The sequence below is a fragment of the Hermetia illucens genome, chromosome 3, assembly GCF_905115235.1.
Source record: "Hermetia illucens chromosome 3, iHerIll2.2.curated.20191125, whole genome shotgun sequence".
Taxonomy (NCBI): domain Eukaryota; kingdom Metazoa; phylum Arthropoda; class Insecta; order Diptera; family Stratiomyidae; genus Hermetia; species Hermetia illucens.
The window spans coordinates 44,472,635-44,544,723 of record NC_051851.1 but is presented as its reverse complement, the minus strand read 5'-3'; the positions used below and the strand labels follow the sequence as shown (position 1 = coordinate 44,544,723).

The following is a 72,089-nucleotide window of genomic DNA, read 5'->3' as shown; positions in this document are numbered from 1 at the left end:
AACTTTAAAGAAACTTATATTTCAAAATTTGCCTCGCAAACGCACAGTACGTAGCCTTTCGCCTGTGTTTTCAAAACTGATAATAGCATGTCTTATTTTTTAGCTGCCTCGGAAACCTTGTCTTTATACAAATCATTATTCCGTTTTCGTTGCCGGGTTCGTAGTTGTAAAATCCAACCAGTCCGAGGCTCCTCTTGTAGCTGTGTAACAAACTGTCAACCCTACCCAACCCCCTCCTTTGCGTCAGATACTTTTCCGGCTTGGATATTGGAGGAGATCTCATAATTGTTGAGCTTTTCCTAAGGATCCGGCTTTCGATCCTGAGGAGCCCCCGCTAACCCTTCACGCTCGGATGCGGTTGGTGTCAGTGCGGATTTTAACGACTATCGTTCTCCCTTGGGCACATCCTACTGCGCTTTTGTTATGGGTGTTCTAGGGAATGATGTGCCTGGTCTATATACCTCCTTGTCTAGGCTGCTTGTAGCATTACATGCCACGGTACCTAAGCTGTCCACCACCGAGAGACTGCAGTCGAGGGATATCGACGACCGGGAGCCTGCTTGTCCATTCCCAAAAACCGCATGGATGCACACTTTCGAACGCGTACAAGTAGATATTCATACTCGTATGCATCCGCCGAGCATTCCCTTATTCTGGGGTGGGGTCCCATGCAGGTAAAAAGGAAGCGTACATTTTTTTTCCCTGAGTATAATCGTGTTGGGTGTCAAATGAAACGTCTCGATTAGTGCTTTTCAAGACCGATAGTAGTATTAACATTGGTTGCAAAGGTAGGAGTTCGAGGGTCAGAAATAAGTCAGTTACTTCAAGAACCCGTTCTCAAAGACTACCCACCCCAAATATCTGAAAAAATGTGGTGGTCCATACACTTAATTTTCCATTACTCACTTAGTAGAATGCATTCAATGCAGACTTAGAAAGGCGAGGGAAGAGTAGTTGCGAGCGCAGTCGATCGGGGGAGGAAATGCAGTTAGAAAGAAGTCCGACTTATGATATAATATTTTACGGTAGTTTGATGCGAAATAGGTCGGAGTCAGGAGTACTGTTAACAGGTATGCTGTCACGCACTGATAACACATACACACAGAAAGACATTAAACCAATGTTAATAAGGTTTTGTTCTACACAGATTCTTGAAAATCGATCAGAACGCAAGAATATTATAAGTTCCTTCAAATTCTCTTACATTCAATCATTTTTATCTAATAAAACCCGAAAATGATTTTTCTAGGAAGAGTTTATCTAGGCTTTTCTCTCGTCATATAAGTGAAAATAATTCCTTCAGTAGCCATCACAGCAATTTTCCGAAGTTAATCTCTGTGACCCGAGAAAATTCAATTTTCCTTGCTGCAAGTTATCCCATCCGCTCTATTGAGTCAACTGGGAAAATTTCTTCTAGTCACACTTGAAATGCTCCGTACATGCTTCTCTAACGACTTCAACAATCTGTCGTGGATGTGAAAGCTTTTCCTTTCTTTGAAGACGAATGAAATTTTCACTTTTTCACATACAAGTATTAGATACATGCCTATAATCCTCACTCTGAAATTGACAGAGCGAATGTGTGAAAATGGAAGAAGACGACAGAAAAAATATTAAATCAATCAAAATCTATTTCTGAAATGTTCTTGCTGGCAAATTGAATTTTCCTAGATACAAAGAAAAATTGATATAAAATTGAATTTAAGTGTTAAGTAAGAGATCATATATGAATATTTTCAAGGTTAGGAAAATTTCAGGAGCTTCTTTATAAATTGGGGGGGGGGGGGGGGCAGAAGAGCATAGCCTAAGCAGAAAGACTTTTTGATTTGCGCAGAAGAAATTCGAAAACGCATTAAAGGGATGTATAAGTTCAGTTGAATGGATAAAATTCTGCCAAATAAAAGGCTCCATTTTGTATCCATATATTTCATAAGGAAACAATTACAAACCAATCCATTTTCCGATTACATTAGCATACATGCATAACAACGACCTTTTCTATATCCAATCGTTTACCCACTCTACAAGTAGTTTTATAGAATTTACATATAAAACACCATTCAACCTAATAAAATATTGAAAATCACTTAGCACTTGAAAACAAAGCTGTCCCAACCCCTACCCAGCATTCCAGGGGCACTTCATACACCTAATTCCAATCATCCCTTAACTTTACAGTTTGGCTTACAAGTCAACTAGCGGAAAAAATTGTATAAAACAGGAACAGATTGGCTATGCATATAAATTAACCGACGGAATCCCTCCGAAATCTCAGTACTGGAGTACAGGACATGCTGCATATTGAAACGTAAGGACTGATATCGAAAATATTTTCATATCGTGTTGCTCAAACGGAACCCTCCAACATTCTCGCGAGGGGTTGTTTTTAAAACAGGGGTGGTAAAATTTGAAGCCTGACGATTGGATGTTAGTAGCTGTTATTTGATAGAAGTGTGTGATGAGTGTTTAAGTTGAAATTCATTCAGAAGTTCATATTTAATTAGTGACATATTAATTTTTAATTGTTAAATTTTTATTCAACATATTCTGCAATGGAGAAAAGACTCGCATGGAAAATGAAAGGAAGGATGTTAGGCTGTCTTGCTTTCGTCACGTAATTTATGAGAAAAAATCGATTAGAGAGAATTTGCAAGGATTAGATTTTAGTATGCACTCGATAAAACAATTGCTCCGTCTGATAAAGTGCACCTTTTTATGCGGTATACTCGTGCACTAGAAAAAGGAAGAACCGGACTTTTCTTATCCTTCACCTGGTCCATCATTGCAAATTGCTTTCACTCTGAATCAAAGAGTCAGCGCCTTTTTACTAACAACAAAAATGGAAAAGCTATAATGCATCCATTATTCGATGCCAGACATTTTAAATCTGCTATTGCAAGGTTTCCTGAAAACCCAAGGAAGCTTTATTGACTGTTTCATGGGAAAAGCATTGCAACTAAATCCATTTTTTCCTGCAATTGAAGCCTCTCTTTGTTGTGTATATAAAGCATTGTCTAGGAAATCAATTTTGAGTGCATTCGTACAATGGCTAGCTCTGACTCAAAGGTAAACCTCCTTTGTGTCTGTTCTGTTCATGACTTTTTAAATTCGGTGTGAAGGTAGGTCATTCACGTTACCAGAGAAAATGACAATGGATTTTCTATTTGTGATTTTTTCTTACCGGAATATATATAGATGTGACTCCTTTCGAAGAATGGTGAGTGCTTAGCTTTTATATAAAAGAAGGATAGGCGTGGTCTCATTATTTATTACTGCATCCCTTTCCGCTAGGTTGGTTTTCACTACAAAGGGAATGTTTTCCTTTCTTTCCCAGAGTATGAAACAACCAGGACTCTAATGGAAGCATTGCAGTGCATGCTATATAGGTGGGCATATGGCCCTTGCATTAATATGTGAATGTTTGGTCATTATGCGGAATTTTATTTGTTAAATAAAATAAATGCCAAGTACTTTACTAACTCTAAGAAAATAGAAGAATATCCTAGTAAACTTAAATAGAAATGGCAATGAAAAATTGCCTTTACAATTATATATAACGTTTAGACTTATTTAGCGACGAACAGTTGGCTTTGCGTCATCCTGTTCGCTGAAAGGAATAATTTTCCAGTGGAATTTTACTGCGTCTATTACTCCAACATTTACGTTTCCTAACCGATTTGACTGAGAAGAAGCGAAAAGTCAGTACAGTCTGAATAGCCGTGTAAAAATTTGGCATCTCAGGGAGTAAGCCAGGCCAACCCCGCCCGGATTAATGGTCCTTTCTGTTAGGGTGGAAAGTTGGTAGGCTAGCAACTCTCGAAATTGATTTTGCTTCTGAAATGACTACCACGCCTCGGAACAGGACTGATCTTTCATCAACGATCTTTTGTTTTCGTCAACTGTTTATTATTGGATTCTGGAATATGCGAACGCTTCAACGACAATTTCAGTGATACAGGCTAGGATCTGGGGTTAAGCAAGCCAAAATGGATGGAATCTGGCAAGCTCTCCTCTTCCTATTGCAGAGCTGTATTGTTGTATTCTGACAAATCAGCCATAAGCAAGTGTGAGTCCGGTTTCGGATTAGTGTGTACCGCGTTTGCCATACGTCTTGTCCTAGAAACTTGTATCAGTCAGAATATGAACTGAGCCACCATTAAAAGTACTCTTTTCGGCGATGCAAATGAAGTGATTGACCCCGTCCCGAACGGTAGCCAAGTCTACCTGACTTGTGGGCGGATTGAGGAGCGTTAGTAACTAGCCTCTTATCGCTGTTGTGAGCAGAGAGAACGCAGTGTTGATTGCGATTACTGCAGCATCCATTTCCCACTAATAGGTGTTATGGATGCTTCAATGGAAACTCTGACCTAATTGTGAAAGGCGATTCGAGGCGGTATTGCTTTTCGACCCCGGACCACTATACCAACGAGGTAGTGATCAGAGTCTATGTTCGTCCCTCTATATGTTCTGACATTCACCAAGGATGAAAGGTGGCGGCGTTCAATCAATACATGATCAATTTGGCTGAAAGTGGTCCCGTTTGGAGAGGTCCATATTTGTTTGTGGACCGCTTTCTGCGCAAACCAAGTACTTCCAACAACCATTTCGTGCGATACTGCTAACTGAATAATCCGCAGTCCGTTATCATTTATATTTTTATGTAAGCTATGGGTGCTAACCTATCGCCTGAATACGGGCTCCATTCCTACTTGGCTGTTAAAATCTTCAAGTGTGATTTTGATATGATACCTGGGATAGGCTTCGACGGTTTGTTCAATTGCTCCATAGAAGGTATTCTCCTCCGATCCTGCAGTCTCTTCGTTAAGGGTGTGATCGTTAATGCGGCTTGTATTTCGAAATTTGCCTCGCAAGCGCAGAGTGCATAGTTTTTCGCTTATGTTTTCCAAGCCGATAATAACAGGTTTCATTTTTTGCATGATTGAGAAACATTGTCCGAGCACATAGTTTATTGGATAGCCGCTATAATATATGGTGACGTTTCCAAAGGAAACTGATCTCTGTCCAGCACATCTCTTGTAACGCTGTTAAATGAATCCTATATTGGGACAGGGTATCGACTAGCTGCTGGGCAGGATCCTCAAGGGATCGCACGTTCCATGGGAAAATGTGCAAATCGTTATTCCGTTTTTGTTGCCGGGTTTGTCCCATTTTTAGGAGCGGGAGGCTCGCCTTGGTCCTTCTCCGTCTGCAGCTCTTTGTTAGAAAGAACTCCCAGCGGTCACCACATGGTAGAGCTATTGGTGTTGATTCAGCAGCCATTGCTCAGATTTCACGCTCCATCATGGGTACCAATACACGTTTCGCCTGGGACTTATACTACTCTTTGCCACCCACTATTTCGCTGTCGTATACCGCATCAAAAAAGGACTCCTCGATTTCGAAAAAACTTTTGACTGCGTCAGCGGGGAATGTATCTGGAATTCTTCCCGGTGGAGGCATTCTGGACAAACAAATAGCTATTATCTGAGCGACACATGGTAGTGCAAAAAGTCAGACGTTGCATCGAGGTTAAATTTCTGGAGAAGTCGAAGTTCAAAGTGGCGTCCAGCAAAGTTGCATTCTATCGTCGATACAATTCGTTGTTATCAATGACGTTCTTCATGTTGCCTTTTCTAATGGACCGGAGAACTTAAATGGACCATGAAATATTTTCGATGTATTTAGATGACATTAAGCTGTATTGACCACCATCTTAGAAGTCTGTTACGAATAGTAAACATGTTCAGCTGTGATATTCGGATGGAATTTGGATTAGACAAGTGTTAAGTGCAAGCTATCCGCAAAGGTCATCACGGACATAGCATTGGCGACCACATCCAAGCTATGACGAGACAGACTTCTACAAATACCGAGGAATCCTGCAAGGATCTCATGCTCCAGTTGGTCACCTGAAGGATACTCTATTGTCTGAATTCCTCTGACGTGTAAAGCTGGTACTGAGATCGCATCACTCGGGAAACAATAGAATAAGCGCAATGTATGTATTCGCTATCCCCTCACTGGTTTATGCATTCGGAATATTGCCGTGGACGAAAACCGATTTGGAAAACGTCCAGAGGCGGGTACGGACTACTATGTCCAAATTCCAAGTGCACCATCCACACTCTGCTATGGAGCGGATGAACCTGCCTCGCGAGATGAAAGATAGGGTCGAATTTGACGTGGCGGCACAACCACATCGCCAAGTCGACTCGTTACACGGCTATGTTTACAGCAAAGAGCAGGCGAGTTCCTTGCATGCGGCTTTTTGTAAGCCAGATTGTGGGCAGTAATTTATAGTTCTGGTTACATCATGTATTGGGACCGGCAAGTTCTAACTTATCACCACATATCGCACAGCAACCCTAACGTGCTGTTAGTTTACAAGACGAGTTGCTCCGCGTATATTATAGATGTCGCTATCCTCCAAGGTGAACAACGAGCCACTGGCTGGGTAAATCAAAGAAATTTGGCGTCTCGCGACTGCGGTTGTAATTAAATCCCTGACAGCTTCCCTTGACGTCCTGGGATTCCCACACAATCTGGATCAAACCATGCAGAAGTACACCACTCTGCATACGTACCAGATGTTGCGGGGAGTTCTCGACGGATTTTCCTGTTAACCGAACACCTACCATCACCATCAGAATCCCTTTATCTTTTAGGTAGGCAGGATCGTCCGAGCCTAAACGCTTGACATTTAGTGATAGTGTTAGGTAAAATCCGGCATCTGCCGAAATTGTGACAACTCGGAAAATAATAATAATGCTAATTTGCGAACCGTGGTGTACGGCGCACGTTAAAATGCCGTTTATTTTTTTCTTATTTAAGACGAGCAGGGCGCCTTCTGGCGTGGCTGCCGAAAAACACTTTTCTGAAGATGGGTGGCTAAGTTGCCACATACTTCAATAATGAGCAATGATATCCTGTTAAAAAAATTGTATGGTCAAAAATGCACATTTGTATCTTATTCAAAGCTGAAAATTCTAACCCCTCCTCTCCACCTCGCATCCAAGGGAAATTCAACTTGACGTCGGTCACTACATCAAACATGTATCCAATCACTTGCCTCTAGGATTTTTCTACCGAACCCTATGGTCGTAAAATCTTTATAAAGCTGGAGTTAGATTGCAAAACATACTCTTGTTTCAAAATTCTGAAAGCATCAAATTGTTTTATTCCCATGTCGTTTGGATATTATCATACATGCATATGATATTTACGTCGCACATAGATTTAGGCGGCTAAAATTGTTTTCTAGTGTATCTTGACTCTAAATTATATATATATAGTTCAAAAAGCCCACGACCCTCTTCCCGCCCAACCGGACCGAGGGGCGACCAACCTAAGGATGGGCTGAAGGCAACATCCAAAGGCCCGCATCACAGCGATGATGCGTTTTAACGCAAAGTGTGTGCGACCATGCGAAAATGTATTACTACATCCCGATTGTCGCAAACACTTCAGCCAGTGACGCGGAGGCTCTACACTACAGAGACATGGATCTTATATCGAAGACAGTGCGGATCAAGACTGAAACCCATTAGGTCAGATTGTTACCGGACAGGACTCTTCGGACTATAGCACAGGTTGCAAGGATAACCGCTTTTTGCATCTCCATGTATAGTCCAGCCCTAAGATCGAGCGTTTTCAGCGCTTTATGTAAGTTCTGCGGGACTAATCCCGTCGCCGAAATTACTACTGGGACTACTTCGATCTTTTGTAGTCTCCAGGTCTGCTTCATATCGTCTGCCAAGGGGCCGTAGTTCCGGATTTTTTCGTGCTGTTTTTCAACAGTGTTCCGGTCTAACGGTACGGTTACATCGATTATAAAGCACGCTCGTTCTTCCTTCAGAAGCAGAACTAGATCGGGTCTGTTATGATTAACACTGTGGTCGGTGGCAATAGTGTGATCCCATTGTAGTTTACGTCGATCATTTTCCAAGATTCTCTGCGGAGTATACTTATAGTAAGGATGGTAGGTTGCCACTAAGTTATACTTCAACGCAAGGTTTTGATGGAGAATCTTGCAGACGGAGTTATGACGATTGGTGTACTCGGTACTGCTCAACATCCTGCACGCTGATGTTACGTGCTGGATGGTCTCCTCTTCACAATTGCATAACCTACAACTGGAGTTGGTGATTGAGGAGTCGCGAAGAATGTACCGTTTATAATTTTTTGTTGGGAGCGAAGCATCCTGAATTGAAGTTAGGAATGCTTCGGTCTCATAGAAAAGTACACCATTTGTCAATCATTTGTTGAAGACTTCGATGTCAATGCCTGGCAACAACAAATTTTTTATATGGCCTCCTTGAATGGGTTTCTCTTTCCACATGTCGATCTTCTGTTCGGCTGAAGGAACATACGACATGGGATCCCATTCTCTGCTTCTCAGATTCAAAGGGGATAATTTATTATCTGCCATGACGGTAGCCTGATATATTTGAAGAGAGGATTTATTCTCAAAGAACAACGCAGGAAGAAAATGCACTTGATTGTAGTACAATGTTTTCAAATTAAGTACTGCCCTTCCTCCTTGATGGCGTGGGATGGTGATACTCAATTTTTCGGCAGCTCTATTGCAAGAACTACCCTTACCCGTCTATTGACAGATTCTAAATCCGTATTACTCCACTGTATCACACCGAAAGTATATAGAAGGACGGGAATGGCGAAGGTGTTGACTGTTTTTTGTTTGATTTGTTTTTTATTTTTCCCAAACAGCTCAGTTCTCAGGACAAGATCCAGACCCCGTTCAATTTCCCATAGCAACGTAGATTCCATTATTACCACAGCAGGTATTGTTGCTTGCAATATGCCAAGGTATTTGTCGACCAAATTTGGCATAGCGTCTGGGAGAATCTCAGCATATTCTGTGAATGCGACCTGGAATTCGGTCAAAGCCCCATTATAAATTGGGTCGACATCCACAGTTACTAAGCTTCTTCTGACTACTGGGTTCATAGAATCTCTTACAGGTGGAGCACTTGTGTTGCTCCTTTGACTAGTTTGGTAATTTGACGTGTCACTCAAAAGAGATATAGTTAGTGATGATAATTATGTGAAGCCATATTTGTTATTCAAAGATTTATTTTTGAATAAAAAGAGCTTATGAAATTACTATAATAATAATCGTTCTTTTCACGATGTCAGAACCAAACAAAAAAGACGCTCCAGGTTGAAACAAAGTTATCCTTACAATTCAGCAGCATTTTTGGGAAGCTCCAGATCTCTCACTAAATCATTTATCTCTTCTTAGGAGAACAATTTTGACCTGGTATCACTTTCAAAGGCAGAACTTAAGCTCTGATCACCCTGAGGTAGTACTTCATCTTTATCTAAGTCTGGTATCTCTTCTGACGTAACATTATGAGGAGGAAGGGCAATCGTTGAGAAGAGATTTGGGACAAAATGTAGTATGAAGCTTATATGTAGTAAGCATGTTATGTCTAAATGAAAACCTGAGTTTTCTAATTCAGATGCTGAATTCAGCCCCTTGCATCTCTATCATTATATCAAGTTAGAAAATTAGCTGACCAGTATTTTTTTTTCTTGTTTACTTATTATTAGGGTTCATTCAGAAAATACGTTTCATACGATGAAAATACTAGAATATCCGTCAAGATCTTATGGGTAAGAAAACGAAAAATGGGCTAAATCTGAAATGGCATTTTGTGAAAAGTCTGATCTGTGTTATCATTTATTTCTAATCAAAAAGTGAAAAAATAAGAGATAAAAGCAAATTTACAAAATAATTACAATTTTAAAGAACCAACATATATTGAATCAAAGTCTATTTTGATTATGTCGGCAGCTAATTGAGGATCTTCAGCTAGTGTTACCTAGGCTTTTGTCATATCGACTAACAATTCATTTTCTTTTCGAAATCTTTCCTGAATATATTTTCTATAAGCACTTGTTCTTCTTCTTTTTCTTGGTCAGTTCTTCTTCTCTGTACTTTTTTACAAGTACCAGATATGCCAGATACAAAATGCTTTCAAAAATTTGAATTCTGGCGTGGATAATCTGTACGCTCAAATTCAATAGTCGTAGATACGGATCCGCATATATATTGTCACAGCGACTTGTTGATTTTGTATAGCTTGCAGCGTCACACACCTTTTTAAGGCAGGTTCAAAAATTAATTCGCCCGTTTTAAGCGGGTCATCCCGTGTGTCGGATTCGCGGAATAGAATTTTTCTTGGCGTCAATTATATCTAGATATAATGTAGAATATATGGGCAAGGTAATTTTTCGATATTCAGAGTCGCTCGGAAATTATAGTGTTATACACGTGATAAGTAGCATCATCACCATCAACGGCGCAACAACCGGTATCCGGTCTAGGCCTGCCTTAATAGGGAACTCCAGACATCCCGGTTTTGCGCCGAGGTCCACCAATTCGATATCCCTAAAAGCTGTCTGGCGTCCTGACCTACGCCATCGCTCCATCTTAGGCAGAGTCTGCTTCGTCCTCTTTTTCTTCCATAGATATTGCCCTTATAGACTTTCCGGGCTGGATCATCCTCATCCATACGGATTAAGTGACCCGTCCACCGTAACCGATTTTATCCACAACCGAAAGGTCATGGCATCGCTCATAGATTTCGTCGTTCGTTTCGTCATCCATCCTCATGTAGGGGGCCAAGAAATCTTCGGAGCATTCTTCTCTCGAACGCGGCCAAGAGTTCGCAATTCTTCTTGCTAAGAACCCAAGTCTCCGAGGAATACATGACATAAGAGCATTGACCCTATGGTGAGACGTTTCGTGCGGAACAGTTTTTGTAAGCTGAAATAGGCTCTGACTGACAACAACCGTGCGCGGATTTCATCATCGTAGCTGTTATCAGTTGTGATTTTCAACCCTAGATAGGAGAAATTATCAACGGTCTCAAAGTTGTATTCTCCTATCCTTTGATATTGTTGGTTGATTCGTTTTCGGTGCTGACGCTGCCACCATATATTTTATCTTGCCCGCCTGCTCGATCTGGATGAAGGCAATTTGTACGTCTCGAATGGTTCTTCCCATGGTGTCGATATCGTCAGCATAGGCCAGTAGTTGGGTGGACTTAAAGAGGATCGTACCTCTTGCATTTACCTCGGCATCATGGATCACTTTCTCGAGGGCCAGGTTAAAGAGGACGCATGATAGAGCATCCCCTTGTCGTAGACCGTTGTTGATGTCGAATGGTCTTGAGAGTGATCCTGCTACTTTTATCTGGCCTCGCAAATTGGTCAGGGTCAGTCTAGTCAGTCTTATTAATTTCGTCGGGATACCGAATTCTCCCATGGCCGTGTACAGTTTTACCCTGGCTATCATGGGCAGCTTTCAAGTCGATGAATAGATGGTGCAACTGTTGTCCATGTTCCAACAGTTTTTCCATCGCTTCCCGCAGAGAGAAAATCTGATCTATTGCTGATTTGGCTGGAGTGAAGCCTCTTTGGTATGGGCCAATGATGTTCTGGACGTATGGGGCTATCCGGCGTAGCAAGATAGCGGAGAATATCTTATAGATGGTACTCAGCAACGTGATACCTCTATAATTGCTGCACTGTGTGATATCTCCCTTTTTATGTATGAGACAGATAATGCCTGATTCGCTGTCCCATAAGCACAAGTTGACGATCCACTTGGTGTAACTGGTCGCCACCATATTTAACCAATTCGGCTGTAATTCCATCGGCCCCAGGCGACTCATGATTTGTCAGCCCATCAATTGCAGGGACTGTTTCTCCTAAATTTAGTGGTGGCAGTATTTGTCCGTCGTCTTTAGTTGGTGGGACCTCCAATTCGCCGATGATCTGGTTGTTCACCAGCTTATCAAAGTACTCAACCCATCGTTCAAATATGCCCATTCTGTCAAAAATCAGATTTCCCTCTTTGTCTCGGCAGGATGAGAATCGAGGTGTATAAGGCTTCATCCTGCTGACTTGTTGGTAGAACTTCCTCGCCTGTTGCGGTTGCTCCCTGTACTTTTCTAGTTCACCGACTTGTTTGTTCTGCCAGCCTTCCTTTTTCGTCTGTGAAGTCGCGTCTCCGCTCGACGGAATTCGTGATAAGTCTCTGCGCGTGCCCGCGTTCTTTGAGAATGCAACATTACTCGTTATGCGGCATTCTTCCGTTCCGTTGCTAGCCTACATTCATCGTCAAACCAGCCGTTCCGACTCCTTTTGCGGCTGAGGCCAAGTATGTTTGTGACCGTATCAATGATAACGTTCTTCAGGTGGGTGTGAAGATCATTTGTTGATGCTTCATCTCCAGGTCCTCTGTTGACTGCAGTTATTGCGGCATCCATTTCCCTCTTATAGGTGTCGCGGAGGGTTGTGTTGTGGATGGGTTCAGTGTTAACTCTCACCTGATTGTCAGAGGCGATTCTGGGTGGTGTTGTTATTCGAGCTCGGAGCACCATGCCAACGAGATAGTGATCCGAGTCTATATTGCCCCCCCTGACATTCATCAAGGCTGAGAGGTGGCGGCGTTCAATCACCACGTGGTCAATTTGGTTGAAAATGGTCCCGTCTGGAGAGGTCCACGTATGTTCGTCGACCGCTTTCCGCGCAAACCAGGTACTTCCAACAACCATTTCGTGTGACGCTGCGAATTGAATAAGCCGCAGTCCGTTGTCGTTATCATTAGCGTTATCGTGATAAGTAACTTGCCAGATTTATGTCGATGGCCGTAATAAAGCTCGTATTTATCGATCCGAATAACGTTCGAATGACTTCGCTAAAAGGAGAAAAATTGAAACCAAGGCAGTACATGTGTTTCTTCAAGAAACCTAAGGTTTAGGGATTAGATATAGAAGATTAATAGTCAGTTAAGGTTTTAGGACTAAAAATCGCATTCTACTTTTTCTCGAAACTGCCTGTTGAAAATCGGCTGCCACCATAGCCCAAAATCTATCCAACGAAATTCTTTGAAATGTTCACGACTTATTCAGAACATATTTCTACGGTCCGCAAACTAGAATAATTGCGATTCGTTCAGTAGTTTTTTTTAATTCATTGAAAAAGCCGTGAAAAAACACCAAAATTCACAAAAAAAAGTTTAACACGTCACCAAAAATTTAGCTTTTAATATTTTTTAATAATCCTAGTTTGCGGACTGTAGTTAAGTCTGAACGTTAAAATGCCGTTTACTTTTTTCTTTAAGATGATCACAGCGCCCTCTAGCGTGGCAGCAGAAAAACACCTTTTTTTGGAGATGGGTGTGTAAATTGATAAATTGATCTGTATTTCAATAACCAACTATGCGATCGGAGTGGAAAAATTACTGTTCACGCTCAAGACATTAATAAATTTATGGTGAAAAATTCGTATTTGTATCTTTATCCAGTTCTTCACAAAAAAATGCAAAAAAAGCCAAAAAAACGGCCTTTACACGGGATGACCCCCTTAAAGTAAGCAAATCGTTGTTTCCATCTGCTGAAAATATCTGGGTCATCAAACAAAAGAGCAAGTGATTTTTTCAGATTTTCAAGCCTTTCGTCAAAAACTTGCTTTCGCATTCGACCACAGGAGTTAATATTGTTATACCTGAAGTACTAGATGTACCCTAAAACAAACATTATCACAGTTTATTACGTTTGAAACGGCAGCTGATTATTTTTTCTTTCATGACCATATTTACAGAGTAACCTACAACTTCGCCATTCACAGCTACTGGCAGCTACAACAAGAAACACTGCACGATCGGAGGTAATAATATAACAAAATATCTCGTGTTATAATCGCTAAAGACCTTATTCTATTTTCACAAGCAAACTTTTATATACTAGAGTAAGTTCTAGCTATCATGGTTTTTAAGGGGGTCATCCCGTGTGTCCGGTTGGAGAAGTCGATTTTTTTTGCATGAATTGTATCTATATATAGTGGAGAATATGTGGGCAAAGGAATTTTCCGGTATTCCGAGTCGTTCAGAAATTACGGTGTTAAACAGGTAAGGAGTTTGCAGCCGCGGCGATGAGAAAGAGCATCGAATCTTTTTTAAGGTTTTGTTTTACACAATAAAAATCGATTCAATGTCTGTCTGCCTGTCTGTCCCTCTGTCTGTCTGTCTGTCTGTCACACACACTTTTCTCCAAAACGGCTGAACCGATCCGAACGAAATTCGGTGGACAGATGGGAACTATGAAATCCCACGCATACAGTAAGTGGCATAAATTTAGGTGGAGTTTAAAGGGGGACTCCCCATACATGCAAAGGGGGGATTCAAAAATGTTTTTTACCGGATATAGCTGTGTAGGGTATCAAATGAAAGGTCTCGATTTGTACTTTCCGAAACTGGCATTAGTTTTGGCATAAAATGCAAAGTGCGTGAGTAAGGAGTCAAAATGTACGCACTTAAAGTGAGTCAGGACTCATTTTCGGAATCTGCCCAACCTAAAAATCCGAAAAAAAAATCATATTTTGAGGCCTAGATGAAATCTAGGCTTCAAAATATGTCCCATTCCGATATCTGCTCAAATAAACTTACTAATAGTATATTACCAACTTTTAGAAATTTACTGAAAAACTACCCTTAAATTCATCCTATGACTTCCGAATTTCGTACTCGCATAGAGGACAATATTGCTAAATTTCATGGAAATCTGACCATTAACGCCAAAGTTAGAGCAGTTCAAACTTAACAATTTCGCGTGAATTAACTGCTTCCAAAGCCATGCAAATAAGATGCTGACGTCATAATTAACGGGAATAATTGACATTCGCGTGAAATATTAAAGTCGCATTTATGAAGAATCTACTTATCTGCAGCCTTTTTAAGGTTTTGTGTGAAACAAAACCTTATTAGAATCGAGACGGTGTCTTTTTTTTTTTTTTCATCGTTGGAAGGTGGAAAGGTTCAAAACCTACTGCTGGCTCCTGCCAAACAGTTATGTGAGACTTCTACTCACTAAAACCACCTCCTTCCTCTTCCACTCTCCCCACGAGACTGCTATAAGCATTGCATCGTGGGGCTGGATCAGTTCTTAACTGCGGCGCATTATTGTTCGCTCCCTTTCTTGCTTTCTTCGCAGTTCTTCATGCCTTAGCTGTTCATGAATCATTTTCAGCTCAATTACCACTTGATTCCAAGCCTCCGTTGATTCCAACATAAACTCCACTATATTTCCAAGTGTTAAGCGCCTGTCTGCGATCGCCTCCAGCCTAGTTCGCTGTGCTGTGAACCTTGGGCACTCAAACACAACATGCTCCGCATTCTCAGCGACGTTACCACATCTTGGGCACCATGGTGACTCGTCGTGTCCAAATCGATAAAGATAAGCCCGATAACCTCCATGTCCACTTAAAAACTGTGTTAGCTCGTAGCTTAGTTCCCCGTGATTCCTTTCCATCCATATTCGAATGTGTGGAATGATACGGTAGGTCCAACGGCCAGTTTGTGCCTCGTTCCACCTCTTTTGCCATTTTGCGATGGATTCTCGCCGTGCTAGTTGCCGTCGAAGTACAATAGACTCACCGATTGCATACATATTGTCGTAGAGACGCCGACCTTCATCCGCCAAGATGTCTATGGGGATTGTCCCTGCCAGTACATATGCTGCTTCTCCTGATGTCGTTCGATAAGCACTGCATACCCGGAGTGCACTTAGTCGATACGCCATTCCTAGTTTTCCGCAGTTTGATTTGTTTTCCAGAACGGTTGCCCAAACTGGAGCTGCGTAGAGTAGCACGGAACTAACTACCCTTGAAATAAGACGACGTCGACTTTGTCTTGGTCCACCAATGTTCGGTAGTATCCTCGAGATCGTTACAGCGATGGAAGATGCTTTAGTTGCAGCGCACTCAATGTGTTTTTTAAAGTTGAGTCTTTTGTCAATCATTACTCCCAAATATTTAAGCGACTCTTGGGAGTAAATTGTTTTTCCACCAACTTTAATTTTTACGGTCGTGTCTTTCCTCCTTTTGCTGATTAGCACTAGTTCCGTTTTATGTTCAGCAAGTGATAGACCGGACTTTTTCAACCAGGAATTGATCTCCCATATCGCTTCATTTGCATAGATTTCGATCTCGTCTAAGCGTTTTGCCACTATTGTTACCCCGATATCGTCCGCAAAACCAATAGTTGTCACGCCGTTAGGAAGGCGTAGCGTCAGCACTCCGTTGTACATAATTAACCACAGTAAGGGACCTAAGACAGACCCCTGTGGTACGCCGCACGTCATTGGGAATAATTTCTCTCCATCGTCCGAGTCGCAATATAATCTTCTTCCAAGAAGAAATGCAACAACGATGCGTACAATGTACTTTGGAACCTTTAGTTTGGTTAGAGCCTCTACGATTTTCGTCCACTTTGCAGTGTTGAAAGCATTTTTTACATCGAGGGTCACCACTGCGCAGCATTTGTCATCTTGTATTGCAGCGCGAGCCAGGCCAGACACCATGCTGATTGACTGCCACCAGAAATTGGGATTTCGTCTTCGGAAAGCGCTACGCCGTGGCATAGAGGCATCGCATGCCCGCTGCAATTTTTCCGCGGCCTGTAAAGCTTTTTCTTGTGCGCTTCCCGATACTAATGTGTCATCTAGAAGTACCTCCTTGAACATGTGTGGCTTCATGTAATTCCTACGCGAGGTTTGGAAGACAATAGCCTGATGATCGCTGTGTGTGTACTCTTCGCTAACATGCCACTGCAAGTCTTTGATAAGGGTGTCACTGACGAAAGTGAGGTCTACTACCGATTGTAATTCTCCCCTCCGGTATGTGTTGGCTCCCCCAGAGTTCGCAAGTACGACATTTAGACGCGAGAATGCCTCTAGCAGTATTTGCCCCCTTGCATTTGTTTTTCTGCTTACCCATTCTTCTGCCCATGAGTTGAAATCACCGGCAATTATTTTGGGATTATAGCGCCTGGCATCAAAAGATAGTTTCTCAAGCAACAAAGTGAAATCCTCCAGCGTGAGGCTCGGGGCTGCGTAACAACTATAGATGTATATACCTCCTATTTTGGCACGTGTAAATCCGTTCTCTGGATGTTTTTTTACATCTTCTATAGCACGACTTCCGCAGCTCCATATCGCGGCTTTGCTGTTTTTGTCAGCTACCCATACTCCGCTATGAAGATTTTCATATTGTTCGCATACAATAGTTACGTCGACATTATTTTCAAACACGCTCTGGGAGAGCAGGTCTTGGGCCGCTCGACAGTGGTTCAGATTTAGTTGCATAAACTTCATTTGTGCTTATTTATGAACGCCTTTCTGAATACTGGGCAATTACTGCTTCCTGCAATGTGGGCGCTGTCGCTATTTTTCATTTCGACACAGAACACGCATTTGGGCTTTCCGTTGCAATCCTTCACAAAATGGCCTTGCTCTCCGCACTTACGACACAGACTAGATCTGTCTTGTGAGCTGGTACAGGCTTTCGCAATGTGGCCGAACTGCCAGCACTTAAAACATTTATGCACCTGACTTTGCTCTCGTATCCGGCAAACCACCCATCCAATACGAACTTTACCTGCTGCTATAGCCTTTTTTGCTGCTTCGACAGGAAGACTTATCGACGCTATCTGTGTATCCCCGTACGCCTTCCTAAGTCGTAGCACGTTGGCCTCGCTCACTGACTGTATTCCTAATTGAGATTGCAAGGCTTCACAGATCTCCGACTTCGTGGCGATTTCATCCAAGTCTTTACATTCTATCACCACTGAATCTCTGCTCATTTTGATTGCTGCAGCCTCACCTAGTGCCACTTCGATTTTTTTTCGTAGGTTTTCGCCTACATCTTCACCCGCTTTAAGCTCCAGCAACAGATCACCTTTCTGCGTACGTCTGATACGCGTAACATTACCACTTAGTTCAGTCAGGGAGGTATCTGCTTTTACTTTACGCAAAATCTCCGCGTACGTCAGCTCGCTAGTTTTTGTTATGATCAGCGCGTCTGGCCTGGCTCTCCTTTGCAACCGTTTCTTACCTTCTACTTTAGTCCAGGTAGATTCTTCGGCGCGGTTAGTGGCCTTTTCCGGGTGAGCCGATAAGCTTCCGTCTCCTGTCTTCGTAGGTTGCGCCGGAATTGGTTTCTCCTTTTTGCGTTTCGCTGTCCGTTGGGGTGATTGTACCTCTTCGTTGGGGTCTCTTTGTCGCTTATTGCGCATTGCTGAGATGTCTCTTTCACCTTGGATACCTTCTTTGTCAAAAAGCCTCTTGGGAAGAGATGTTTTCACCATAGTTTGTGTTGCTACAGTAACCATCACTTTCTGTTGGCTGTTCGGCAGTATACCTTCTTCGCGTGCTTTTACATCCTCTTTAGCCTTAAAGTACGTCGCCCTAATAGAACGCACTTGGTCTTTGATAGCGTGATGGACGTTATTTCGCTGACCAACGTACTCCATCAGATTTTGGATCATTGCTCCCAGCTGTGTGAACGCGTCAGCCTCATTTAAAGAGTTGACTCCACCGCTGCTGCTCCTTTGATCCGACATCTGTTTCTCACTCGATTTCGCTGGAGGCGATCGCACTAGTTTACCGCTCCGCCTAAAAGGATCATTAAAGCTTAAAACCATCAAAGGCCCCACTAGCCGTTTTGCTAGTGGGAAGCCCCCCGAAATTCTCGGCCTCCTCCACTGACGGTGTCTGTCTGTCCGTCTGTCCGTCTGTCTGTCTGTCTGTCTGTCTGTCTGTCACACCCGATTTATTCGGAAACGGCTGGACCGATTGTCACGAAAATTGGTGAGAGTATGTAATCTGGTGATCCCTTTACATGCAGTAAGTGGCGCCATTTTGTGTTAAGTTTAAGGGGGGGCTCCCCGTACATGTGAATAGAGGGTGCAAATTGTTTTTCACAGAATGTAGCCATGTAGGGTATCAAATGAAAGGTTTCAATTAGTACTTTTCGAATCTGGTTCAATATTTGATATTAGATGAAACATAGGGGAGTGAGGGTTCAAAATATGACCCACAAAAAGTGTAACAGGTCTCGTTCTCAGAACCTATCCAACCGAAAAATCTAAAAAAAATCGCAGTGGTGCATCTCTACGAAATCTAGGCCTCAAAATATATCCGGTTCCGATATCTACAAAAATAAAGGTAATAATATGATAGTATATTTCCACATTTTAGAAATTTACCCGGCCCCCCCTTATGTTCATCCCAGAAGTACAAAATTTGGCATACCTGTAACGAAGAATATAATGCATAGTTTGGTCAAGTTTGAAGAAAATCCAACTATTATTAACAAAGTTATAGGGGGTGAAACTTTACAATTTTTCATGAATTTCGTGCACTCTACAACCTGCATGACGTCATCATGACATCAATTCGTCAGTACCACAACGAAATGAGTTCTTATGAATTGGGTCGCAGAGAATTATTTTGTTTTAGTTTTTTAGTTATTTGTCAGTCAGACATATGTGTATGTAGGTATATAATATATGCGTGCTAATGAACTTTGCGGGTAGTGCCTAATTCAAATAGATATAAGAAGTAAATCGGAAATATGGGTACGATCAATTTATATACGTGCATATATGTGTACAGTATTCGGTAATAGGCAGTTTGTTTGTTTAGGGTGAGCGTGATATCTATGGCTGCAATATGTACCTATGTCTCGTAGTTTGGAAAAATATGAAGGATTATGTTGGATTTGTAGCTATATACGGACAGAAAAATGTGCGTTGAAGTTTCTTCCATAAGATGAACACAAAACCTTTATACCCGAAGCGCGAGCTTCCGGTATTCCGACTTGTTTAAGATTTTGTGTAAAACACTTATGTGAAATCTAATCTTCGAGAGATATCCCATTCCGGTATCTACTCAAAAAATTTACTAATAGTATATTATCAACTTTTAGAAATTGACCTTGAACAAACTCCCCTGAAGTTCATCCTAGGTGTACTAAATTTTACACCGACATAGAGCCTCGTGCATACACATGCCAAGTGTCAATGGAACTATTAGTGGGAAAGTTATGCAGTTCAAACTTATCAATTTCATACTAATTAGCAGCATCCTAAGCCATACATATAAGATGCTGACGTCATAATTAACGGGAATAATTGACATTCGAGTGAAATATTAAAATTCCATTCAAGAAGAATCTAATTCTCCCTAGCCCTTTTTAAGGTTTTGTGTGAAACAAAACCTTATTAGAATGGTGACGGTGTCTGTCTGTCCGTCTGTCCGTCTGTCTGTCTGTCTGTCTGTCTGTCTGTCTGTCTGTCTGTCTGTCACACCCGATTTATTCGGAAACGGCTAGACCGATTGTCACGAAAATTGGTGAGAGTATGTAATCTGGTGATCCCTTTACATGCAGTAAGTGGCGCCATCTAGCGTTAAGTTTAAGGGGGGGTCTCCGTACATGTGAATGGAGGGTGCAAATTTTTTTTTCACAGAATGTAGCCAAGTAGGGTATCAAATGAAAGGTCTCAATTAGTACTTTTCGAATCTGGTTCAATATTTGATATTAGATGAAACATAGGGGAGTCAGGGTTGAAAATATGACCCACAAAAAGTGTAACAGGTCTCGTTCTCAGAACCTATCCAACCGAAAAATCTGGAAAAAATCACAGTGGTGCATCTCTACGAAATCTAGGCCTCAAAATATATCCGGTTCCGATATCTGCACAAATAAAGTTAATAATAGTATATTTCCACATTTTAGAAATTTACCCGGCACCCCCCCTTATGTTCATCTCAGAAATACAAAATTTGGCATGAGTGTAACGAAGAATATAATGCACAGTTTGGTCAAGTTTGAAGAAAATCCAACTATTATTAACAAAGTTATTGGGGGTGAAACTTTACAATTTTTTGTGAATTTCGTGCACTCTACAACCCGCATGACGTCATCATCACATATCAATTCGTCAATACCACAACGAAATGAATTTTTATGAATTGGGTCGCAGACAATTATTTTGTTTTAGTTTTTTAGTTATTTGTCAACCAGACATGTGTATATGTAGGTATATAATATATGCGTGCTAATGAACTTTGCGGCTAGTGCCTAATTCAGATAGATATAAGACGTAAATCGGAAATATGGGTACGATAAATTTAGATATGTGCATATATGTGTACAGCAGGTAATAGGCAGTTTGTTTGTTTAGGGTGAGCATGATATCTATGGCTCTAATATGTACGTATGTCTCGTAGTTTGGAAAAATATGAAGGATTATGTTGGATTTGTAACTATATACGGACAGAGAAATGTGCGTTGAAGTTTCTCACATAAGATGAACACAAAACCTTTATATCCGAAGCGCGAGCTTCCGGTATTCCGACTTGTTTATATTTGATGTTGGTTAAATTGTTGGCATTTGCTAATAATATTAAACTCAGAGTGTAAAGCGTATGAGGTTGACTATTATCAATACAGGGCTTTCGATCAAATGATTTATTTAAATCGCTTTCTAGCAAATAGAGGACAATGGAATTTTTAGCTATGTGACACGGAGCTGTCGTGCACTTGTCGCTCATCACATCTTTTTATTTTTCTTCAGCCTTCAGTTCACAAGCGTGGTCGCCTCGTCGTGATCGGTTTCGTCATTCTATTTTATCAAATGCCTGATCAGGATGGAATCGCGAGACCTTTAAATCCCCATCCAGTGTATCAAGCCACCATTGTTTTGGCCGACTTTTTGGTTGCTTACCATTGTTTTCGATATTCTGACCAATACTGGTTGTTGAATTCTCGTTAGCGTGAATTACGTGACCACACCATCGAAAACGCCTGTCTTGCAGTTTTTCCACGATCGGTGCAAACCCATATCGATCGCGGATATTCTCATTTCAGACGTGATCAAAACGTGTCACGTCACCAGTGCAATGCAACATCTTCATCCCCATTACCGCAAGACAGCGTTCATTATTCTTTATAGTCGGCCAACACTGAGAACTATAGAGAGCGGCAGACGGACGACATTGCAGTAAATTTTAGATTTAGAACGTGCGCTGATACGTCGATCACAAAGAACACCAGTTGGGGAATGCCACTCCATCCAGGTTGCAGTAATGCGTGAAACAATTTCATTACGCAGTTCTCCTCCATTGGCTGATAACATTGACTCGAGATATTCAAATCGCTGAGTTCCGGCAATGGCAGTAACCTGCCCTTCGAGATATTTAAATTGCTCAGTTCTGGCAATGGCAGTAACCTGCCCAGAACTGAGCGATTTCAACATCCCGGGTCAATGCTATAAGCCAATGGAGAACTACGTTATGCTCCTCACATAGGGAAACACAAAACATTTTATACCTGAAACGTCAAGCTTCCGGTTTCCCGACTTGTTTAACTGCTAGTTTTTTACCTGAGCCTTATAAATTGGAACACAGGTATAAATATAAAAATATGGAAAACCAATTAATTGTCTAAATTTATTTGCTGTTTGGAATAAAAAGGATAATCCAGTCCAGAGTAAGCACTGAAAGGCTTTCAAGCTATTCTCAGGTACATTTTGTTGTAAGTATTGTGCTATTTGTGTGTTCAGTGATTTTTTTTAAATGGATCGTACGAAAGGGAGATCGCTTTAACGTTCAATGTCATGCTCGCACTAAAAAACGAGTATTTCATGGGAATCGATAGTTATCAAAAAAGAAAAAGGACTTCGCATCAACATCAGCAAAGAAAATTTTAGAAAGCATGAACATGGATGTTCCAATTGCGACAAGTTTTGTATATTGTATATTGTATTTTGCTGGAGTTTTCTTCGGTATTTCTGCGAATTTCTGCAAATAATAAAATATACGTAGTAGCAAAAAAGGAATGCGTAGGACATGTCGAGAAAAGAATGGGAACGCGGCTTAGAAATGCAAAGAAGAATCACAAAGGCATTGGTGGAAAAGGGGCTGGAAAACTTACTGATAGGGTTATTAACGACCTCACTACTTTTTTTGGGCTAGCTATTCGTCGACACGCAAATTCGATAGAAAGAATGAAGGTAGAAATTTGGGCAACTTTCTTCCATAAATGTTCTACAGACGAAAATCCTCAGCATCAAAATTGTCCAGCAGGCGAAGACAGTTGGTGCAAATGGCGCAAAGCGGGAGCTAAAGGAGAACTGGATAGTTTCCACCACGAGAAGGTACCTTTGACTGAAGAAGTTCAAACAGTCATCAAACCAATCTACGAAGATTTGTCACGAGATGATCTCTTGAACAGATGTTCAGGAGCAGAGACCTGGAATAACAATGAGACGTTAAATGCATTGATCAAGACTTTCGCTCCTAAACACCTTCATTCTGGGGCCAAGGTCGTAGAAATAGCCACTTTTCTGGCTGTAATTATTTTCAATGAAGGATTCAATGGCATTCTCAAAATCCTAGTGACAATGAGATGTCAAGTTGGTCAAATATGTCAGGTTTATGCCGACCGCCGTAGTGAAGCGCGAATTTGGCGATCCGAACGACGATCGACTGACCTCGCTAAAAGAGCCAGAATTGAAACCAGAGAGCAACAATCGGCCTTACAAGACTTTTTTGAAGAAACGGAGGGTGCTCTCTATGTACCAGATGTAGCAGATTAATGGTGAGTTAAAACTTTACTGTTGATAATGTAAAATACTGTAAAACTTACCCACATTATCATTGCTGTACTGTACATTCATATGTATCTAAAAGTACAGGCCTACTAAGTATATGTAAATTTTGTATAAATTAGGAAACATGAATTGAGAAATATGTAGTTCGTCAGAATTATCAAAGGTAATCACGACGTGTTTAATTCTTGTGGAGTTCAAGCAATTGCTGCTCCCAAAGTCGGTTAGCCTGGAGTTTGGCACTTTAGCTGCTCCGACTTTCAATAAAGGTAAGGTAAAGAGGCTGGGATCAGAGGTACTATCAGTGGACTGGCACCATCAAAATAACCACATTTAAATTGTCAAATGAAATTCTCGAAACTGCATCTTGAAAATCGGCTGCTACCATAGCTCAAAATCTATCCAACCAAATTCTTTGAAATTTTCACGACTTCTTTAATACATATTTCTACGGTCCGCAAACTAGGATAATTGCAATCCGATGGCTTGTTTTTTTTATTCATAAAAAGCCGTAAAAAAACAACAAAATCCAAAAAATTAAGTTTAAAAGCCCACCAAAAATTTACCTTTTAATATTTTCTAATTATCTTAGTTTGCGGACCGTGGAATATTCATCATCATCAACGGCGCAACAACCGGTATCCGGTCTAAGCCTGGCTTAATAAGGAACTCCAGACATCCCGGTTTTGCACCGAGGTCTACCAATTCGATATCCCTAAAAGCTGTCTGGCATCCTGATCCACGCCATCGCTCCATCTTAGGCAGGGTCTACCTCGTCATCTTTTTCTACCATAGATATTGCCCTTATAGACTTGAGACTTTCCGAGTGGGATCATCCTCATCCATACGCATTAAGTGACCCGCCCACCGTAACCTATTGAGCCCGATTTTATCCACAACCGGACGGTCATGGTATCGCTCATAGATTTCGTCATTGTGTAGGCTACGGAATCGTCCATCCTCATGTAGGGGGCCAAAAATTCTTCGAAGGATTCTTCTCTCGAACGCGGCCAAGAGTTTGCAATTTTTTTTGCTAAGAACCCAAGTTTCCGAGGAATACATGAGGACTGGCAAGATCATAGTCTTGTACAGTAAGAGCTTTGACCCTATGGTGAGACGTTTCGAGCGGAACAGTCTTTGTAAGCTGAAATAGGCTCTGTTGGCTGACAACAACCGTGCGCGGATTTCATCATCGTAGCTGTTATCGGTTGTGATTTTCGACCCTAGATAGGAGAAATTGTCAACGGTCTCAAAGTTGTATTCTCCTATCCTTATTCTTCTTCGTGTTTGACCAGTGCGATTTGATGTTGTTGGTTGATTCGTGTTCGGTGCTGACGTTGCCACCATATATTTTGTCTTGCCTTCGTTGATGTGCAGCCCAAGATCTGGCGCCGCCTGCTCGATCTGGATGAAGGCAGTTTGTACGTCTCGGGTGGTTCTTCCCATGATGTCGATATTGTCAGCATAGGCCAGTAGTTGGGTGGACTTGAAGAGGATCGTACCTCTTGCATTTACCTCAGCATCACGGATCACTTTCTCGAGGGCCAGGTTAAAGAGGACGCCAATGATGTTCTGGGCGTATAGGGCTATCCGGCCTAGCAAGATAGTGGAGAATATCTTATAGATGGTACTCAGCAACGTGATACCTCTATAATTGCTGCACTGTGTGATATCTCCCTTTTTATGTATGAGACAGATAATGCCTCGTTGCCAATCGTCGATGAATTGCACGGACTGTTTCTCCTAAACTTGGACCGTGGAATATTATCCACATTAAAATGCCGTTTAGTTTTTTTTCCTCAGATGAACACAGCGCCCTCCAGCGTGGCAGCAGAAAAACACCTTTTTTTGGAGATGGGTGCATAAATTGACACGTATTCCGAAAACTAGCTACAATATCAAGCTGAAAAATTTATCACATATACTAGAGATATCAGTAAACGTATGGTGGAAAAATCATGTTCCTATCTTCATCCAGTCCTTCAAAATAATTTTTCAAAGAAAGGCAAAAAAACGACCTTCACACGGGATGACCCCCTTGAGTTATAATGATTTTAGTAGTGTAAAGACGGCGGTTTTTGTTTAGAAATTACAATGCCTCTGGAAGCTAAAGAGTTAAGAAATCGAAAAAAAATTACTTAATATTTTTTACTTAGAATTACATCAGGAATCGGCTTAAATACAGTTTATCTGGTAATTTTGGAACACCATGCATACCTGAAAGATATAAATGCAAATTGTCAAATTGCTTTTTAATATGCAAATTTTACGTGTTTTTTGCAATTTTAAGCCTTCTGACAGCCTTTTATCTTCCACCTAGGTTTCTGACAATATTTATCCTCTATTCAGCCATGCAGGAGTCAGTTTGTTTTGTGACCAAAACCGAGAACATTCCAACCAATTGCATGGAGTCATGTGAATTTTCATATCGCCAGCTCTTAGACTATAAAGTAAACGATACAGAACTTTAATTTCAAATAATGTTCGTAATTTCAAATTCAACTTACTTTGAATCTTAAAATACGTCAAGCAATTGTTTCTTCAATTGAAATATCTTGCGTTGATAGTGATTTCTTACCGTCGTATTGTCTCATTTCTTAATTTGAAATAATTTCGAATAATTTCTCTTATGTGTGGAGAGGAGAAAGGATTATGTATTTATTTAAAATTTACATGGTGCTCGTGCATGTTAGATAGGATCTAGTTTCCTTAAAGTTCTGTATATTCCATGTGATCCAACGGTGTTGGATAGGAAACGCAAACCCACAGCTTGTCCGAAGGCAGAACTTAACTCTCCATTTTCTGCTTATTATTCATAAGTAAATACCATATGGTACATTTTTGCAAAGAAAATCCCAAGCTTGGAAATTATAACATACTTATACTTCTTTTGAATAAAACATAACATCACCCACAAGCACTTCACCGCAACTTCTCAACCCCCCAGGATTCTGATAGGGTTTTAAAAGAAAGGCGTTTCCTAGGTATTTCACCCCAAAGACCTGTTGCTCAATCCTCTTGGATTTGGTTGGTACTTGGACGAACAATCGTGGGCGGAAACGAATATGCGCAGTGAAATCCTTTCCCTAAATAACGCTGGATAGATAAATACAAGGACGAGCCAGAACTTCCGATCGGAAATCCGTCACATTTGTACGTTACCATACAAACAAATGAATAAAGCAATGTTCAAGGATTCAGATTTAGGCGTTGTCGGCAAGTGAAGGCGTTTAAGAATTCTCTCTATATGTGTACATAGGTTTGAAAAGGGGGAGTGCTGGACTCGAATTTCATCGCGGTCATGGAAAATCCAACCAAACTTTGGGGAAATTCTGTCGATTTCAGGAAAGAAAAACTTGTCAGCAATCCGACAGGTAGTATCAGTATTTCGATGGATTTCTTCATGTCGGGTACTAATGTGTGCGGTTCCAATTCCTTGTGTGAAGTTCTTGAAAGTGATTTGAGAAAGTGCTGTAAAAATGCAAAGTTTTGATTTGTGCTTGGTGGAAATCCTTAAGAAATAGTGGTTTCCATTCCGGAGTTTTTTTTTCTAAATCGAAAAATTTTCGGAGAAATTTCCCAGAGCAACAATTATAGGCAAAGTACTCGTGGGATTATTGGATTAAAAGGATATTGATATGAGTGGTGATTCAAAATGTTATTATAAAAACATATTTTGGTGGAAAGTTCATTTAATTTGAAACGGGAAGCGAAGGTGTGCAGAAAAAGACAACATTTCCGTCGAATATTTTTTAGCATAAACGCTATCACTAAGGTAAAAAGGAAAATGTTTATATCATAAATAAAATCCATGCAAATATGGTTCAAATACATAGTTTAAAGTTTGAAGTTTGAAGAAAATTTTTCAATTAAAAATTTCTAATGTCTTTCGTATGTATGCTAGTATATTTCATCGATAGCTAAAATGACCCATTTGATAGTACTCGATATTGAGTTGAATCACATATGAATCAATGAAGAGATTTCATTTGTCTGGAGACATGCGGAGATATTACAAATATTTATAACCTCAAGATTATATCTAACTGTATAAATGAAATCCTAGCATTCTTGTGATATTTTCAAAACAATATCATTCGCAAGTGTTTTCCCTTTCTTATTTGGCTTGCTGCAGATTGTCTTCACACCACCAGGACCGTTTCTTATTTCTATTGTATGAAGCAATTATGTACCCTCCTGTATCTTCTGACTTCTTAGTTTGCTAGCTAAATTTCATGCTTGACTTAAATCGGCATTTATCACAGGGCTAGAGACGCCTACCTTTTGTCGAATGTGATTTAAAGCCCGAATCCCGTTTCAAAAACTCCTCGTCGTGCTTTGATCTCTAACACTTATACACAGCCGGAGCTTGGATAATTTATATAATTTAATTTATGTAATGCAAAACCTGATAAAAACCGGTTTACTGTCTGTCTATCACACCTAAAACAATATCTCTGAAACGGTTGCTCCTATTGATACGAAACTTGGTAAAAAGATGAGACCTGTGAATCCTATTGCATGCAATGAGTAACATAGTTCCATCGGGGTCTTCATACATGCAAAAGGCGGGTGTACATTTTTCCAACGGATATAGTCGTATGGGGTATCAAATGAAATGTTTCGATTAGTACTTTCTGAAACTGATATTAGGTTTGACATTGGTTGCAAAGGGGAGGAATGTGGAGGTCTTTTTTATTGTTCGTACATGGGGGTGGAAAATCGTAGGAAGACACGTCCGCTTCAGCTCCACCACACAAACGCCGGAGCTACAGCAGGCGCGTGTGGGATTCCAGTCGCAGCCCTGCCTTTCAGCTTTCTTCCTTCTTTGCTCCTTTAGCGACCCCTTTTGAATTTGCATGATTGCATGAGCAAACCGTAAGCAGTTCTCCTCGGACCTCAGCATCTCCGCAACTAAGTTCTCCGGGCTTATGTTCCTGCCCAACAGTTCCTCCTCTCAATTACGGATTTTGAGCAGTGAAACATCACATGTCTGGATCGTCCGGCATGCCGCCGTATCTAGGACAATTCGGAGAATCATCCAACCAAAGCGATGCAGATACAACTTTTACCAACCACCGTGTCTCGTGAGGAACTGGGTAATGTGGTAGTTGGGAATGAGCCTGTGCGTCCACCGACTATTCGTAGACACGCCTTATCTGCGTTACCAGCGATCATGCGACTCTGACCTTGCCGCATTTCTACGCTCTGGGTACCTCTCCATCGGGGATCATGCCTGCCACCACCAATACTGCCTCATTTGATGTGATTCTAAAAGCACTGCAAACCCTCAAAACTAGCCACCGGTAAACCGAGTTCACCTGCTTCCATGTCTCAGGGTTTCCAAGCGCCTCCGCCCACACAGGTGTCGAGTAAAGTAGGATGGAACGCATCAGTTCGGCTAGAAGCAACCTCCGACAGTGTTTCGGCCCACCAATATTCGGCAACATTTTTGCAAGTGCTGCGATGGCACTGGCTGCCTTTTGGCATACATATTCTAGGTGTTCCCTAAAGCTCAATTTGGTATCAATTATCACCGATAGCCGGCTATGGTTCCTTATTAAGACTGGTCCCGTTTTCGCTTCCGCCAAGGTCAACCCGGCTGTTTCAAGCCAAGACTTTACCACTGTTACTGTTTCCATCGCGTAGACCTCAGCATCTTCTGGACATTTTTCTGTAAGTTCCACAGCTAGATCATCAACAAAGCCGACAATCGTAGTCCCCTCTGGGACGTAAAGAACAAGCACCCCATTATACATAATATTCCACAACAGGAGACCCTTTACCGATCCCTGTTGTACCCCGGCTGTGACAAAGTATCATCCGTCCCGTATCAGAGAGTCCTCTCTGAGAGGTAGTTTACCACCAAATTCGCTAAACAGCCAAGGACTCCTATGTCAGCCAAGGCCCCTTTAATTTTGTTCCAGTTGGCCGAGTTGAATGCGTTTTTAACAGCCAGCGCCAAACCCAAATATTCTCCATACCGATACTTGTTTAAATAAAGTATAACAGTATCCATTATAAATATATTTTGTGAAAATTGACTGGGTAGCTCCTTAAGTTAATGCTAGAATCATCAAGTTTTGCAGAAATATTAATAAAGGCTAAACTACCAAGTTTGGTAGAAATCGGACTAGACTAGACAGAGTTATAATAGGTCAAAGTTGTCACTTTTATGCAAATTCATTGCATTACGAGCTAGGTATAAATGGGACAAAAGTCCACCCAAACATACCTATATAAACCTGGCGATTGCATCCAGATCAGGCTTTTGGTAAAACCGATCACAACGAACTGACCCCGCTTGTGAACGCGACAAAGGCTCAAGAAAAAGAAGAATACTCTTAGTGGGTGTTAAGTTGAGTGAAGTTTCTGAAGATTGGTCAGAGCGAAAGCTTCCTATTTGTCATATATACATACATATACTAGCTGACCCGACAGCACTGCCTGACAGCACTGCCATTCCCAAACCAATTTCTGGATGTTTTTTTCAATTTGGGGCTATCAATGTACTCTAGACCATGTCAATTGAAAGCTGCCAACGTATTTTGCACCATCCAGATGGAGGTAGAACGTAACAAAATCCAGGGGCTTTATTTTTAAACTTAAATTGAATGCTTTGCTATAAAGAAAAGTTTTGAAGAACCAAAATGCAACTGAAAATGAAAAATTGACTTACTTAGTGTTTCTCTATAACCATGCACACCAGCCAAATAATAATAGTTGGCGCAACAATTCAATTGGATCAGGGTCTTGAAATGCGTTAGAGCACTTCATTCAAGACCGAAATAGTACACTACAGGATTATAATACTCCGTAGGAGGCAATGTGATCACCATTGCGTTTCCCCCAGATTATTACCCTGATTTGACTCAGGTAATCATTTACAGCTGAGTCGAATGGTATCCGACGTCAAATCACGATACAAACCCCACGGCCCCCGCGGTCTTTCGTACGACAGCCTTGTGCTCTAACCACTCAACTGTCCGGACACAGTATATCAAAACCTACGAAAAATCTACTAAACTAACTAACTGCGACCCTTGTTAACCCTTACTTGTTTTTGAACACTCGAAACTGGAAAAACGTTTCGATGGAACGGACTGTGTACTAAGAAATGAATAAACGATTTTTTTTATCGATAGATAGCGACCGTTGCAGCTATTAAACAAAATAAAAATATTTTTGGCTTCAATTTTGTCGGCAGGAAAAAGGCAAGTAAATTCCTTTCGATTTGTCCAAAAAACCGATACTCGATCGGGTAGTTCTAGCAAACCTACACAAACCAAGCCAAATACTCTTTCCACAAATGTTTTTGGCCTTTGCACTTCAAATTGGACTGTCATGACACTAATTTATTTCCGAGTTGTCACAATCTCAGTTGATGACTGATTCACTAGCACTAAGTGCTACTTAGTGCTAATGAAAACCAGTTAAACTCGGACGGCCTTACTCATTTAAAAGGCATAGAAGACCTTGGTGCCGTTGGCCGATGGTGCGTTATTTGAAATTCTGGCGAAAGCCCTCCACACATTTGCAGAGTGGTGTATTTCGGAGTGGTTTGAACCTGACTATGCGAAAATCTCGGAAGCCATGAGTAATTCAGATACAATACCTGCAGTTTCCTCCTCTTTCTAGTCCCGTTCAAAAGCGGGGTCGGCGCGTCTCGGTAGATTGTGTCATTTGGCTCAGTTATGATCCTGATCTGGATGAACTCGTGAGGCTCTCAGATCACTCCGTAACGAATCAAGATATCGTTGCATGGGTTAGTCTTTTGGTCGTTTCTCAACGAGTATGAGTAGTGAGTTCTGATTAGCGCGAATTACATGTCCACGAACTTGAGACGTTCATTAACGCGTCGATCACAAAGAACGCCAATTTTAGAACGCCATTTCATCCAACCAATTTCGTATTTTAATCGCTCAGTTCTTGTCTGGTCACTGCCCATCATGTCTGTTTCCTGGGGTCAGTCGTCAAAAATTCTGTTTTATTCAGATTCAGTCTGAGATAGTGTTTCGTAAGACGATCATTTCACTTTTGGACGAATTGACGCCTGCCTTATTATAAGACGCTTGGCAAAAATCATCTGCATAGAATAGAATGTAGGACATTTGACGATGAATGTCCTGTGTTACAGTGTCCGCAACTAAAGCCAAGCAAATGAGATTTCTGTGAATCCAAAAATGCAATATATAGAGGAAGCTCTCCCGGTGTTTCTCCGTCAGTAACTGCGCAGCATGTATTGCATCAGTAGTTCCGCAGTTTCTTGAAAAACCCGGCTTGGTTCGTAGGTATTTTAACGATGTCGCGAATACGGTTGCTAAAAATGTATTGCAAAACCTTTACAATAGGAGTCTGCAACTAGATCGAACGGTTCTTTTCTACAGTGGCATGGTCATGTTTGCTTGCAAATTAGTTCAAATCTGTTGGAATTTTTCTCTCCATTTTTCCGTCGCGATTCGTCGACCAGTAAGAAAATTACCGTTCTTGTCACTAACATAATTGTCAATATACCTTCTTTTCCTATAAATATTGTCAAACACATGCAATGATATAGAAACAAAACGAGATAATGTTATAAAACTATATATTATAATAGTATTTATTGTCAATATGCTAAGACATAAGAAAATGAGGAACATTACTAGAAATGGCCACCTTTAGGCCTGATAAAGCTTTGGGATGGTAGGCCCAGCTACCAGTCGCGGTACACTTTGTCCATAGCAAAATTTCCCACGTTTTAATGCTTTCTTAGACGAGTCGATATTTGGGTGACTCTTTCAACACACCATGCTCTCTAAAACTGACCAGAATTTGTAGTTCAATGGATTAAGATCTGGACTATGAGAAGACCAATTGTCTGCGGAAATATGACTGGGGACGTTGTTTTCGGGTCAGTTGTGAGTTGAATGACCGTCATACGCGGACGCAGAATCCTGTTGAAAGGTCCAACGCTGATTTTTGAAAGGATTGATTGATTTAACAGTGCCTTCTACAATATCTGGTTGGTACATTGCTGCCGATGTTTTCTCCATTTTTCCTCGAAATAGGTGCCGGCGACCATCGTAGGTAACACTTCACCAAACCAACGCTGAGGCAGGGTGGTGACGTCACTGAGCTCTTGGTACTAGTTTTAAAGTTTCTGTTGACCATCGCACAGAAATTCTGTCATTATACTTAGTTAAATGCCTCCTCTTCGGTGAAAATTTTTTCGTCAGAAAGGGGATCGTTTGATGATTTGATGAATGATGAAGCATAGAGACAGGTTTCGTGTCTGAATCCCAGGACCAGTACGAAGCTGGCGAAGGTCTTGGGGTTGTTAGCTGGTTATTCTAAGGAGCGATGAACTCACTCGGAATGCGGAGAGGTTAGCCGAAAGCCATTTCAGCCGGAGAGGCTTGCAGATCCTCTCTGAAAATGATACGTAGTCCTAGGATTGCTGGAAGCCCTCGGAACCATGGAATGTCGGGCATGCACTTCAAACTGGCCTTGAGAATCCAATTCATTCGTTCCGCCGTTGGTGCTGTTCTGAGCCGTACTAAAAAAAGAGATCCAGTGATCGAATATGGCCCGTGCGATGATGGGAAACGCAAACGCATCCAGGTCTAGAACTGCTTGTGGCCAACGTTTACATAAATCAATAATAGTAAGGCAAATCCCATAGTCTTCGCAAAGACGAAGCTTGATAAGATCCACGTGGTTGTGATCGAAGCGTGTATCAGGAGTTTTGGAAATACCGAACTCTGCTCTGTTGTGGCGGTCTACCTTTGACAGGTGGCATGGCACACATTGCTTGGCCCAGCGCAAAACGTACTTTGCGAAGGCTCAGCCAAAAGAACTCAAACGGTACACACGACGAAGTGAAACCAGTAAATACGGCTCTTATTGTACTGTTCAACTTCGTGTATTAGGTCGCATGATTCGGTGACACTTGAGAAGAGACCTCCCGATGGGGTACGGCAGTTGTTCCTCTTTCGTCCACACCTCGCTGATAGCTCGGAAACTCAATGTGGTGGGCATGATGACCGTCTTTGCACAAGATAGCATCTGCCATAACATTTTATTTGTTTGTTCGCCTGAGATACCTTATTATTCTATCTACTTCCGAGTTACTCTCAATGTTTAATCTGATTATTCTGTGATCCGACATGGATGACTCATATTATACCCTCCAATTCTTGATCAAGCCGCTAATACATCTAGTACTTCTTGCCTAGTGCTGGTCACGAATGTTGGTGTGTTTCCTTCGATATGTATTTTTAACTTGATCGTCAGACGTGTACTCGAAGCGGGTGGCAAACTGGCCAATGAAGTCGCCTGCCTGACCTGACGTTGTCCGCCAGCGACAAGGTGAGCGGGTGATGGTCAGTGTATATTATGAAGTGGCGTTCCTCCAGGATCTGTCGGAAGTACTTGGCGGCAGCGAAAACGGCGAGAAACTTGCGGTCGTATGTGGAATACCGTTGCTCAGCCTACGACAGCCTCATTGAGAAGAAGCGTTGAAGCCAATTGGAGCCCCATGTGCCGTCTGCTTCCTGTTTATCCAAGGCCGCATTGATAGCCATAATGGAAGTGTCGATGTGCAAAGTTGTCCTTTTGGTGGATGCTCGGATGAATGAAGTGGCAGCAAAAGGATTGCCCTGATTGCAAGGCACAAACGAAGAGTCTCGAGCCTCGATTGTGCAACTGATTTTGGACTTGTTCATGCAGCCCTTGAGTAGCTCAGTTAGCGGGACCTAGAGCTCAGTGGTGTTTGGGACGATTAATAATGCCGGAAAAGCGCATTAGCTGCGAGGAGTTTTTGGGCTTCTGAAAATTCATCATAACCTGGATCGTGGGTTCTGGTGGACGGAAACCGTTACTGCTGATTTTGTAGCCAGCGAATCCAACCTCAAGCCCAGCGCGCTGAGCTGGCGGTGGGAGCGTTGCCGGCGCCAGAACTATATGATCTACGGGTTTCTCTCGCACCAACTTTGAAAAACAGTAAGGTATTGAATGTATATTTTAATAGGGATATAATAAGCTGCGAATTCTGATCTCGTAAAAAAAAATAAACACGTGCAATCATATACTCTAAAATAGAGCGGCGAAAATCGTTTAGGATATTTTTTTTCAATTACGCTAACTCTTCTAGAACTTTTACAACTATCGACTTATGATATACACCCCTATCATTTAATAACCGCTCTTATTTTCACATCTATCTAAACCATCCATGTAATTTGTGTTTGCAGCATCCAATCCAAGCGTTCTTAAAATTTGATTGCGAGTACACAGTGCTATGGAAAGCATTTCTCTAGAAGCAGGAATTCCACAACATTACTCCCATAGGCAATTCGGTATGCTGTCTCCCTTGGATCTCTCGCTACGATCATCAGCAGCTCCAATGACTCCTCCTTCAACGCCGTCTCCACCTCGAAAAAAACAGAAAAGTTTGGAAGATTACAGCATTTGGAGGCCACACACCTTGGGTTATTTTGATAATACCCCATTTTCATCTTGGAATTCTAACAGTCTACTTCCTATCGACTCTGAGTCAAACGAGGAAGCTAAAGGGGACGCGATAAATGCAAAGGTCACAAATCATAACATTGACATAGAGGAAACAATTGTATTGACTGAGGATGATACGAATAATGATGAAGAATTCGTTGATGTTCTCAGCAATGACGATGAGCCTCCCGTTTATCAGCAGTTAACTTCTAAGGAAACTGAAAATCACAATGCCGAGGAAGATAAGGAAATAAAATCAGCACCGCTCTCCAGAAATAAACTGGTATATGAGGATGCCGAACTTCATGCGCAAGCTGTAGAGGGATTTGAAAGATTATTCAGAAAAAGTTTTGAAGATGAAACTGTCAGTACCTCCTCGCAAGAAAAACAAACGATTTCATCGAACGAAATCCAAGAATGTCAAAAGCAGATTATGAAGAATCGTTATGAAAAACGAAAAATGAAAATTCGAAAACAACTTGTTGATGAAGATAATAGTAGTCCTGTTTCAGGCACTATAATTCGCAAACTCAGAGAAGATGAAGAGCTGGTAATCCGAAAGGGTGATATTGACCCAGCTTTCAACGTAGTGGAGATTACGGAAGAGGCGAAGTCGCTCTTGGCCAGTATAGATAACAAAATTGGATCGTATTTGTGTCAACTATGCAGGACTCTTTATGATGACGCTTTTCAATTGGCCCAACATAGATGCACAAGAATTGTACATATTGAATACAGATGTTCCGAATGCGATAAGGTAAGAAAATAATATACACATTTTTTATTTTTTCAAAGCAATTTGAAAACTTTTATAAATATTATAGATATACAAAAAAATTTCAGTCGATTTTGAGAAATGATGGGTAATGTTTTCTTCATTTTTGATAAGATCCAGGAGGGGTTAAAGGATATGTGGCTGGGGGGCATTTTTATGACTTGAAGATGCCAAAAAGGGGTTGGAAACCTGGAGGCCATGTTTTGTGAAAATCTGTGACAGAAGAAACATCGATTGTGGCTCTTTCGTCTCGATCATGGCACTGGGGTTCTGAATTTCCAAGCACCACATGCAAAGTGTACATCGGAAGCCGGGGCATATAAAAATAAAAAAATTGAGCATATCAGAACCTTCTTGATTCTATCTACTTTGAAATGCCCAGGTACGTTTATTCAAAACAAAAGTGATTTTGCTGAATAAATATAAAGCAGTGAAACAAACGTACTTAACGTAATTTATATCTGCGACAAATCCCGCAAAAGTAATCATCCATCAGGTGTATATATGCATTTTTAAGGATTTGTGTAAAACAAAACCTTATCAAAATCATCTGTTTTTATAGAGATGGAAAGCGTCAAAAGTACCAGTGAGCCGCTTTAATCCACTAAAATCGTATCTCCTCACCCGCTATCCCCCACGGAACTATCTATACACATTCCATCGTTAGGCGGGTTAAAGCCCTAGGGTGAGGATTGTTCCCTCCCTGTCGCTTTTTCGTAAGCACTCTAACCTTCAAAGCTCCTCATGAGTGCAGATTATGGCGCTACTAACTTCATTTCAAACGTCTGAGGATTCGATCATTTGCGGAATAAACGTCTCCACTTGCAAGGGTCTCCTCAAGAGAAGCTTAAGCTGTTCCCTCCCATTAACAAAACTCGGGGACACGAAGAGTATGTGCTCCACGGCCCCGTATTCGTTTAGATATTCGGGAGAGAAAGGAGAACCGTCGTCTCCAAAACAATGTAAATCCCTGCAGTGTCCACCATGTCCGATCAGAAATCAAATCAAATCAATCAAATAAGAATGGTCATCTCCATAGCTACGCATAGTTCAAAACTGGATATTCGGAATTGGCCTGGGCGTCCACCTCCCCTTGTGAGAATTATCCCAACGTTCCTGGCACGTCCTGGTTGGGTGCGATCTCTCCTCCCACCGTAGATTTTCGCAATTATCGTCACTGTCACGGCGTGCTTGCCAGTTGTATAATCTTCACATCTTCTCAGCGAAAAGATCAATGGGCACCATTCACGCAACTACGAAAGCTGCTTCGTCTGACGTTCTTCGAAATGCGCTAGCAACTTTTAACGTGCTTAGACAATATACTGAAAATAATTTCCTCCTATACGCCTGAACATTAAGAACCTTTGTCAGAACGGGTGCTGCGTATAGCAAAATGGATAAGTACATTCTGGCTAGCAACAGACTCCTCGGTGGTTTAGGTCCTCGAATATTGAGCAACATGTCAGTTAACGCAGCAATAACGTGCTTTCTCGCCCGCGTAGTTCAAATATCCATACCGGGTCTATCGTGAAAGGCTTAGATTCAATCGCACGCTACCCGACGAGAAATTTTAAAGTTTCTTTCAGTTTGCTACTGCTGACTAGCATTGCTTCAGTCTTGTGTTGCGCCAACTCTAATCCATTTATTAGCAGCCAATCCTTGGTCAGCATGACCGATGTCTCACATGCCCAGACAATATCCTCCAGATGTTTGTCTACTACCACGTAGTCAATAACGGTAGCTTGCCGCTGGAGTTTGATGCGCAGCACACAGTCATACAGCACGTTCCAGACTAGTGGGCACTGCACCGATCCTGAAGGCACTGTACCGGTTATCAGATAATCAACTGGGCCTACGTCCGTCTCATAAAGGAGCTTTCTACCCACGAAATAGTCCCTAGTGATTAGCTGAGTATACGCAAGCACAGCGGGCTTCGAGATAGCCACCATAAGATATTAAGGACAGTGTAAGAAAACGTGCTCCCCGCATTTTCAACAATTGGGCGAATTGTCCAATTTGAACCTATCGAGGTACTGGCGATATCCTCCATGTCCATGCTCCCATGTCGCTCCAGCCACTCTTTGATGGTAGGTATCAATCTGTGTGTCAACCGGCCCTTTTCCAAATGCTCTCAATGCTCCTGCCATCTATTTATAAGTCTCTTCCCTTCGGCATTATTTGTCTGCGACAAAGGAGAGACTGACGTCAGATTGCTTCAAATGCCCATCATCTCATTTGCCAAGAAGTCAGTTGGCATCATTCCCGGGATGGCGAATGCAGCCTGATCTGAGACAGTCCTAAAGGTAGAACATACCATTAGGGCTGTTCTCCTGTAGACTGCACTTAATTTAGCGTTCACTGCCATCTGCAACGATTCTTCTCAAACTGGGGTCGCATAGAGCATTATTGAGCCTACCAGCCTGGTTTCATTGTTACCAGGACACGTGTTGCCTATAACTGAGCTTCCCGTTCATCATCACTCCCAAGTATTTGATGCCAAATTGAAGTTATTGTCGATTCTAATTTGGGCGTAATTTCGCATTTGGCGCTTTACGATGAGGAGCGCTTCCGTTTTTTACTCCGCAAGTGCCAGTCCAGCACTCTCTAACCAGCGTTAACAGCACCGATTGCTTCGCATATCATCATCGTAACCCACTACCGTAGGACTCCTCCGGAATTGGAAGATTTAATACATTATTGTATATAATATTCCGCAATAGTGGGCCCATTACAGAGCCCTGTGGGACAACGGCAGAGACAACATACTCCTAGGATTGATAAACCAGCAGATTACTCCGAACTACAATTTTTATTTTACAGTGTAGACATATATTTCGGGGGTAACTTACCCCCCTTCATTAGTACAAAGCTAGCTCCGGAAATACATATCTACATTGTAAAATAAAAAGTAAGTTGGTAAGTTGCTCCCGAAATATACTACTACTACTACTACACTGTAAAGTAAAAATTGTAGTTCTGAGTAAGCTATTGGTCTATCAATTTTAGGCATGGCTACAAATAGAAGGCAATATCTAACTTCATAGAAATGGTTCTCCTGCGGTTCATCTTCGGTATCACACCATCGCCCCCTTTCTGCTAAATAGCTATCGACAATAGCAGTGATGAAGGTGGCGACACCAATCACCGCCAGGTATTAAGCCCCAATTGGCCGAATTGAACGCCCGAGTTGGAGATAACAATTGCCTCTGGGTAAATTCATTGTCTTTCTCCCGGACTCCTTTCTTTGGTGGCAGGTCGCTTGCCCTACCTGCGGCCTATTATGGAGGACCCTAATGGCTTTCACCATGTTTTTGATAGCTTTGTGGACGTTGTCCCTGTCCTTGATATATCGTGCAGCTCAACTCTAACAGCGTGCTTTCTTTCGTTTTATTTCTTCCCGTATTTGGCATTGGTGACCATCCAAGAATTGAGGAGCTTCTCTTAAATGAGTCAATTTCTTTGGCCCGGAGTACTTATTGTGATCGTCCCTCTTGGACAAATGCGGTGGATGTTGAAACCGCCTTAGTCGGGCAGCAATCTCCTTCCAACTCATCATTTCTTGCTTTCGTTGTTGGTGTCCTTGGCAAGGTCTGGCTTTGCTTGAACACCTCTTTTTCCAACTCTAAATCACTTCTAGCATTAAATGCCACGGTGGCCAAGTTGTCCACCACCAAGGCGATGGTCGAAGGATATCAAGAGCCGGGAGCTTGCTTGCTAACTCCCAAAAGCCGCAGTAATGAGGTTACCGAGCCCCTGCACCGTAAGTTTTCCTCGTCTCTCTTCTTCCTTGTTTGTTTTAGATTCTGAGTATCCTTTCCATAACCATTTTGGTCGACGCACTTAAGGTGAGCAAGCACTAGCCCATGAACACATGGGGTCGAAGCTAATGGATCTGTCTATCTGTGACTTGCACTTTTCTCAAGAACAGCTATAGAGATTGGCACGAAGTTTGGTGAAAAAATGAAAATTGTGAATGTTCACGCATGCAGAAAGTAACATCGTTCCCCGTTGAGTTTAAGGATTACTTTTCTATCGAATATAGTCATGTGTCCTACCCTATGAAAGGTTCTATTTAGTATTTTCCGAAGGTGGTATTAGTTATGACGTTAGTTGTAAAAGGAGAAGTGTGCGGGCTGAAAAATTAGTATGGTTTTGTATTTCAGGGGTACAGTCGTTACTTATGCTGCAGACGATACCTAATACATAACTCGTATGATTGAGTCGATATTTTTTAAATCTCAACTTTGTATTCGTTCCCTTTTAGCTTCGGGCTATATCCCTGTTAGTCTTTCAGGTTCATGCTCTGTCCAGCGAAATTTAGGTTATAATTTGAGAGGGAATATCTGCTAGATCAGTGCTTTATTTTAGGTTTTTGGGATAGCTACGCCTCTTGGTTGACTTTGGCCAACTCTTTTGACCACGGCGCGATCCTCATAATTATTATACATTGTACAATTGAGAGTTCTTAATAAGTTTTTCGCAATGACGATAAGGTTAACTGCAACGAGTTACTGGTTCAACTCCTGTTCCTTACAAAAAGAGTAGAAGAGTGTAATCCGCTCCCCTGGATTCTGGTTCAACACAGTGTTGTGTTCGGCGAATCTAACTTTGTATTTACTTGAGATAAAGATGTTGCTTTGACAATACTATCATCACATACGAAATAAGGACATCCGTGGTCGACATGGGGCTGCTCTCATCGTCAAGAAATTGCGTCTTCAATGGTATTGTCATGTATGCTAATTCGCACTGAAAAAAACTCATCATCATCAACGGCGCAACAACCGGTATCCGGTCTAGGTCTGCCTCAATAAGGAACTCCTGACATCCCGGTTTTGCGCCGAGGTCCACCAATTCGATATCCCTAAAAGCTGCCTGGCGTCCTGACCTACGCCATCGCTCCATCTTAGGCAGGGTCTGCCTCGTCTTCTTTTTCTACCATAGATATTGCCCTTATAGACTTTCCGGGTGGGATCATCCTCATCCATATGGATTAAGTGACCCGCCCACCGTAACCTATTGAGTCGGATTTTATCCACAACCGGACGGTCATGGTATCGCTCATAGATTTCGTTATTGTGTAGGCTACGGAATCGTCCGTCCTCATGTAGGGGGCCAAAAATTCTTAGGAGGATTCTTCTCTCGAACGCGGCCAAGAGTTCGCAATTTTTTTTGCTAAGAACCCAAGTTGCCGAGGAATACATGAGGACTGGCAAGATCATAGTCTTGTACAGTAAGAGCTTTGACCCTATGGTGAGACGTTTCGAGCGGAACAGTCTTTGTAAACTGAAATAGGCTCTGTTGGCTGAGAACAACCGTGCGCGGATTTCATCATCGTAGTTGTTATCGGTTATGATTTTCAACCCTAGATAGGAGAAATTGTCAACGGTCTCAAAGTTGTATTCTCCTATCCTTATTCTTCTTCGTGTTTGACCAGTGCGATTTGATGTTGTTGGTTGATTCGTCTTCGGTGCTGACGTTGCCACCATATATTTTGTCTTGCCTTCATTGATGTGCAGCCCAAGATCTCGCCTCAATTTCCGCCTGCTCGATCCGGATGAAGGCAGTTTGCACGTCTCGGGTGGTTCTTCCCATGATGTCGATATCGTCAGCATAGGCCAGTAGTTGGGTGGACTTGAAGAGGATCGTACCTCTTGCATTCACCTCAGCATCACGGATCACCTTCTCGAGGGCCAGGTTAAAGAGGACGCATGATAGCGCATCCCCTTGTCGTAGACCGTTGTTGATGTCGAATGGTCTTGAGAGTGATCCTGCTGCTTTTATCTGGCCTCACACATTGGTCAGGGTCAGCCTAGTCAGTCTTATTAATTTCGTCGGGATACCGAAATCTCCCATGGCCGCGTACAGTTTTACCCTGGCTATGCTATCATAGGCGGCTTTAAAGTCGATGAACAGATGGTGCAACTGTTGTCCATATTCCAACAGTTTTTCCATCGCGTGCCGCAGAGAGAAAATCTGATCTGTTGCTGATTTGCCTGGAGTGAAGCCTCTTTGGTATGACCAATGATGTTCTGAGCGTCTGGGGCTATCCGGCCTAGCAAGATGATACCTCTATAATTGCTGCACTGTGTGATATCTCCCTTTTTATGTATGAGACAGATAATGCCTCGTTGCCAATCGTCAGGCATTGATTCGCTGTCTCATACCTTGAGCACAAGTTGATGAACCACTTGGTGTAACTGGTCGCCTCCATATTTAACCAATTCGGCTGTAATTCCATCGGCTCCTGGCGACTTATGATTTTTTAAGCGATGAATTACACGGACTGTTTCTCCTAAACTTGGTGGTGGCAGTATTTGTCCGTCGTCTTCAGTCGGCGGGACCTCCAACTCGCCGATGTTCTGGTTATTCAGTAGCTCATCAAAGTACTCAACCCATCGCTCTAATATGGCCATTCTGTCGGAAATAAGATCTCCCTCTTTGTCTCGGCAGATGAGCATCGAGGTGTATAAGGCTTCATCCTGCTGAGTTGTTGGTAAAACTAGAAGGTATCCTTCTCCGACTCTGCAGTCTCCTCTGTAGGGGCGTGGACGTTTATGAGGCTTATATTTCTAAACTTGCCACGCAAGCGCAGAGTGCATAGCCGTTCGCTTATGTTTTCAAAGCCGATAACAGCAGGTTTCATTTTTTGGCTGACTAAGAAACCTACTCCGAGCACATGGTTTACTGGATGACCGCCATAATATATGGTGTAGCGGCTACTCTCCAGGAAACCGGTCCCTGTCTAATGCATCTTCTGTAACGCTGTTATATCAGCCCTATATTGGGGCAGGGTATCGGCTAGCTGCTCATCAGCTTCATTTTTGTACAGGGAGCGCACGTTCCATGAGAAAATGCGCAAATCGTTGTTCCGTTGTCGTTGCCGAATCCGTCGTTTTAAAAAAAACTCCCTTACTAAAATTGGCCTAAACATCGAAGTCGATGGGAAAGTATTAAAAGGCCAATCGATATAAGGATGACATGATTTGATAACCTCTCGAATCCACTCTGACCGAGAAGAATGTCGCAATTGATCTAGATAAGCCGGAGAAGGGAAAAACTAAAAAGGAAGATAAGAAAAATTTGTATATACTTCTGCCAAAATTTTCTTTTCATAGCGTGTATCATTTTATATGAATTTATAATTCTAGGTTTTCAACTGCCCTGCAAATTTGGCATCCCACCGAAGATGGCACAAACCGAAAGGAGATGTGAATACTACAGATGGAAAGAAGTCAACACCAGAGAAATCAAGCCAAGTCTGTAATGATATTAGCCAAGATGATGGAAATCAAGAAGGAATATTCACATGCAATGAATGTGGAAAAGCTTTCAGAAGGTAATGAGTTGAATTATTCATTAATTCATTTTATTTGGAGAATATTTATTTCTACTGATTTACGACCTCTTTACAGGCATGCTTATTTGAAGAAACATCTTCAGTCGCATCAAATGTTAGAAGAATTGAAATCAAACGAACGCGGAAAGCATCCCCCAGGAAGTATACTAAATCCACACAACTATCAAATGCTTCACAGTCAGAGACCTCGTCATCCAATTCTCCCCCAAATTGCTGCAGGACATCGGCTCTATGCTCATAATTCAGTGCGTTATCCACCATTCCCGCTAGGTCTAGACCAACGACGAATCCATTCTCTCAGCGAATTTTACTTTAACCATTGTCCGGATCGATTATCTGCTTTTCAATATGTTCAGAACCCAGTCGCAGCTGTGCATAGAATTCCGCTTCCAGGGTTTCACGAGTTCACATCGATGTTACCGTCGACGCATATGGCAGTTAAATGACAACAAATTCTTCGACCTATTCCCCGGATAGCTGGAAATGTATCCACACAGAAGTCATCATCATCCACTGTGGTTAGTGGAAATGGTCAAAGCAATACTAGTAGGGATTGGACACCCAACTGCTTTGGCATTCTTTAATTTCGTTATCCTGCTTGTGAAGGTATGCAGGCATAGCTTAAATTAATTTGTGATATTTGAATGCTCTTTTGTGTGTTTTAATGAGTACGAACCTATGTCATTTATACGATAAGAATAGCATGTTATGTTCATTCAGTATTTGTTTGAAATGGAAATAAACTATATTGTTGAAACGAGATGTGATCGCTCTTCGTATTGCGCTTCTCTGCACAGTTGGGTATTTGTTGATTCTAAAATAGTTAAAATTTCAGGTACAGAATAAAAAATTTTTATAGCCGAAACCACAAATCCTAGATAGACGCTGTTGCGCCGATAGTAGGCTGACAGTTGTAGAGAACGGACGTGTCTACAAATTGATATTATTAATAAAAATAATTTAAAATTGAAATTAAATTAACTTTTATCAAGAATATAAAAAGATATTTATATTACTTAATTAATAATATATAATTTAAAACTTAATTGAAACTAATTTACTTTTGAGTTATTATCTAAGTTACTTTTCCTTAAAAAGTTTTGAGAAAAAATTCGTTTTTTTTGGCTTGGCGGGAATGAGCGGCGAGCCGCCGGCAGGTGGTGGACCAGACCGGCCCCCCACCATAAGGCCTAGGGGCACTCGGATCGGTCGTGGAGTCCGCAACGAGAAGGATCCAAACTTGAAAATAGCCAAAGTGAGGATAGCCAATCTTGAAAGAAGAAATGGCGAGCTGGCGAAGACACTCGAAGATTTCAAAAAGCAAATGACAACATTGATAAAAAAAAATTAAAAGCTTACAGAGCAGCTAATGGCTGGGGAGGCGGGCCCGCCGTCTCCAAAGGTAGCCAGAAAAAAGGTTAAGCTATCTTCGACTACTTTTGCAATCATGGAGGAACCGGGCTGCCTTGAGGGCGAACAAGTTCTCGACAGCGAATCTGTCCGTATGCAGGACACAGAGAGCAGTAAAGCAGACGATACGAGAGTCGGCGATGGAACTGTCCCAGAAGAGGATGCTAACCAGGCAAGTTGCAGTAGTGAAGATGGAAAATTGGGTGAGTTTCTGGTGTATGTCTCTAAAAAATTAAAGAAAAAAAACAAAACTCAAGAAAAAATGTTAAATAATGTTAAAAATAATGCAAGTACGAGTGAAAATTTAAAAAATAATGCAATTACGAGTGAAAATTTAAAAAATGGTCCGACTGGGGATACAATTAGCACCCGAAATAAAGAAAAGGGGGAAAGGGTGCCCCCCATTAATGTTTATAAATTAGGTGGTAGAGATTTAGCCACTCTACTTAATAGGAGCGCGGGGCTCTCAAATTTTGTTATTAAAAAGACGGGGGCCGAGAGAGCCCAAGTCAAATGCAATAAAATTGCAGATTACAAAAAAGCACGGGAGGTCCTCGAGCGAGTGAAGGCTCCTCACTTCACCTACACTCCAAAGGAAGAGAAGGTGCAAACCTTCCTTCTGAAAGGCTTGGATGCGGAGGAAGAGCCCGATGAGGTGCTCAAAATGCTCCGGGAGACGGGAACTGAGGTTCAGTTTCTCTCAGTATCACGGTTTAGTACGAGGAGGTCCGTTTTGGAAAAGCAAATCCTGCCGCACTTCCTCGTGCAGATAAGCCCGGAGAGCCGGAGAAGCGATCTGATCGGCATCAGGTCGCTTAATTACCAGGCCATTCGTTTTGAGCGCCTGCTAAGGGGCGAAATAGTCCAGTGTCGAAGATGCCAGCGCTATGGTCACTCGGCAGTGAACTGTCAAATGACCTTACGATGTGTAAAATGCGGGAAAGACCATACCGCAGCTGAATGTTCGCTGACTGAAGCAGATGGCAAGGAAAAAACTTTCTGTGTTAACTGCGGAAGCGGAGGGCATCCGGCTTCGTACCGTGGATGTCCTGCATACCGCAATGTTAAGGTCACAAGGCAGCAAGCACCGAGATCGGCCCAAAGAACGAAGGTGTCAGCGGCGTTGGATGGTACCGTCCCTTCGGCACCAATCGTCTCGGGGATCCCATTTGCAGAAGTAGTTCGACAAGGGGGAGCTAAGAAGCCCCAACAAGATGCAAGTGGCGGGATGAACACTATCCTCAATAAAATACTAACCATGTGTGAAAACATGCAGCATACGCTACACGTACACAATACAAAAATAAATAGCATAACAGAATATTTACACAAACAGCATGTCCGCTGCTAGGTCTGCAGTCACAGCGGTACCACTGGATGGTCTCCGGATCATCGCGATTAATGTGAATTCCATCGTAGGAATCCATCGAAGAGCGGAGCTCCTTGATTTCGCTGCCAAACAACAGCCTGACATAGTCTTGATTTCAGAAACCCACCTCAATCCGAGGCATTCGATGACATTCAAGGATTTTGAATTCGTGAGGAACGATAGACGAAATTGTGATGGGGGAGGTGGTACCGGAATACTTGTGGGTCGCCATTATCGTTTCAGGCATATTAATAGGCCTGAATTTGAAACCTTTGAGTGTATCGAAGTCTCATGTATTCTTTTTTCACTGCCTAGAGGAGGGAATTTATACATTCTGTCAGTCATGCAGTGGGAAACAACCGAGCCAAGTTCAGGGAGGAATTCCATTCTCTGTTTACGATACTCGAACTGAATAGGCTGCATAATTACTATATTATAGCTGGCGACTTGAATGCTAAGCATACCTCGTGGCTAAACGCCACAAACAATCCCAGAGGGGTATTCCTCAAATCTTGGATAGAGCAATACCAGATAGAGTATAAATGCGAATTATATGGGTCAGAGAGTCCAACCTGGCCCAGGGCAAATTCCTATCTGGATTTGTGCATTGCTGACGCGCGCTTGAATTTTAATTTTAGGAATCCTCAACGGAAACTACAGACTCTTCCTTACGATAGCGACCATAACGCTATTCTTATTGAAGTTTTGTTTGATGGACGAAGAGTTCGCCTTCTGCCGATGGACAGTGGCGTCCACAGGCTGAACTTTAAACAAACAAATTGGAAGAAATTCCAAGAGAGGTTTATTCGGGGATATCGAGAGGAATGCCCACCTCTTGATGGGGAAAACGATAGTACAATTGCACCAGGTGACAGGAACTTGAGCAACGAGGAAATACTTCAGTATCTTCTCAAGCTGGAGAACTTGACGCTGGAAACAATTGAACAAGTCGTCCCTAAAATTAAACCTCGCAATAATATGGAAGGATATGAAACTACAGCCATAAAACGGTTGAAAAAAGTGAAAAGCCTTCTGCTCACTCGCGTCAACAAAATCTATCGGAGATATGGGGACTATCATCATCCCATATTGGTTGAGTTCAAATCACTTCTAAAGATCGCGCGGGATCTTATCCGTCAACATTACGTAAATGAAGTGAACTCCCAGTGGCGGGAGAAGTTAAAGGGTATTTCACCAAGCGATCCAGATTCCATGTTTACTAAGATAAATACGTTATTCCGGAAGAAGTCACGAATAACTGTGCCGAGAATTAAAGTCGGTGGCAGCGAGATACAACACCTTATTGACTCAGGTATAGACACGAATAGTGTAACTGCTGATGCGCAAGGCAATTACATTGTGATGGGTGATGCTCTGAAACTTGAACTTATAGGGGAGCACTTTGAATCGGTGCATCGGCCCAGAACGGACTTAGAGCCAACGCGACTTTCGGAAATTGTAGAACGAGATGTCCACAATTTCAAATATAGCCTGAACGGCACCACAGTTCTCCAATTTAGCTCTGCGTTGCAGGCTGATCTCATACCGAATGATAATCTGCTTGATTACTTTGTCTCATGTGTAGAGTTAACTTCCATATTCAGAAGAGTAAACAATAAGAGATCATCCGGTATGGATGGCATTCCCAACGTGGTCCTCAGGCATTTACCAGACATTGCCATTCGTAATTATTGCATTTTGTTCAATAATTTATTGAACAATTCCTTCTTCCCAGGACAGTGGAAGAAAGCCCGAGTATTCCTGATTTTAAAGAGAGGGAGGATTCATCCAGCCCTCAAAGCTACCGCCCAATCAGTTTGCTGCCTAACATCAGCAAGGTGTTTGAGGTTTTAGTATTGAAAGCCTTGAACGGGCATATCAAGAAGAAGGAATTATTGCCGAACGCGCAATTCGGATTTCGATCTGGACATTCGACAATACATGCAATAACGAAGGTAACGTCTGATATTTGCTGGCGGATTAACAATGGTGAGTGCGTAGGCGCTTGCCTTATAGACATGGAGAAAGCCTTTGATACCGTCTGGTTGGATGGACTGATTTTCAGGCTCCTGAAGAATGAGTTTCCCAGTCACCTCGTAGCGATGATGTGTAGTATGCTGTATGGCAAGTGCTTTGTCATTACGGACGGAAATCTCACTACTAACAGAGAATTTCATGTTCTGAATGGATTACAGCAAGGGACAGTGACTGCGCCTACACTTTTTGCGGTATTTGCCGGCGAATTGCTCAATTCTTTCGATTTTAATAAATCTCCTAAAAGGTCGTTGGTTGCCTTTGCTGACGATCTGATAGCCTACACGGCGCACAAGAAGGTAACTGAGGTGCAAGTTGAACTTCAGAAGATGTTCAATGATATTAAGTTCTTCACGAACAGTTGGCGGATGAAAATCAATGCGCAAAAGTGTGAAACGATTCTGTTTCGAAATTCCTTGGCGTATGCCAGTAGGAACTTGAAAAGAAATTGGAGAGATTTCCACATTGTCGCGAACGAGGATAGTTCTGAGCGCATTCCTCATAAGAAGTGCGTTAGATACCTGGGTGTGCGTCTTGACGAGCGTCTTCAATTTAACGAGCACGTTAAAGTCGCGCTAGAAAGCGCTCGCAAGGCATTCATGTCTCTTCGAAGACTCTTTTATGCTCCACATCTTAGCCGGAAGGTTAAGATTATTTGCTATCCTACTTTGGTTAGACCGGTGCTCACCTACGGGTGTGCTATCTGGTTTAATTTGAGTGCTAGCCAAATGGAGAAAATAAGGATCTTTGAAAGGAAATGTCTGCGTGCTTGCACGGGGCTTAATAGGACTGCTTCGTCAAACTATGAGCACTATGTAACTAATGAAGTGATGTATGCAGCTGCTACTGTGCCAAGAATCGACACAGTTATCGTCAGATTGATTCGGAATCATATAGTGCGATCTGCTTCGCATGGTGAGAACCCTTGGGTTTCGCAGCCGTTCTACCCAAATGATGGGTATTTCGAGAAAACTCTCACGACAGGCTTCATTCCTCCCGAAGCGTTCGTGTATCTTGACAAGAATGGTCTAATTCTTGATTCTGCCGGTGATCCGGTTATGTATCATATACATAGACGGGCCACGGACAAAAGGATAGAATACCCCCCGAATTTGACAGTGGGCGCTCCGGGATTCGGCTGGAGATACTCCAGAGCGAGAACAATTGACATTAAGCGGGATGAAAAAGAGAAATCTTGGTACTGGTGGCTGCGGGATGCCGGTTAGCGGTGGCCGTGCTCAGTTCTGCCATTTGTTTCTTGGTGGGGCTTTGTAAATATGTACACATTGAACGGGTGCTGATTTTGTCTCCAGTTGTAACTTATAAATACATACGTTATTATTCTTTGTTTTTTTTGTATGGATATTATTGTAAAAAAAGAAAAAATGTGCAATATAAAATATATAATTATGATAGTTTTAAGAACAATAATTTAAGTTAAAAGTACTTTTTATTACTTTTATTATTACTTTTACATTTCTTTATTTGCCACTAAGGCCAAGTGAATTCTGTCGGGTTTTTGACCATTTCCCGACAACTTATTGTAAAATTAGATTTTCATTTCTTACTGTTTCTCTTCTCTGTCTGTAAATCGTTATTAAAAAATTTTGAGAGTCCACAGTGGCCATTAGATTTAAGTTATTTTTGTTATTTTAAAAGATTGTTTTTTATTGTTCATTTTTCCAATCTATATACTATTGTTACCTATTTCTTAAAAATAAAAATGATTTTAAAAACAAAAAAACAAAACGCTGTTGCGCCAGGTCGCAGCAGTGTGAGTAAGATACACCCCCTCATCAATCGACCCACCATCCTCCTTGCTCATAAATGTTCGTCCCACTATTTAGCTCCAACCCCTCAGACAGACAGATAGTCTGTTACACGTACTTTCTTCGAAAACGGTAGAAAGAAAATATGAAGGGCATATGGAAATTCTCAAATCAGTGAGGAATCATTCTCAGAAATTACCACCTGAAAAAAAGGTTGTAATAGCTACTGGGAAACGCCTGCTGAACTACAGTAGCAGCTCTATTACCAAACCCTATCTCTACCTCCACGTGGTGACTGCTGGGAGCTCTTTCTTAACGAAAAGCTGCAGATGGAGAAGGATAAAGGCGAGTCTCCCGCCCTCTGAATGTACTCCTGCATCTTCTCCCCCTAGACCTCCACATTAAATACGTTGCCGCGTGTAGTGCCGTCAGATTACATGAGTCCGGATGCTGGACAGCGAAGTCCTACGGCCACAGCAACATCCCAAACAAAGTACCTTGTGAAATCTGGGCACTCCCCACGGACTATCCCACACGAAAGCTGAACTTCACGAGAAACTTTGCTGTAGACTTTTCAACCAGGGCAAAGTGGAAGATTGGCGGCGTGTTGGAAGGTTATGACTCAGTATTCTTTACGAATGGATGAAAGATGGCGTGTGGAGTCGGTGCGGAGGTTTTCTCACAGTGTATCCAAGCTGTATGGTCTCCCAGGTTTCATCAGTGTGTTCCAGGCGGAAGTACTGGCGATATTGGAAGTCTCTCGATCGCTGGAGCGAGATTCGAGCCCCAAGCGTAAAATAGCCATTCTGACCGACAGCCAAGCGGCCATCAAGGCCTTGTACTCAGCGACGACATCTTCCAGGCTGGTGGGCAGTGCAGAGACGCACTGAACCGTCTGGCCGGCACGCTCAAGGTCAGCCTCCTCTGGGTTCCCGGTCATGGGAACATAGAGGGGAATGAGAGCGCTAACGGATTGGCCAGGCGAGGCTCTGCTCTTGACAGCCCCTCGATGAATACAGTCGGTGTCCCGCTGACGGCTGTCGATGGCTGAGTCTACTCGCACTACCTAGCAGCCGCGGGCCTACGATGGCGAAGGCTTACGAGCTGTGTCAAGTCAAGGAGAATTTGGCACGCTTCCAACATAGTTGGATCACGAGAGCTCCTGTGCCAGACGCATGCAAACGCCTTTAAGCTTAGGGCTGTCTATACGAGGCACTGACCCATAGGGGACCATGCCGCCAGGTTCGGCATACCCTACAATTCGCATTGCGAAGCTGCGGAGAAGGAAGGGAAACCCTCACGCACTTTCTCTGCGATTGCCCAGCTCCAGCTAGAGTCAGACTGCGGACACTGGGTAAACCACTCTTTGTGGACCTCTGAGAGATTTCTAGGTGCAAGGTGGGAGGACTACTTTCCTTCGTGAATGGTTCGGGCTGTCTCTGAAGATCCGAGCCGGGTAGACTCTGCCTTCCTGCTCCCATAACAGCAGTCAAGATCTTAGGAGTTTGTGGCATCAAAACGGCGCACCACAGCGCTAATTGGGCTCCTTCGAGCGACTACTGATACCTACCTACCCGCCCGCGCCTCAAAATGGGACAAATTGTACCAACTGGTCCTCCAAGTTGGGGTTGGGTAGGTCTGTTCCCTATACCGAAAACCAACATTGCGAAGCCATAGAAGGAGCCTCGGACAGGATGGACTTTACAACAACGAACACGGCAACGACAACAGAATAACGATTTGCAAATTTTCTCATGGAACGTCAGCTCCATTAGCTCCCTGTAAAGAAAGAGAGCTACCAAGCAGCTAGCCTATACTCCGTGCCAATATAGGCCTGATGTAGCAGCGTTGCAGCAAATGCGTTGGGCAGGGTCCGGTTTCCTGGAGGAGAGCCACTACACCATAAATTATAGTGGCCATCCAGTAAACCATGTGCTCGGAGTTGATTTCTTAGCCAGCCAAAAAATTAAAGCTCTTGTTATCGGCTTTGAAAATATATGGGCTCTGCACTCCGCATTTGTGAGGCGAATTCAGTTATATAAGCCTCATAAACGGTCACGCCCCTACAGAGGAGATTGCAGAGTCGGAGAAGGATACCTTCTACGAGGCAGTTGAGCGCATCCTCGAAGCCTATCCCAAGTATGATATCAAAATCATACTTAGAGATTTCATCAGTCAAGTAGAGACAGAGCCCATATTCAGGCGATACGCTGGCTTCCATAGCTTACATAGGGGTACCAATGATAACGGACTGCCGACCATTCAGTGAGAAGTATCACTCGCAATTCGCGCTAACGAGAATTCACATGCCAAGATTGGTCTGGACATCGAAGTAAATGGTAAAGGACTAAAAGACAGGCCGAAACAACGGTGGCTTTATACGCTGATGGGGATTTAAAAGCCTCGAGATTGCATCCAGATCAGCGATTTGATAGAGACAAATGGCGAAACCGATCACCACGGGCCGACCCCGCTTGGTAACGGGAGAAAGACTGAAGAAAAAGAGAAGTATGGCACTAAATGATTGTTGGCTGTACCTGGTTTGCGCGGAAAGCGGTCCACAAACATACATGGGCCTCTCCAGACGGGATCACTTTCAAGACAATTGACCACCTACTGATTGAACGCCGCCACCTCTCCGCCTTGATGCATGTCAGAACATATAGGGGCGCCAATATAGGCTCGGAACACTATGTTGGTATAGCGCTCCGGGCTCGAAATACAACACTACCTGAACTTCTCAAAGAACACGGAAACGCGCAGAGACCTAGCAAGAACTCCGTCGAACGGTAAAGCGACTTGACAGACCGAAGAAGGAAGCTTGGGAGAACCAAGCAGTCTGTGAACTCGAAAAGTACAGGGAGGAACCACACCAGCCACGGAAGTTTTACCAACAAGTCAGCAGGATGAAGCTTTATACACCTCGATATTCATCCTGTCAAGACAAAAAGAGGAAATCTGATTTCTGACAGAATGGGCATATTGGAGCGATGAGTTGAGTATTTTGATCAACTGCTTAACAACCGAAATATCGGCGAGTTGATGGTCCTGCCAACTGAACACGATGGACAAATGCTGCCACCACCAAGCATAGAAAAAACAGCCCGTGCAATCCACCGGCTCAAAAATCATAAATCGGCAGGAGCCGATGGAACTACAGCCGAATTGTTTAAATATGGAGGCGACCACCTACACCAAGTGGTTCATCAACTGGTGCTCAAGATGTAGGATAATCAATACCTGACGACTGGCAAAGAGGCATTATCTGTCCCATACATAAAAATGGGGATACCTCGCACGTTGCTGAGTACCATCTATAAGATATTCTCCGCTAGGTTGCTTGACCGAATAGCCCCATATGCCTAGAAAATCATTGGCCCATACGAAAGAGGCTTCACTCCAGGCAAATCAGAAACAGATCAGCTTATATCTCTGTGGCAAGCGATAGAAAAACTTTTGGAATATGAACATCAATTGCACCATCTTTTCATGAACTTTAAAGCCACCTATGATAGCATAGCCAGGGTAAAACTGTACACGGCCATGAGAGAATTCGGTATCCCGACGAAATTATTAAGACTGACTAGACCGACCTTGACCAATGTGTGAGGCCAGATAAAAGCAAGAGGATCACTCTCGAGACCATTCAACATCAACAATGGCCTAAGACAAAGGGATGCCTCCTCAATCTGGCCCTAAAGAAAGTGATTCGCGATGCAGACGTAAATGCGAGAGGCACCATCCTCTTCAAGTCCACCCAACTACTGGCTTACACTGACGATATTGACATTATGGGAAGAACAACTCGAGATGTATATTCTACCTTCATCCAGATTGAACAGGCGGCGATTGGCGCGAGATCTTGGGCTGCGCATTAATGAAGGCAAGACGAAGTGCATGGTCGCAACGTCAACGCCAAAAGCCAACCAACCAACAACATCAAACCACACTAGTCAAATGAGACCAAGCAAGATAGGAGACTACCACTTTGAGACCGTTAATAATTTCTCCTATGTAGAGTCGAAAATCACAACCGATACCAACTATGACGACGAAATCCGCTCACGATTGTTGACTGCCAACAGAACCTATTTCAGTTTACAAAAACTGTTTCGCTCGAAACGCCTCACCATAGAATCAAAGCTCTTACTGTACAAGACCATGATCTTGCCAGGCCCTTATGTATTCCTCGGAGACTTGGGTTTTTAGCAAAACAAACTGCGAACTCTTGGCCGCGTTCGAGAGAAGAATCCTCCGAAGAATTTTTGGCCCCCTACATGAGGATGGACGATTCCGTAGCCTACACAATGACAAAATCTATGAGCGATACCATGACCGTCCGGTTGTGGATAAAATCCGACTCAATAGGTTACGGTGGACGGGTCACTTAATCCGTATGGATGACGATGATACAGCCCGGGAAAGTCTATAAGGGTAATATCTATGGTAGAAAAAGAAGACGAGGCAGACCCTGCCTAAGATGGAGCGATGGTGTAGGTCAGGACGCCAGACAGCTTTTAGGGATATCGAATTGGTGGACCTCGGCGGGATGTCTGGAGTTCCTTACTAAGGCAGGCATAGACCGGATACTGGATCTGGACCTTGAAGCGTGTGAGAGCACTTCATTCAAACCCGTAACGGTACAAAAAAGGGCTACGGCACACTACAGGAGGTTACGCTCGCAAATGGTTATTGCCCTGACTGGACTCAGATACTCATTCGCAGCTGAGTTGAGTTGCGATACAAATTCCTCTGTCACCAGAGAAGTTTAAACCGCGGCTTCCCGCTTTGACAGCCTAGCGATCTAACCTTTTACTTATATTATATTTTCCAAAGGTTGAGTCAACGAAACGCTTAAACATATTAATGTATGCAATATAACTTCTCATTTTATAATGCGAAATTGTATCAGGGCAAGGACGCTTTACCCGCTTTTGTTTCTACTGCTTGTAAACTCGATCATATACTCATACGTATTTTCCACAGCAATGACATTCGAGTAAAATCAAATGAAAGCAATATATGGTATCTTCAAGCCGCTATTGTAGAGCAACTGTAAAACCACAGATGTCACTCAAATTAATAATGTAAGATCGTCCCGGCTCAGTTATTTCTTTAAAATGGCCAATGCTGTAATTGCAGTGTCAACTTGAGTCTGGTACAATTTCCCTACAGTAACTACATGCTGGTGCGAAATTCCCATCGACATCGTCTGCATGCACTTTTTATGTATTCACGTAATAGCGTCTGTTCTCCCTTCTCACAGTGAGTTTAGAAAAACCAACGAGCAAATTAGAAGCCCTTTCGTAATATTATTTGTAAATTGCAGTGTCGCAAATAACATGCCACGAGCGTTGGTCGCAACCCCGACCTGTACCCACCCCCATGTGATTTTTTCCTATCCACATATTTATTTTTTAAATTTCCGGCTAATATTGTTTGTTCTGTGCCATCACTTTTCTTTGATAGCACTGGACACATGCAAGGAATTGTTTCAAGTCCTTGGGTCTTATTACCGCTTGGGGAGCTCCAATTACAGTTCAAAAGACAACAAAAGGAGATGTTCTGGAAAATGTCACCACCACGCAATTTATAAGGAGTGGACAAAGGACACAAGCCACGATGATACGTTTTTGTCACCGAATGACATTTGATGTCGGTATTGAGTCGACCATCAATAATTTATACTGTATTTGATTTTCAATTGCATTTTAATTGGATAGTAGAGGTAAAAAGTGGGGTTGTTGTTCTTAAGGTTAGAAAGGCAGACAAGTAAATTTAATTGACTCTTGCTTTTCTTTCGTTTTCGAGGTCGAAATCTTCAAAAACTAACTCCAGGTTTAACGTGCCCTGAGAGTGGGGGATCCTTACCCAGTTAAAATACCTCTCACTAAGCTGCAACTTACATTTTCCCCTTCAAACACATTTTTCTGCATATCTGAGGTTCACATTTGTAGGGGAAAAACCCTGCGGTCAACCCTTAGTTACGTTTTCTATTGAACTGGGCTGTTCCTCATAAACTTGAGCCCTTAGACAGTTAATCCGCTTAAGGGGTTTTTCTTATGTGACGGTTTCCAAAAGTCGATTTCTTTTAAATATACAGTTGAATCACTTTAACTCCAAATTCCTCTAAGTCGAGTTATTCTCCAACTCGAACTTTTAGGCGTTTCATTGGCGTTCCAGTCAATTTCCTACATAAAATTCACTCTAAAACGAATTCCTCTGAGTTGAAAAGTCCTCTTAGTCGAAATATTTTTTCTTAACTTTTGGGGAAATATTTCACACATTACAATTCCTTTAAGTCAAAATCGAAGGATCGTGTCCGCGATGCAAATGACAAATCTTTCTATATTCATGTATGCATGTTAAAAAGAACAGAGCATGCAATTACCAAACAGTTGATAAAGCTGAACGGTTCAGTTAAGTGAGAAGCAGCAGTCATCCCGCATGACCAGACCCTAGGATTCGCAAAAAGCTTGAATCATCCTGCTTTCAGAGCCCGCGACGGTTAACTACAGCGATTAAAGTATCTTTAGCTGCTTCTTGTCACATATAATTTTATGCTTCTTTATTGAGAAATATATTGTATTTAGCATAATATTAAAATTACTTTTTACAATATATAAAATATGTAAATAGTCTGATTAAATTCAGTTGCAAAAAAGGCTATAACTGCGGATTGGTAGATGCTGTCTGCTGTTGTGGTGGGCATAGTTTTAATTAATTATTCAATTATTTGATTTATGTCAAAATAGTTGGCAAAGCCCTACTACTCTTTTTAATCGACCTCGTGGCGAGTTCGAATATGCCACGGAGAGCACCGGTGGTGGCATCTGTCAGTCCAATTATAATAACAACATTCGAAATAAATTTCGAATGTTGTTAATCCTGCTGCGCCACATCACTCCGCCCCCAGATGAAACCTAGGGGTTTCAGCGACCGAACCCGGAACTGTGTTTCCCATCATTCTGCGAAGCGAACGCGACGTTACCTTGGGGTACACATGGGCTTCAGTCTGGACAAGGAGACAGCCGTCCTGTGCCCCCGATCTCCAGCTGGAAGAAATATTCTCCCCGCTCGAGAACACGGTACGGGCCTCCGTATGGAGGCTGCAGCGGCTTCCGGACAGCATCCGTCCTGACCAGGGCGTGCGTGCACGAGTCGAGTTCCTTGGGAGCGCAGGCAGGTGTGGATGTGTGTCGGGTGGGAGGTGTGGTTTTAAGGCGGTGGAGGTTGCCTCTCAGCGAACGCAGCAATGCAGAGTCTGTGAGACTCGATCTCTTGTCGAAGACCGGGTCACTTGGGAGCCTTGGGATCTCCCCGTATACCAGCTCCGCGGGGCTGGCAGCGGCGGGTTGTTCAGAGGCTAAGTAAGACGAGAGGCAAGACTTGAGTCCAGAACGGATCGTCGCGGGCCATAATGGCGGATTTCAGTGTTCGGTGCCAACGCTCTGGCATTCCATTGGATTGCGGGTGGTATGCAGTAGTCCGCTGGTGTTTGAATCCCAGGAGTTTGCCCAATTCCGAAAAAAGGGTGGACTCAAATTGCATTCCCTGGTCAGTGATAATCACTGCAGGGAGACCAAAGCGTGGGATCCACTTTCGACAGAGAGCTTCGGCACAAGATTGCGCCGTAATGTCTTTCAGAGGTATTGCCTCAGGCCACCGTGTAAACCTGTCGATGATTGTGAGACAATACTTGAAACCGTGAGAGTCTCGCAAAGGGCCTACGATGTCGAGGTGTATTGTGTGGAATCGCTTGGTGGTGCGTGGAAATGAGCCCACTTCTTTTCTTACATGCCTGGGAATCTAACACTTCTGCCATGCGATGCACTCTGTGGTTCAGGAGTTGAGATCCTTATTCATAGAGGGCTAGAAGTATTTTTCAGTAATTAACCGATTTGTCGTCCTGATGCCTGAATGCGAAAGGTGACCGGAATGTATGGCCGGGGTCCCTTTTCCAAGTACTCGCTGCAAAAAGAGAGGTTCGAGCCGAAGATGGGCAACTCCCGAAATTTGTATTTGGGGTTGGATTTGAGGCTCTGAAGTACTGCATCATCCTCCTGCGCCTTGGCGATAGCCGAGAAGTCGAGTGAGGCGGGGATATTTACCTCGGGGACATGTGACAAAGCGTCAGCAACTATCTTGTCCTTGCCAGACACGTGCTGTATGTTAGACGTGAACTGCCTTATAAAGCTCAAGTGTCGAAGCTGACGAGGGGACGCTTTGTCGGGCTTTTGTTTCAAAGCATACGTGAGAGGCTTATGGTCCATGAACATTGTGAACGGCCTGCCTTCAAGGGAGAAGCGGAAGTATTTAATGCTCAAGTACGCGTTCTCGATCGTGGGTGCTTTTGTTCCGTTGAGCGGAGTTTAACTGTTTAGAGAAAAAACTCAACGGCTGCCAGACTTGATTCACCTTTTGGTGAAGAGCAGCACCTACTGCGATGTCAGTAGTATCAACAAAAACGGCTAGGGGTGCATCTTGTCGAGGAAATGCCGAGAGTGTAGCATCAGCCAGTAGTTACCGGGATTTGTCAAACGCGCGGACAGCCTCTTCAAACCACACAATCTCTCGTGTGTCTTCTGTTTTGAGCACAAACAAGTACGCGTTCAAAACGGACTGGCGTTAGACGGCCCTGAGCAGGAAACGACGATAGAAGTTTAGCATGATGGACGTATCAATGAACGTCTCAAATCTAAAATTTACCGTAATGTCGTCCGTCCTGACGCCCTCTACGTTCTGAGTGTTGGCCGACTATAAAAAACAATGAACGACGTTTTGCGATAATGGAGACGAAGATGTTTCGTTGGAACAGGGGCGTATCGCGCCATGATCACGTCCGAAATCACTATTCGCGATCGATCGGCATATATGTATTCGTAAATACGAAGAAATTATGCCATCACAAAGCCATTGGTGCAATAACGATTCAAAATCGTGGCAAGAAATCGAGCAGGTGAACCTCCAATATTTTAACCTGGCCATTACGCTTTCTAAACAGTTCTCGCCCTTGCCTTATGTCAGATACCAGGCTGAATATCCGATATTAGCCAATTTAGTGGTCTATTTTGAATTACGCTACTTCAGCATGGCTCCTAAATATCACAAAACAATTTTAAGAATTAAATTTCCACATATGATTTTCTTTCAAGTATGAAAACTCTACTATGGTAATCCTGGTATGAACCTGAAATGGGCATCTTTCTCCAGTACAATTGGAAAAGCTCCACACTATCTAAGGAACGTTTCATTTCTGTGTCACGGTATAATTACAAGGAACAAATGCCAGAAGTAGTGATTAGCAACGAATATATTGAACGATTCAATTCACACGTTCATAAGCTATCAACAACAGCAAGGATGAAACTTCCGTAAATAGACTTTGTTATTGTCGGCTGAGCCAATTAATGAAATGAAGTCCTTCGATTCGCAATTAATAATAAAAATTGCAGCACAATTGAAGTAGATATGAAAAGGATTGCTGGACTCAACTGCGAATATATGTACATATTTTCAATAGGGAAGTACACATAATGAATAAATAAAAATAAGCACAAATCTATATTCAATTAAAATTAGTATTCCCTGGGGACCTCGCTGGGATTGACTTCATGAAGCATTGAGTATTATATGGATAGTAATGATACTTTCATTAAGAAAAAGCATAATGTATGCACACCAGTTCGTTTTCGGTCACTTACAATTTTTGGAAAATTGAAAATGATTGCATTTCGGAGAAAAACCTGAGAGAAACCTGAAAAATGAAGTGTTTTCTCTGAATATAGCTATGTATGTGGAGTATCAGATATCTGTTTGTATATATTTCCTACAATGCTGCGATGGGACTTCCTTACCCTCGAAAGTTGACACATCATATTTTCAGTGTGCACCGTGTTATCTGTGACTCACTACCTGTCACTTCTTTGCGTTTGTTTTGTGGAAAAGATGATTTTTCTTCAAGTTGCTCTCTAATGGAAATTCAAAATACAGGCATGTACTCCTATTGTGATCAATAATTAGTAATATTATTTGTAGTCAACTTAGTAGCTTGGCCTAACGATGAAAACCAGAACGCGAGCTAAAATTGGAAAATAAAAAAAATAGCTCGACCGCGCGCGTGGAGCCGTAAGTCTCCGGACTCGAATGCCGTGATTGAGAGGGAGGAACCACGACGGACCACAGCCCCGATCATGGTTTCTTCTGTCTCAGATAAGGTTCTCTCTCTCTCTCGAGTTGCCCCCCGTCCCAGACTATTAAACGAAAAAAACAAACAAAAGAGATCGCTAGTATTCAATCTTCCTCGTCTGAAGTCAGAGAACAAAGTGATGATGAATCATTGAGGACGGAACGGCACAGCATATAACCGACTACCTCCGTATTCCATCACTGAGTCATCTCACCATCCCTACGATGAAGAAAGAATATTTAGTTTCACATAAAGGTAGAAAAGGACACTCCTCAGAAGCTCGGATGGCAATACCTTTCAGCATATTGCCGCAAAGGCCCGTAGATCCAGAGACTTCTGGAAGGCAATCATCTACGAGACATTAAGTCTCAAAGACAATCACAACAAACAACTAGCTCTTATGGTATTCTACCAAGGATACGGCAGGAAATTCTACGTTACAAGGTGGGACAGGAAATTGAGGCTTAGGAACACTAAGCCGGAATAGGCTGTCATCCTCTGATTCAGAAAAAATGTAAATAAGAAATTCGATCTGAATACAGGAAACGCTGGGCGCCACGCCCACGTTGGGAGCCATTTGTAATCAACTTAGAGGAATTAGGATGATCGGTTGATCATCATCATTAATATTATGTATATTTATTGATCAGCGAAATACTCTGATTGTTTCTGGAAAGTACTTAATAGGCAATATTGCTAAAGACTGAGAGACAGTAAACCGATTTTAATAAGATTTTGTTTCACCCAAAACCTTATCAAAATGATTACTTCGAAAATGTATTTTCCCATCAATATCTTGAACTGAAAATCTATGCACTAATCTGCCAGCATAAAACCCAAAACAAACATGCCTGTCTGCTTTTAGAAATCTCGCCGCAAGTAGAAAGGGCATAGAAAAAGATTAATGTCGAGTTGTTTAACTACAATACACGTATACCTCGACTTATCACAAACCGACTTATGTCCTTTTTGACTTATAACCCTCGAAAAATGAAGGAGCATGCTTTGAGTTAACAAGTTTTTGCTTCGACTTATCACACAATTTTTAGCACTATAGTTTTAATTCTACATACGTTCATTGTCGGGGTTCGTCCGCTTAGATAAAAGTGGATTGAAAGCGTGTGTGTGTGTGTGGTCGGGGAGAAACTACAGCTTCCGAGTACTCAGGCCGTATTGGTCCATTGTACTCGCCACCCCCGTCTAACGGAATATTCCGGATTCGTTAACGTATCGCAGGATTTCCGTTAGTGCTTCCGCTTCCTCATTACAGGACAGGATAAACTTTGCCGTACGCATGTTCGGTTCTGGCAGGAAAAGTTTGGTGTGTCGAGCAACATTTAGGCTATATCACCTGTCATTGTGGGAAGCTTGTTCCCAGTTTTTGAAAACAGGCTCAGCCAATGCTACTGATACTCCAATTGCTGGTTCCGGTTCCGGCATAAGAGAGATTGACCCCTCTTTCGCTAAAGCGTCCGAGATTTCATTTCCCTCTATGCCACAGTGGTCAGGTACCCAGAGTAGTTCCACCGTATTGAATCTAGACATAGAGTTCAAACGGTTTCTGCATTCCTGAACGATTTTCGAGGTGATCAAAGAACTACTCAACGCCCTCAATGCAGCTTGGCAATCACTGCAGATTACGATGCGTCTGCCCTTCAACCGCTCGTCAATCACCAAGTTTGCTGCCTTTGAGATCGCATAAACTTCGGTTTGAAAAACCGTTGCATATTGTCCCAAAGGAAAAGCCCACTTCTCGTTTTTATTCGAGAAGTAGACTCCGGCTCCAGAACCCTCTGCTGTTTTTGAGCCCTCGTTATAGAAGACTTGCGTATATCACCCCACACATTCCTCTGGGACTTCCCAGTTCTCTCTACTTCATATCTTCTACTAAACAGATGTATGCGGACATGAGACTCGGAAGGCATTTGAAGAACTGGATTCAGTACTCCCAGTAACTTTTCCAATGCTCTGTACCCCCCACATCCGTTATTTCCCCATAGATCTAATCGAATTAGTCTATGAGCTGCTCTCATTGCAGTGCTTTGAATAAATGTATCCAGGGGCTGGAAATTAAGTAGTGCATTTAGAGATGCACTGGATGTCATGCTCATGGCAGCAGTGATACCCAGACACACAGTTCTTTGCAGTGCGGCTAGTTTATGGTGAAAACCTTTTTGTCTAACCTTATCCCACCACACTACGGATCCATAAACGAACATCAGCTTAATGATAGCAATGCATGTCCAGACAAGCTGTCCCATAAGCTGTGAGAGCTCGTTTCATCTTTACCTGTTTGTTCCAACGAAGTTTTTTATCTAGAGTGGCTCCCAGGTATTTCACTTCTTCCGAGAGTTAAAGAGTAGTACTTCCTCCTCTCAGGGAGGCAAAGTCTATCCAGTTTTCTCCTTTTTGTGAATGATACCATTGTGGTTTTATTTGGATTAACTGAAAGACCATGTCTGAGGTACCAACTGTCTATCAAATCAACGACACCTTATATATTCCTAGACACCGTTCGAAGATCCCAATCAGCAGCAAGCAGAGCCACGTCGTCAGCATAAAATTGAGTCTATCAGCATACTCCACAGAAGTGGCGAGAGCACAACTCCTTGGGGGCAGCCCTTCGTTGCTTCTGCAGTCAGACAGCGATCGACACCCACCTCAGCGCACAGCAATCTCTGCGTTAGCATAGCATGGATCCACTTAATTAAAGCATCATCAACACCATGCCCTCCGGCGGCATCATAAAGTTTTCGAAAAGGCGCACAGTCAAAAGCCCCTTCAATGTCCACGAACATCCCCATTGCGTACTCACCATTCAAAGTTGCATCCTCTATCTTTGTAACCAAAGAATGATGAGCAGCCCCACAGGACTTTCTACGCTGGTAAAGATGTTGGTTTTCATTAAGTGGGTTTGACCTAAGTACGTTTCCACGAATGTGTACTTCCAGGAGGGTCTGTACTGAATCCAGTCTCGTGGAAGTACCGTCGGGTTTTCTAATGGGGTTCAATCTAGCCGACTCATCCCCTTTAAGGATTTTGCCCAGCCTTGAAGTCTCTCTTTCGCCTTCCATTTCCTCACAGTACGCTCTACAGGAGTCTTGTTTCGAACACCTAACGAGCCTCTTATATTCACGCTGTGAGTTCCTGAAATTTAACCAGTCTTCGTTCTTACTACTTTTGCAAGCACGGTTCAGAAGTCGCCTAGTTGATTTCCTGAGTTTTTGCAGTTACCGATACCATGTTTTACCACATTGACCTCGGGAAATAGGAAAAGCCTCTGTACTTTGTTGCCAAGAAGTTCACTGAACTTTGTCCAATCCGTTTTCCTAGGGTTCTGTTTTTGTACTGCAGACTGTTCGCCCGCAATAGTCAGATTGAATTCTAGATATCAGTGATCTGACAGTGAGACCTCGTCTAGCACTCGCCAGTGTGCAATCAACTCTAAAACTTTTAAGGTACCTATTGTTAGGTCAATTACTTCGCTTCTTCTCGATCCCACGAACGTTTGCACCATACGTTTGCAGTCATAAAACCAGCTGAAGTGATGAAATCAAATAGCTTCTCTCCACTTGGATTGCATTTGCTACTGCCCCAACAAATATGTTGAGCATTCGCATCGCAACCTATTAAGAGTTCGGGACGATTCTGCATACACTACCAGATTCCTAAGCTCTTGCGTCGGTGGAGGATACAAAGAATTATAGGGTAAATAAGCGGAGGTAACTATGATGTTTTCCCTCTCGCCATTTATCTGGTATTGTATGATGACCGTAGCTAAGTCCTGGAAACAGTACTGTCTTAGCATGGTTGCCTCTAACCGTCTTGACATCAGGACACAAGCTCGCGGTCTTATGGATTTTCATCGTAGAAGATCCTAGCTCCTTTTACTGATCCAATGACACAGATTCTGTTAAATCGAACCCACAGCTCTTGCACCAGAAAGATGTAGGAAAAATCCTGCAGCTTGGTCAGTCTCGCTGCCAGCAGATAGGAGGGGGTTTTGGCATGCTGCAGGTTGATTTGACCAACCTTTATGTTTTTCGACATAAACTTTGTCTATTTTGTTATAGAAAACAGTTAAAAGTGTATGCCGCAGTCCGCGTATGACGGGGTTTCCCCGACAACATAGCGCCAGATACTCATACATCATACATCCATGAAAAATCTCATCCCATTCCGCAAAGTCTTCCACTTAGCACCTTGATTGGAGGCAATGTGCATAATAAAGTTAAAATATTTCTTCTAATTACCGGCGTCGTTTGAGCATATGTATTGAATATAGCTCTGAATGTTCCCACAAGTGGTCGGTGTTTTGGATTATTAGAAGCATTTGAGAGGTGTAAATGTGTTTTATTGATTCCTTGTTTTCTGGATCCTTAGTTACATAGTTCTTCTGACCCATAAATAAAAGAAGCCTCGTTAGTTTTAATTCAATATTGGTAATAGAACTCAAGACTAAAGGACGCTTAATACGATATTGGGTTGATTTCGACTAAGAAATCAAACTTGGTAAGAAACTTCCTTTTTAAGCTGACCTTTATATTCTAAGCGACAAAATTGTTTCAACAGAGAAAGGATCAAAAACCCACATAGCAGTATGGATAAAGGATCAGCTCCTCTAAAAAGAAGAGGCAGAGGCAAGTTATTGATTTAAAAACATCGATGGCTGGAGCATGATCCGAGGCCCAAGCGTAACATAGCAATTCTGACCGACAAGCCAAGCGGCCATTAAGACCTTGTACTCAACGACGACATCAACCAGGCTGGTGGGGCAAAAACGCGCTGAACATTCGGGGCGGCACGATCAAGGTCACCCTCCTCTGGGCTCCCTGTCATAGGAACATAGAGGGGAATGAGCGGACTGATGGGTTAGCCAGGCGGGGTCCGCTCGTGACACCCCTTCGCAGGTACAGTCGGTGTCTCGCTGGCGACTGTCAAAGGCGGAATCTACTTATACTACTTAGTAGCCGCGGGCCTTAGATGGCGAAGGCTCACCACCTGTGCCAAGTCAAGGACGATTTGGCTGGCTCATAGCATAGTTCGATCACGAGAGTTCCTTTGCCAGACGCGTGCAAATGCATTCAAGATTACGGCAGTTTGCAAAGGGCACTGGCTCAGAGGGGACCATGCGACCATGCTGTGCATACCATACAATCCGCATTGCCGAAGCTACGGATAAGGGGTGTAAACCCTCAGGCACTTCCTCTGCAATTGCCCAGCTCTAACTAAAAGCAGGCTACGGACACTGGGTAAATCATTCTTTGGGAACCACAGAGAGGTTTTTAGGTACAGGGTGGGAGAGCTGCTTTCCTTCGTAAATGCTACGGGCTGGCTCTGAACCTCCGAGCCGGTTGGACTCTGCCTCCCTGCTCTCATAACAGCAGTCACGTATAAATGGGATAATTATGCACTCAAATGTGCTTACATAAAAAACAAACCAAATGTTTCATACCTGAAGCGTCGAGTGTCCGGTTTTACTTGTTATAACCAGCTGGAAAGTCCTGAGTTATTTGTTTAATTCGAAACCCGACAGAGTATAAACTATATTGACCGGTTTCAGCTAATACAACTACAGATATTAGATGGTATCTGCGCTATCTGGAGGAAAGGCTAGAACCGCAAAAAACCCTTAAGAGGGCTCAGGATAAATTTGAATTTTTAACAGCAAAACCAAAGGAGCAAAGAGCAATGGAGAGAAGGAGGAGATTGCAAGTGGTTCAGATTTTCCGGAATTGCTCGCTGTATGTGTGTTGGCTTTCTATAAATATCAAAAGAGATCCTATTTTCGCCTCTAATGATTCCTAAATCTAGAAATGGGAGTTCTCCATTGCCTTCCATCTCGATTGTGAATCTTAAGTTCCTATGTAGCTTATTCAGTCCCACTAGCATCTCCTCCACTTCAAGTTTATGAATAATGGTGAAAGTGTAATCTGCAAACCTTGTCCAGATCTTTGGTAACGGGACTTTGGAATGTAGATCATTTTCAATCTTGTCCATGAATAAGTCACTGAAAAAGGGGACAGGGGGCTCCCTATTGCCACCTCTCTGGTTCTTTTGGAGAACTTCCCTGTCATGCATATCCCTGCCAGGATGCTGGCGGAAATTGCTGTTTGCTTAGGATTGAAGGCATGGGCTATCAGACGGATAAAAAGGAATACGGAAAAAATCCGCGAGCATATTAAGGAGGGCATTTCTTCACCACGTTAATAGTTCACTATCATAAGGTAGTATTCAATTTCTTGGAAAAGAAGGGACAACTGAGACGTCTGCGACTGTGTCAACCAAGTAATGGCGCTTGCTTAAAGATCATATATTGTTAGGCGGGGTGAAGTTGCGTTCTGGCTGAGATCCCCGACATGCAACTACGTGATCGTCAATTTCGTTTCGCGGACTGCAAAAGAGTTCTGGACATACCACCCGAACGCAAAGCTCCTACAGTTGCCGCCAGCTTAGAGACGGTTGTGTCTGGATAGCAGACAGAAGAAAAGGCGTAGAATTTGTTCAATAACATCAGAAGTGAAAACGAAGCCTTCGAATTTATTGCAAGTCGAGGATGGTTCGGCAAGTTCAAATTAAGATTTGGTCTGCATAATTTAAAATTGACTGGAGAAGTGGCTAGTGCTGATTATGAAGAAGCGAAAAAAAATACCCGATATGCTTAAAAGTATTATTGATGAAGGCGGTTACAGCCCAAGCCAAGTTTTTAATGTCGATGAGACAGGACTTTACTGGAAGCGTTTACCATCACGTACATTTATAATACTTCCAAGGAAGAAGCTGCAACACCACGCTTCAAAGTCTCCAAAGGCAGGCTTACACATGTTTTGGGCGGAAATGCCGCTCGCCATTTTCAAACTGAAGCCTCTACTGGTGTACCATTCGGAAAATCCAAGGGTCTTAAAGAATATTTCGAAAACCACGCTGCCAGTCATTTGGAAACATAATAAAAAGGCCTGGGTAACTACGGCGTTATTCGCTGAATGGTTTAGAAATGAATTTTGTCCAGGAATCAAAGAATACTCTAGGAAGAACAACTTATCGCACAAGGTTCTGCTTTTAGGCGATAATGCTCCTGGACATCCCGCAACTCTCAACCAAAGCGATGAAAATGTGAAAGCGGTCTTCCTACCGCCAAATACCACTTCCCTGCTGCAACCCATGGACCAAGGTGTAAATGCTACCTTTAAAGCATCTGCGTCGAACTTTCGGGCAGTTGGTGGTACGTTTAGACGATGGATAAAAATAGGCAATTATCAATTAAAGAAATCTGGGAAAATTTTGATATTCTCAAGGCTGTTGAAATCATCGAAGCTTCTTGGAAAGAGGTAACTAGTGGCACATTGAACAAAGTCTAGCGTAAAATCTGGCCAGAAGCAGTTGAGTCTCCTTCTGGCATTGATATCGATAGCGATTCAGAAATCAGAAGAGAAATTCTTGAGATTGCGAAAACTATAGGCTTTAACGAAAGCGATGAAGAGGATATATTTGACGTAATTAATACTCCTGAAGTGCCACTTTCCAACGAATTGTTGAATATTGTAACAGATGACACAGAAACACAACAAAATTTAGACGAGCGAGAAAAACAGTTTCCATCCAAAAAAATTTGCAAATTTTCGGAACACATTGAGAAGACGTTGAAGTATTTGAAGGATTATCGAGGCATTGATAGAAGGAAGACGGTGTCCTTTTCAATAAGCAAAAATGTTGAACGTTATCGGAAATTGTACAAATCATGAAAGCTTAAAGCAAGTCAGACAACTTTAACTTAATTTTTCAAACCGTCAACATCTGGGACAGCTTCTCTACTGCAAACCTCAGCAGGGATTCATTTCTCAGCTTCTCTCTGCAAACCCCAGCAGGGATTCATCGTGATTTGGCTTTTATAATATTTTCTAATAAATCCTCCTTATTTTGATAGATAAATTAAAGACGTTTACATTTTTGTATGCATTTTGAATTGATTCTTAATAGGTGCTATATGTGAAATTTTAGTTTTGGAACTTCGTAAGCAACAAGCGACAATTAACGGAAAATTCTACTCTTCTTTACCCTATGCATACGGTTCGGCTTATCACATTTTCGCCTTATAACGCACTTTCATGAAACCAGTTAACATGATAAGTCGAGATATGCCTGTGTCCCCAAGATCCTCTTCCATATTGTAAATAAATGTACAAACCACAAAAAGCAGTCGAATAGGACGTTAAAACGTTGATTAACGAATCAGGGATGAACTGTTAGCTATCGTTTTAGCCAAATCGTCTCTAACTTCACATTGATTTGCAGAATAACTTTTTTCTTTAGAAAGCTCTATCTTGGACAAGGACCTAAAAAGTGGGACAAAAACCATTAGGAATGCCCAACTTGTGATAATATTCCAAAACTACAACCTCGATGAAAGCAGCACTTCCAAAGGACACCCCCAAATCTAACCAGAATGCGAGCACAAAATATTATGGAGCTGCAACAAAGCTTGAAGAACTTTTCATCAGAGACTGGGGAATGCATTTTAAGCGCATGCCTCTCTCATAACCCATCGAGTTGCATTTGTATGAATGAAACTCCCACGTACCGTTCCCATCCTTCCATTGAATTTGTCGACGCCTAGATGAAATAATGCAAGTATGCGAACTTACTTCAGGAGAGCGTTGCCGGCTTAGCTAGTATATATCTTACAGAAGTAGATATTAGATACATGCTTTTCTAGAGGCCAAGGTCACAAACACAATTATGATGTTTGTATATGTGCGGCCTAAGAAATGATCAGCACCGGGCACATGTTATGTATAAAACATCAGTCGTTATGCACTTGTATTACTTGAATGTAACCGGGGAAGGGAAAAGCACATTATAATTAAAATCTCGGTCACGGAACTACTCAGCAAGCATCAGAACATAACATCTTTGGTAGTTAAATTTTTCTATTTGCATGCTTGTTACTTACTTACGGACCTTCTACATGCTAATAGACGTCCGCATATTGGAATAGTCAGGACATTGGATGGGATATTATAGGAAGCTAATCAGCAGTTAGCCAACAGGTTTGGGAAAAACCTAGATCTAAACGAATATCCGCTGAGAGCTCAAACAATAGATGAAAGTTTCGCCACAATTGATTGCTAGAAAGGACTTTTCAAGGTAGGAAATAATATTATAATATTAAAATGAATGCGGAGGAATCATTCAACTTGAAAATGAATAACGATATGCACGGTGGTGGACGGAAAGAAGAGTGAATTTATTTATTTATTATTCTGTTAAGGGAAAGTCGCACCGCGTGCTTAAGGAATTATTGCGCCCCTTTTGCTGGTTATAATTTGGAGACACGAAATTAAAACACTTTTATGTTAATAACAATGCCCCCATAATGTATTTTAACTTACAACATTGTTCAATCCGCTCTTTCTCAAGTTCCGATATATTCACTCCATTAACGTTACATTTCTTTCTCTCCGGTCGGCGGACGTGATTCGACCCTGTTGACACAAAACAACTGCCATTCCTAATATTTTTCGCCCCATTCTCATGTCAGTGTGTCAGCTGTTTCTGCGGCCATTAAATGCAGCGGTGGAGGCGAACTCAGCGCTTAGATTCGCACCTCCGATGTGCCGCCACATCACTCCGCCCCGAGTTGAAACCGCGCGGATTCAGCGAAGCAAACCGTCCGCAGGCGAATCTGACGCTTCGCGGGCGCCGCCGGCTCGTCGAAGGCCTTCAGCCTCGACAAGGATACCCAAACGGGCCCGCCTCGGATGTGGAGTTTGAACAAGTGCCCGCCTTGTTCTTTTTGTGCCTCGGCGATTGCTGTATAATCGACCGAGGCGGGGACTGTGACCTCCGAAATTCGAGACAAAGCGTGTGCAACAACATTGTTTTACCGGACACATGTTGGATATCAGTAAACTGTTGATATAACGCATGTGCCTAAGTTGACGAGGGGACACTTTGTCGGCATTTTGTCCAAGCCCGTTCTCCCCTCAAGGGAGAAACGGAAGTATTTTATAGTTAGGTACGCGGCGAGTAGTTCACGATCGTAGGTGCTGTAGTTGCATTGAACTGGGTTGAGCTGTTTTGAAAAGAGACTCAGCGCTTCCCTGATTTGATTCACCCGTTGGTGCAGAGCGGGGCCTACCGCAGTATTTGTGGCACCGACGAACGCAGCTAGGAGAACATCTGGCAAATGTCAGCAATGTTACCTCAACAAGCCATTGTTTGACTGTCTCAAACGCATGGACGCCCTCAGCAGACCGCGCAACCTCGCGGGAGCCTTTAGTTTTGGCCCCAAACCAGTAGGCGTTCAAGATCGCTTGATGATGAGCGGCCCTGGGCATGAAACGACCGTGGTTGATAATGGAAAGTTCTTAATCGCCTCGGACGTCGCTGATGGTTGCTGCCGCACACACAAAATACCAGAAATACTACAGAGCGAGGCAAAAAAGTCGGTGGCGCGGAGCAAGATGGACGCAATTCAAACTGCCAGGCCAATTCAAGTTTTCCTTTCTCCGCTGGAACTCTTAGTGATGCCGCTCTTAATGTGAACATAAAAATGTTTGTGTCGGCCAGGCGCCAAATTCAGACACTTTTATGTTAATAACAATGTAACCATGTATGTATTTTAACTTCCAATATTGTTCAAACGGTTAACGTTACATTTCCTTCTCAACAACAACTGTCATTCCTGACGTTTTTCGCCCCAGTCTCATGCAGCGGTGGAGGCTAACTCATGCCAGCGCTTAGACTCGCGCCTTTAATGTTCCGCTACAATAGTGTACCTATTAACCTTAGTATCTCAAGCAAGCCTATATCCATCAAGAATTTTAGTATATTCCCTACTTCCAAATCTTTCAACTTTACATCTGGAATTAAGTGTTCTCTCAGATGCCTTGGCCTACTTTGCACAAGTGCCGGACAGTGTCCTAGAACGCCTATAACGATTTCATCACATTCCGCACAAAACCTGCAGGCAGTGTGCGTTTATATCCTGAGCTTCCCTAGGTGATAGTTTAGCCGACACTGACCAGTGAGAATTCCCACTACGATTCGGAGGTTCTTTTTGGGGAGATTTAAGTAATCTTTTGTACGCGTGGGTTCATATCCCCCAAAATAAGCACCCTGAACAGCTCCATTCCTAGTAGGCCCGTCCAGAATAGTTCCCTCTACCGTTCCTCATCATTTCTTAATATCATAGCCATGAAACCGTTTCCGATTCCACAGAAGGGTTCTGGCCCGTGTAAAGGCGTCCCTGCTCCCTTATTAGATAGTTCGTTCGCAGTCTCATTGCCTTCCAACCCAACATTGCCTGGAACCCAAAGACTTTGTTGGACGAGTCGAGCGTATTCAGTCTCTCAAGGGATTCCCATACCAGTTTAAAGTTCACCTGGTTGGACCGAAGTGCCTTGATCACTGCTTAGCTGTCGGTGAGAATAGCATTGTTCTGCCCTCCGCAGTTCGTTTAGAGATTAAAGGAGGCACGTCTGTCTATGGCGCCTGAAATAGGCTAGTGTACCTATCCATTGGCTCTAATTACATTTTCCTTGGACCAATGACACCGGCACCCGCTCCCTCTGCCGTGAGGGATCCGTCAGTGTGCCAAGTAATCAGTTGTTGGTTTAAGCCATATATGCCAGTCATGTTCTCCCAGTTTGGCTTGTTACTCCAACGTGTTTCAAACTTCTTATCGAAGTGAAACCTCGATGTTATGTTATCATGTATGTAATATCAATCTTCCTTCGATTTAGGCAGCTCCCCGCGTCACTGATAGTCCCGGCCATCCTGAATATTGCCCTCCTTGCCTGCGTCTGTATGTGCAGATGGAGAGAGGTTAATCCCAGAAGGACCTCCAGGGATGCCGTTGGACATGTCCTCATTGCCCCACTGATACACACGCAAGCCAGTCTTTAGATTTTTTGTATTTGCCTGGCTTGTGTACTGAGGTCGGTTATTTCTGCCCAAATTACCGCCCTATAGGTAATTATTGGCTTTACTATTGCAGTATATATCCAAAGTAGTATCCTCGGGCTGCAACCCCATTTTTTTCGTGCTATGAACCTACAAGTCGTCAGAACCCTCGTGGCTTCCCGACAATTGTTTCCGACATGTGTCTTCCAGAGTAATTTTTGGTCTAGCGTAATTCCCAAATATTTGACCTCTATTTCTCGTTTCACTTCCATGTCATGTAACCTTAAGGCTCTCAGGTGATCAA

The 72,089-nt window shown here is 42.6% G+C and overlaps 2 protein-coding genes across 2 annotated transcripts; both read left to right on the top strand.

The window, feature by feature from the left end:
- Positions 1 to 27,172: 27,172 nt before the first annotated feature.
- On the top strand, positions 27,173 to 43,872 carry LOC119651731 (zinc finger protein 200). Its single transcript, XM_038055459.1, has 4 exons — positions 27,173 to 27,257; positions 34,717 to 35,732; positions 42,902 to 43,089; positions 43,166 to 43,872. The coding sequence occupies exons 2-4, from the start codon at positions 34,764 to 34,766 to the stop codon at positions 43,554 to 43,556; spliced, it is 1,548 nt and encodes a 515-aa protein (XP_037911387.1). The 5' UTR covers positions 27,173 to 27,257; positions 34,717 to 34,763; the 3' UTR covers positions 43,557 to 43,872.
- A 22,639-nt stretch (positions 43,873 to 66,511) lies between these two features.
- LOC119651001 (tigger transposable element-derived protein 1-like) lies at positions 66,512 to 67,623 on the top strand. The gene is made up of 2 exons (XM_038054288.1): positions 66,512 to 67,103; positions 67,340 to 67,623. The coding sequence occupies exons 1-2, from the start codon at positions 66,512 to 66,514 to the stop codon at positions 67,621 to 67,623; spliced, it is 876 nt and encodes a 291-aa protein (XP_037910216.1).
- The last annotated feature ends 4,466 nt before the right edge of the window (positions 67,624 to 72,089 follow it).

What these genes read in the sequence shown, in the direction of transcription:
- LOC119651731 (XM_038055459.1), top strand. Translation starts at nt 34,764, where the DNA reads ATGGAAAGCATTTCTCTAGAAGCAGGAATTCCACAACATTACTCCCAT. An exon ending in GATGTTCCGAATGCGATAAG is followed by an intron (nt 35,733 to 42,901) that starts GTAAGAAAATAA and finishes TTATAATTCTAG; the next exon opens with GTTTTCAACTGCCCTGCAAA. An exon ending in TGTGGAAAAGCTTTCAGAAG is followed by an intron (nt 43,090 to 43,165) that starts GTAATGAGTTGA and finishes ACCTCTTTACAG; the next exon opens with GCATGCTTATTTGAAGAAAC.
- LOC119651001 (XM_038054288.1), top strand. Translation starts at nt 66,512, where the DNA reads ATGAAGAAGCGAAAAAAAATACCCGATATGCTTAAAAGTATTATTGAT. An exon ending in GAACTTTCGGGCAGTTGGTG is followed by an intron (nt 67,104 to 67,339) that starts GTACGTTTAGAC and finishes CGAAAACTATAG; the next exon opens with GCTTTAACGAAAGCGATGAA.